Source organism: Chroicocephalus ridibundus, chromosome 3 (genome assembly GCF_963924245.1).
Source record: "Chroicocephalus ridibundus chromosome 3, bChrRid1.1, whole genome shotgun sequence".
Lineage (NCBI taxonomy): Eukaryota > Metazoa > Chordata > Aves > Charadriiformes > Laridae > Chroicocephalus > Chroicocephalus ridibundus.
The window spans coordinates 125,832,071-125,901,497 of NC_086286.1; the positions used below are offsets into that span (position 1 = coordinate 125,832,071).

The 69,427-nt window shown below is 48.5% G+C and overlaps 1 protein-coding gene and 1 long non-coding RNA gene across 4 annotated transcripts; both read right to left on the bottom strand.

The window, feature by feature from the left end:
* Positions 1-11,460: 11,460 nt before the first annotated feature.
* On the bottom strand, positions 11,461-21,276 carry LOC134513657 (uncharacterized). Its single transcript, XR_010070482.1, has 3 exons — positions 19,665-21,276; positions 17,081-17,282; positions 11,461-12,218 (listed from the first exon to the last, which is right to left on the bottom strand). It is a non-coding gene; the product is annotated as an uncharacterized LOC134513657 (long non-coding RNA).
* A 3,730-nt stretch (positions 21,277-25,006) lies between these two features.
* On the bottom strand, positions 25,007-51,326 carry MTMR9 (myotubularin related protein 9). Of its 3 annotated transcripts, none has more exons than XR_010070481.1 (11): positions 50,606-51,326; positions 46,911-47,019; positions 46,049-46,174; positions 38,656-38,829; positions 36,483-36,700; positions 35,272-35,433; positions 32,765-32,906; positions 31,964-32,184; positions 29,716-29,867; positions 28,441-28,991; positions 25,007-26,495 (listed from the first exon to the last, which is right to left on the bottom strand). XR_010070481.1 is itself a non-coding variant. In XM_063330690.1 (10 exons), exons 1-10 carry the CDS (start codon positions 50,788-50,790, stop codon positions 28,828-28,830), a joined length of 1,653 nt encoding a protein of 550 aa, XP_063186760.1. In that variant the 5' UTR covers positions 50,791-51,326; the 3' UTR covers positions 25,007-28,827. The 3 variants fall into 3 exon arrangements, 1 of the variants encoding a protein (XP_063186760.1); XR_010070480.1 differs by having other exon boundaries at positions 25,007-26,514; XM_063330690.1 differs by having other exon boundaries at positions 25,007-28,991.
* Between the last annotated feature and the right edge of the window lie 18,101 nt (positions 51,327-69,427).

Sequence of the window (69,427 nt, forward strand, 5' to 3'; positions counted from 1 at the left end):
TGCCGGCTCCTGTGGAGCTTCTCACCCACCAACACCTCCAAGTCCTTCCCCTCAGGGCTGCTCTCCATCCATTCTTCCTCCAGCCTATATTTGTGCTTGGTATTGCCCTGACCCACGTGCAGGACCTGGTGAGTTCTGCAGGATTTGTATGCTTGGGAATAAGACTGTGCGATGATCAGCATCCAGATGGTAAATTCTTCTACCTCCAAGAAGGAATTCGCACAGAGGCTCAAGAGCCAGTTCATTTATCAGAGTTGAAATGACAGAAAGGATTTTTAGTATTCAAAAAAAAATTAAATATCAGGAGCTCCATCATGAAGAAGGCAGAAGCAGAAAGTCCTTAAATACCGTGGTAATATCCTCTGTGGTAATTAATGGCAGAACACCAATGGCAAGACTTCAGGAATAAATAAAGTATTAGACATTTGCCTTTCCACATGGAGGAGATGTTTTTTCTTGCCTGTTCCCCACTGTGCCTGTTAATGAGCAGAAATTAGGAAAGATGGAAAGACTAATCTGCAAAACACTGTGAAATACAACAGACTTCAGAAAAGATAGGTAATGTTTCAAAAACATATGTTTAAATGTGAAATCTGGGTCACGGAACCACGGAATTTTTCGGAGTTGGAAGGGACCTCTAGAGATCATCTAGTCCAACTCCCCTGCTAAAGCAGGATTGCCTAGAGCACATCACTCAGGGCTGCATCCAGGCGGGTCTTGAAACTCTCCAGAGAAGGGGACTCCACACCCTCCCTGGGCAGCCTGTTCCAGTGCTCTGTCACCCTCAGGGTAAATAAGTTTTTTCTCATATTTGATTGGAACTTCCTATGTTCCAGCTTGTGCCCGTCACCCCGCATCCTGTTACTGGGAACCACTGAAAAGAGTCTGGCTCCATCCTCCTTCAACACACCCTTTAGATACTTGTATGCCATCATAAGGTCTCCCCTCAGCCTTCTCTTCTCCAAGCTAAAGAGTCCCAGCTCTCTCAGCCTTTCCTCATCAGGGAGGTGCTCCAATCCCTCAATCATCGTTGCCCTTCGCTGGACTCTCAGTAGTTCCCTGTCCCTCTTGAACTGGGGAGCCCAGAACCGGACACAGTATTCCAGTTGTGGCCTCACCAGTGCAGAGCAGAGGGGGAGAATGACCTCCCTTGACCTGCTGGCCACACTCTTCCCTATGCAGCCCAGAATTCCATTGGCCTTTTTGGCAACAAGGGCACATTGTTGGCTCATGGATAATTTACTGTCTACCAAGACCCCCAGATCCTTTTCTTCAGAGCTGCTTTCCAGCAGGTCCACCCCTAACCTATACTGGTGCCTGACATTCTTCCTCCCCACGTGCAGGACCAACTTACCCTTGTTGAACCTCATTAGGTTCTTCTCTGCCCAGCTCTCCAGCCTGTCTAGGTCACGCTGGATGGCAGCACGGCCCTCTGGGGTGTCGGCCACCCCACCCAGTTTGGTATCATCAGTGAACTTGCTGAGCATACACTCTGTCCCCTCGTCCAGGTCGTTGATGAATACGTTAAACAATACTGGTCCAAGGATTGACCCCTGGGGGACACCACTGGTTACAGGCCTCCAACTCGACCCTGCTCCATTAATCACAACCCTAAAGGGTCAAAGGAGGAGGTTGGTTTGCTGTCAAGAGCACCTTCAAACACAGAAAGTACGTACTGCAGAGAGTGAGGGTAAACATGACTCAAGCACTAATCGTTTTTAAAACAGAAACTGATAAGCTCAACACCACCCAAAAATGACTCCATTTTATGAATAGCAATCAAGTGGGTCCAGCCAACAGAAAGCAGACATGTTTAACAAATGCAATTACTGCACTTAGCTTCTTTATGCCTCCACGTTCTGCTTATAATACATGGCCTCAAAAAGCAGCAGTTTTATAGAGAGTGGTTTGTCTGCAAAGCTCTGTGAGGTCTTCTGCTCCTTGCTGTGTTTAGGCAGGTAGTGCTCATCACTCCATGAACTGAACTAAGAACATAAAAGCGACCACAACGAATCAAGCAGAGATCATCCTGGACCAGTTTTCTTGTCTCCAACAGCAGCTCTTTCCCCACAACACTCTCGCAGACCTCCGTGATCTACAGCTGAAGGACTTTCTGAACCAGACGTGGTGTCTTCACATTCCGTATATTGACAGTCACTCGTCGTTACTGTTCTGCTCCTCCACAGACTCGCCCATATGCTTTTCCAACTCAGGGTAAGCTTGTAGTGTCCACATTGGGTAATACACGCGCTTCATATATAATTTTATGCTCTCTAATTATATGGAGCTAAGCTGTTACATAACGATCTCCAACCTGCCTGCCAAGGGGTGAAATTCATAAGCCGTATAAACATCTCTGCAGCAAGCTAATCTTATCTCAAAGCCTTTGTTCTTCAAGATTGCTTAGGGAGTTAATGTTGTTTAGGGTTGTGAAAGACAGAAGTGTTTGGAATAAGGGAGGAAAAAAAAACGTAGTAACATTGTTTCCTAGAAGTACAGCTCAGCAGAAGAAAGGAGGAGAAGGGTCTGGAGCTGTGGAAGCTCTTTGTACAGCTGCTGCTGGAATTGGGAAGACTTGTGAGGGCTCAGAGAAAGGAGGATTCAATCAACTTCTGTCTGAAAGCGGGCATTGTTGACTGCATCCACTGTTTAGGACTTGCCGTGATCCATCAAATCAATGATCCATCAGAGACAGTGTCCTGTTTGACAGCAGCTTGTCTTCTTTGTCCTGCAGAGGACATCCTACTGATACACATAGTCACAATATTCCCCTGAGGAGGGGAACAACACAGAAGCTTCCCCCGCCGGCAGCACGTTCTGCTGTCAGAAGTCATAGAATCACAGAATCAGAGAGTCATAGAACTGTCTAGGTTGGAAGGGACCTTTCAGATCATCGAGTCCAACCATCGACCTAACTCTGACAGAAACCATCACTAAACCATATCTCTACACCATACGTCTACCCATCTTTTAAATACCTCCAGGGATGGTGACTCAATCAATGGTTAGAGTTGGAAGGGACCTGAAAGAGCACCTAGTTCCAACACCCCTGCCATGGGAAAGGTCACCTTCCACCTAGTTCCTCAGCCAGAAACAGCTGGAGAACCTTGATTTCGGAGTGGGCTTCCCATATGGAACCCTGCTTCCTAGGCTGCAAAAACCTAGCACACCAGAATGCTGCTAAGAGTTTTAGAAAGCGTGACATGGGATCAGATTTAAGTCCAAACACTTTGCACAAAATGCTCCAGGCTCTCTAATCCCTCCTCGTTGCTCATTAAGAACTTCTTGCTACATACAGCTTTACCTAGGAAATTGGGAGTGCCTGGACTGCATCGAACCATGTCATGTTACTGGATTTCTGCAGTTTTGGCCAAGTAAAGCCCCTCTCTAGAAGGACGTTTGGTCAGTAACACCCAAGAAACATGCAACGTCATCCTTGCTGCCCCCATACAGTGTTACGGTATCATCCCATCGATTTGGGGAGTGTCTACGTATAAGCCCAGACAGATGGCATCGCCCTTCAGTGAGCTGTCTGCAAACAAGAACAGACACTTCAGGACATTTGCTCTAAGTAAACCAGGCAAAGACGGGCTGGGGAGGAGAAGTACAACAGATGGGGGCAACAAATAGCACATGACGGGCTGAGAAACGGAAGAGAAGGAGACTCACAGCCCTCAGGAAGGCAAAGGAGTGCAGAGACGCAATGGAGAGACTGAGTGAAGGAGAGCATTGAGTTGATAGGATGAAGGGTAATGGCTTCAAACTGGAAGAGGGGAGATTTAGACTAGATATGAGGAAGAAATCCTTTGCTGTAAGAGTGGTGAGCCCCTGGCCCAGGTTGCCCGGGGAAGTTGTGGCTGCCCCACCTCTGGATGTGTTCAAGGCCAGGTTGGCCGGGGCTTGGAGCAACCTGGGCTGGTGGGAGGTGTTGCTGCCCAGGGCACGGGGTTGGAACTAGAAGATCTTGAAGGTCCCTTCTGACCCAAACCATTCCATGATTCTATGATAAAACAGGCAGAACTAGCGTGCAGAGGTCCCAGATGACTTTATGAACTGGCTGTTGTGTGCAGTCGCTTCTCACTGGAGGCTTAGAAGCCTTTCCAGGAGATTTCACCGTGGTCTGCACTCGCAGCTTTCCTGTTAGGCTACCAGCAGGGATCCTGGTGTCTCAGGAAAGAAACCTCCCGTGTGCAATCCCAGGCCAGCAGGCACTTGCAGGGTGACCTTCTGGGCCCTCATTTTGCCCCCAAGGCAGCCCTTTGCTCCAGCTACCTGTGCACCTCCCAGTCATGTGGAAAGAAGAAACACTGAGGCAAAGGAGATCAGCGTTGCATGATGCAGACTACAACCTGAGGCAAGAGAGACATTCCAGAGACCTTGCGCACAGATAGCTATCTCAATGGGACCAACTTGGGAGGCATCTGACACCCCAGAGCCCACTTTCCCATCATGCATTTGGGGGCAAAAAAAGGATTTGTAGGAGCTGCTTTCTCTGTTGTTGATGTGAAACACCTAGGCAGGTGCTTCAAATGGAAAAAAAAAAAAATTCCCAGAAAGGAAAATGATAGAGGTGGAATTTGTAAGCAAGAAGCAGAGCCCCGAAACCTCAGCACAAAGAGCTCTGGAGGACACGGGACAGGACTGCATTTTCTTCAGAAGGCTTGTCAGCTCACAGGACATATTCCTGTGGTTGAGAACCAAAACTGTTGAGCCATTGAAGCATTCACAGGCTTGCACTCCTGCCCTGTATAGAAATCTACCATTCATGTGTTTCAAAACAGACTAAAAAGAAATGTCTCCAATGGAAAGTGCTGTCGTATCCCAGCTCAGTATACCTGGTATCAAATTAATTCCCTTCCTAAGACTATTTTAATCTCCACTTGTAGAGTCTCACAGTATCTGAGTGTTAACCTTACCCCAGAATCTAAGACTCAGTGATATCCTTGCTATGGACATGCAGCTCCACTAACTTTATTCTCTACATGGTCTCCTACTGAGAACAATAAGTATGTTGATAGGATGAGTTTCTTCTTAGAATAGCTATGCCCATCTCCTGCACAAAATCAGCCAGCAGACTCTCTGTAGTGATACGCTAGAAGCTGCACGGGAGTGTGCTGAGCAGCTGTCAGCTGGGGCCGTAAATGTGTGCGTACTGATAAGGTGTATCTCCAGTTTTGAAGCATGGGGTCATAACCGTCAGGCTGCGCCGACAGCACAAACATGATTCCTACATGCCCTGTTCCGGTGAAGATCCCCTTGACTGAACAAAGTCCCTCAATGTTGGTTTCTGCACCGAAGACCAACACTCTTGGTGAGGTGACTCACTCTGAGGCCTCAGTTCTCAAAGCCAATTAGAACTTTGCACGTACATGAGATGCTGGCCCTGGTGGTGAAGGGGGAGCCACATCCTCGTATTGTTCTTTTAGGAAGCACAACCTTGCTCAGAAATGCTGTAGAACCTAACGGGTCCTACCCTGCCTCTGGGCTGGTGACCTCAGTAAGAGTGGGAACACCAGAAACGACAGTCTTAACGAAGGGAGAATAACTCTTAGCAGAAGAGCCGCTGAAAGGATGCAAAGTCAGGAAAGGCAGTGGAGGAAGTTTGAAATGCAAAGGTGACAATTAGCAGCTGAAAGATCAGATCGGTACTACAGCCTTCCGATGTCTGGGCAGTCGAGGACCTGGTGATATAGCCCATGAGAATCAATCATGTCTGTAATGAGTTGCAGTCCTGACCAGGAGTGTGGATTGTGCACAACAGCCCTTGAGCACGTGGGCTGAACCAGGCAAGGCTCATGGGAAGTGGAGAGAACAAGCTATAGCTTTTCTGCAAGAAACTGGATCCACGTCACACAGTTTAGGCACTAGCAGGTTCTTCCAGGACCAGATCACTCCCTTGGGTAAACCAACAGGGCCAGACTGATCTGCACTCAATGAGAACAGCAGATGCTCCACCATATTTACTGGTGAATACTGATTTGGACCCAACTTCTGCCCCGAGACAAGTATTTTTAATTCCCATAAGAGGCAGCGGTACGCAGCAGTTTAGGACTGTAACATGTATCTTTGGGAGATAAAAAAAAAAAGCTCAGGTGTCAGGAGAGGGAAGTTACACTGTCTCTGCACAAGGAGAAAGTGCTACAGCCTGATTATGTTATTTATCCTAAAAATTTCCTTAGAAAAACGTGTTGCTGGGGGTTTCACTGCATGGGATCATATTGATCTGAAAGTAGTGCTGGGAGGTTGGCTCAGAGGGCCCGTGTGAACTGGAGAACATACCAAAGTCCTGTATGATGGTCCTATATGGGTCCTATATATGAATCCTATGGTCCTGTATGATCACCAGAGGACAGAGCTATGCGTTACTATAAGATCACTGTATGCCAGGTTGTATTTTTACATTTTTTTCTACAAGCTTTTGCCACTGACCACTGTTAAGAAACAGATTAATAAGTGGACTTTTGCCTTGACTTTCTATGGTCTTGTGTCCCTCAGACCATAGCACTAACGAGTAAATTGTCAATTCTAGATACAAGTGGCTGTAGCCACAAAGAGTCGCCAAGGAAGGAGACTGAACTTCGCCTTGGTGACAGGTCAGCCACACAGAATGTCAAAAGGAGAAACATCTTCTCCCTGTGGCGCTGAACTGGTTTAACCCTGATGTTCATCATCCCCAGCAGATCTGACACAGGCTGTGCTGGCGCACAAGAAGGTGTCACATTGTGTTGGCAGGCAAAGGAGAACCTCGTACTGATCAAAGTCAGTTGTAATCTTCCCTCTGTGAGTGACTGGCATTGCTTTTGCGTCCAAACACGTACATCACACTGGACTGCCATTTCCTTGGAAGACAATAGTCGTGTTCAGCCTGGAGAAGAGAAGGCTCCGGAGAGACCTTCGAGCCCCTGCCAGCCCCTAAAAGGGCTCCAGGAAAGCTGGGGAGGGACTCTGGAGCAGGGAGGGGAGCCATGGGACGAGGGGGAAGGGTTTTAAACTGAAAGAGGGGAGATTTAAATCAGATAGCAGGAAGGAATTCTTTGCTGTGAGGGTGGTGAGCCCCTGTCCCAGGTTGCCCAGAGAAGCTGTGGCTGCCCCTTCCCTGGAGGGGTTCAAGGCCAGGTTGGCCGGGGCTTGGAGCAACCTGGGCTGGTGGGAGGTGTCCCTGCCCAGGGCAGGGGGGTTGGAACTACCTGATCTTTAAGGTCCCTTCCAACTCTAACCATTCTGTGATTCTATGAATAAATGGGGAATATTTTATTTAGAAGTCATTCCTTTCAGTTAAAAAGAAAGAGCTTGATGCTGCTTGGTTCAATTATATTTGGCTTGCCTTATTTATTTTTTTTTTTTTTTAAATGCGAGGTGAAGCACTGTGTGACCCACGCATGTGTTGTTTTTAAGATCATTCGCCTGGCATTTCTCCAGTTCTTGTGAGCTCCTGCAAAGTGAAAACACAGGTGTTGGCCCTTCAGGTTAGGCTGAGGAGGAGGCATGTTTCTGCCGACTGCATCGTTCAGCCTGGCCGTTCGACACTCTGTGCGAGATCACGGCCTGAAAGGTAACATGTTCTCCAGGCAGGAGTTTCTGCAGCAGGTTTTACTCCAGCACTGTGTTCATACACCTTAGACTGCAGTGGCTGCAGTCACGTTTCTCTGTGTAAGGGGAGCATACAGCACCCTGCACCGTAATGTACCGGGATAAAGCCTTCAGTGCTCCCCAGATGCTTTTTTGTTGCTGCTTTCTTATAATCAACAGCTTTTTGTGAACACAGATAGGAATCCTGGAAGGGCAGCTCCCCTTAGAGACAGTAATTCCTCCACCACAATGGGAGACACAGGAATACTGCTAATGCACTGGTGGCAGATGTTTTGTCTGGTTTCTTTTATACCCATGATGCTAATTCCCACCCTTATGGTGAAGGGTTTTACAAATGAGATGAGACGCAATTAATGGCAGTCCAGAGCAACAAGAATTATCAAAAAAACTGGGAAAAGGGGAAGGGAACAGAGGCTGGAGGAGACAAGGGGCCAATCTTATAGCGGAAAGCACCACCACCATCACTGCAACAACAAAAAAACCCAAGAATATATTGGTTTCAAAGACACGCACCCTAATAGCAGCAAGGTTATTCATTAAGGCAAACGTTTAGCTGTAAGGAAGCCCTGGAAAAGATCACTTGGGGAAGGCGCAGAGTTTCTGTCACTGAGAGATTTAAGAGCAGGTTAGGTGAGCCTCCATCGGCAAAGATGTACATTTAGTGGACCCTGTCTCAGGGCAAAGGGAGAGGCTTAATGACCTCCTCTTTTAGGATTTAGCAGCTGAATCTTTCCCTGTGCTTGCTGCTTCTGCAGCTCTGAAGCCTTTGCTGGGCCCAGAGAGTGGAGTTAAATGGAGTTAAATCCAGTTGGTGGCCGGTCACAAGTGGTGTTCCCCAGGGCTCGGTATTGGGGCCAGTTCTCTTTAATATCTTCACCAATGATCTGGACGAGGGTAAGTTTGCAGACAACACCAAGTTGGGTGGGAGTGTTGAGGGTAGAAAGGCTCTACAGAAGGATCAGGACAGGCTGGATTGATGGGCCAAGGACAATGATGTGAGGTTCAACAAGGCCAAGGGCTGGGTCCTGCATTGGGTCACAACAACCCCATGCAGCGTTACAAGCTTGGGCAGAGCAGCTGGAGAGCTGCCTGGCAGAAAAGGACCTGGGGGTGTTGGTGGACAACTGGCTGAATATGAGCCAGCAGTGTGCCCAGGTGGCCAAGAAGGCCAACAGCATCCTGGCCTATATCAGGAACAGCGTGGCCAGCAGGACTCGGGCAGTGATCATCCCCCTGTACTCAGCACTGGTGAGGGCCCACCTCCAATACTGTGTCCAGTTTTGGGCCCCTCACCACAAGAAAGACACTGACGTGATGGAGCGTGTCCAGAGAAGGGCAATGGAGCTGGTGAGGAGTCTGGAGCACCAGTCTTGTGAGGAGCGGCTGAGGGAGCTGGGGGTGTTCAGCCTGGAGAAGAGGAGGCTGAGGGGAGACCTTCTCGTTCCCCACAGCTCCCTGAAAGGAGGGGGTGGCCAGGGAGGGTCGGGCTCTTCTCCCAAGGAACAGGTGATAGGACAAGAGGAAACGGCCTCGGGTTGCGCCAGGGGAGGTTTAGACTGGATATTAAGAAAAATTTTCACACTGACAGGGTTATTAAGCATTGGAAGAGGCTGCCCAGGGCAGTGGTGGAGTCACCATCCCTGGAGGTATTTAAAAGCCAGGCAGACGTGGTGCTGAGGGACATGGTTTAGTGATGGTTTTTGTCAGAGTTGGGTTGATGGTTGGACTCGATGATCTGAAAGGTCCCTTCCAACCTGGGCAATTCCATGATTCTATGCAGGCCCATTTCCCCACTGCCTTGTAGCTTCACATCTAAGCAAACAGAAGGGATGAAGGATACCTCTGAAATAAAAGAGCAATGCTTTGAGATATGCCTGCATGTATAGGTAATGAGCCAGGCAGGGAAGAATCAGGCCCTAAGTCATACCCTCCACGGATGCTTGCCTGTACAGAGGCCATAATGTTGCTAAGAAATTCACAGCAAGTTGACTGCCCCTCTGCTCTACTCTCATGAGACCCCAGCTGGAATACTGCCTCCAGCTCTGGGGCCTCGGCACAGGAGAGACACGGAGCTGTTGGAGCGGGGCCAGAGGAGGCCCCGGAGATGCTGGGAGGGCTGGAGCCCCTCTGCTGGGAGGACAGGCTGAGAGAGCTGGGGGGGTTCAGCCTGGAGAAGAGAAGGCTTCGCGGAGACCTTATAGAAGCTTTCCAGTATCTGAAGGGGGCATACAATAAAGCTGGAGAGGGACTTTATATAAGGACATGAAGTGGTAGGACGAGGGGTAATGGCTTTAAACTGAAAGAGGGGAGATTTAGATGAGATATTACGAGGAAATTTTTCACTCTGTGGGTGGTGGAGCCCCTGTCCCAGGTTGCCCAAAGAAGCTGTGTCTGCCCCATCCCTGGAGGGGTTCAAGGCAAGGTTGGACGGGGCTTGGAGCAACCTGGGCTGGTGGGAGGTGTCCCTGCCCAGGGCAGGGGGGTGGCACTGGATGATCTTGAAGGTCCCTTCCAACCCAAACCATTCTGTGATTCTATGCTTACCCTTAAGTAGGGTTTTCACACCTCAGAGTGGACACACAGAGCTCACAAGGGGCAGGCAGGTTCTCTAATTCAAAGCAACTCTCCTTTCCCTGTTCTTGATGTCGTTTTTCCATCAGAGCTCCTGTAACACACCAAGAATGTCACATGGAAGGCTCAGAACAGAATCAGTAAGTCCCAACCAATCTCCCTGACCTTCTATGAAGGCCAAATACATTCATCCTCTAACAAACATGAGTAACCACGGCCGAAAACAAAGGCAGAGGGAAATATTATATACCCTCAGCAGTTGTCTTTTCAGAACTAGATCCAGTCTAACAGTGCCGGGGGTGCACACAGCATCCGTTTTCATTCCTTCCTTACTGGCCTTGACAGTGCAGGTTTCCACACAAGGATTCATTTCAAGTAGGCTATAGGACAAGATGCATAATTAATGCAGCTAATGATGAGTTTCCCATCTAAGCAGGAGCAGCATTTCAGACAGCTCTCAGGCCAATAGAAGAGAGTTTGTTCACAGTAAGTTTTGTCTATCCCATAAATCATGGCTGGCTTCCCTAAAGGTCTATATCCTTCTAAACATCACGCAACTTGGTATGAAAACAAGCTCATGCAGGTCTTTGAGGTGAGCAGATGCTGCAGCACAGTACGGGTTAAGGAATGCACCCCATGAGAGGTGAAAACCAGACTATCTCAAAAATTCAGACAAAGCTTCACACCAAGTTTATCACACGCCACAAAGAACCATGGTCATTAAAGCAATAAATTTAATTGTCCTCCCCTATCAAGGTTCATCTGGATCTGGCCTTCCATCTGGCATGTTCAGTGTGTACCTGAGCTAGTGCATACCCAAAACCACAGCAAGGTTTCAAGCTCCATGAGAAAGGGGAGACTTTAGTGGGAGGGAGGTCGGGCTTAGTCCTGTACTTAGTTACAGTGAGGGAGAAAAGCTTTGAGTTTTCTCTTAGAGAAGATACTCCATAGTCACAGAAATACCTTTGCTTTTCACCCATCCAACAATACCAGTTCTCTGATAACTTTCCAACATAAACAGTGTCCATCTGAGGCTGGGAGCATCTGCTGCACCATTCTGGGGCAACCACTGCAGTTGTTGGGACGCTCAACTAAACAGAGGCGGGCCACTCTAGCACCCTTTGTGTACAGATGGATCCCTTGATGTTGAGGAAGGGAATGTTTGGAAACCACAAAAGGCAAACCAGAATGTTTGGAAAAAAACATATTTGTGCCATGGTTTTTATAACTTAGGTTCGCTGTCAAGGCAGTGACACATCTTCTGAAAACACTCAGAAAACAAGAAAATGGGAAGTGACCGTCTGATCCAAAAGGAGTGGTCCACCATGGTCCACCTGGTGGTTTGCTCTCCTTGGAGCACTGATGGATTACAGAGGTTCTTAATGAATGCTTTTACCCAGTAAACACACAGCTGTCAGATGAATAGGGCAATGAATACACTCCTTTATAATTACAAACTACATTTATTGAGCAGGAAAGGTTCTGCATCACTCCGATCCTTTCCTGGATGGCTGTGACAGTGACAAGGGCATCCACTCTCTTACAGCAGCAGAGCTAGTGATGTCATCTGAGTGCAAGGATGACATCACAGCCCCCCTGTAGACATGGTCTCTCTTGACTATTGCACTAATTGGTGCAAAATAGCCTCTGTAATTAGCAGGAACACACGGTATTGGCCCACAGAGAAGATCCCACCTCCAGCGCTCTTGTGGTTAGAAGCAGTTGGGCTCAGCAGCATGGCAGAAGAAAGCATTGACCACTATGGTGGAAGAGTAAGCCATAACCACGGCTCTGACCAAGGTGGACACTCTGGAACAAGAAGGGCGGAAGATCACCTCCACCTGACCAAGAGAGGGAAACTTGTCGAACATCGCAGCCTTCAAACACTGAGTGCTCAGAACATGGTATACTGTGAAATACTCAGATGTTCACAAGCATCATCAATGTTTCTTCCTCCTCTCTTCTCACTGCCACAGCTGGCTAATAAGAAACCTCAGGTGGAGCCGGCTGAGGGCAGTTACATCCCCAGAGGACGTGCCACTCATCAGGGTCATTTTCTGCACGGGAACAAAGCAGAGGAGGAAAACCTCGCAATCAAGTTAAAGCCACTTTCCCAACTCTATTTACTGAACGCGTTTGTTAAATAGACTTTGGAGAATAAATAGCGTGTTTATGAAAAGGACTCGGGTTTCATCTGATAATGTAACGTAAAGCTTCCCTGTCAGGGGCTCAAGACCTGTAAAATCCATGACTTGCCAGATCTGGGCGTAGAGGTAAAACTGCTCAGTGGAGCTCATTACGGTCCAGAGAACCGCTGGGTTTCATTGGTCCTGAAGAGCATAACCTCCATGAATCGACCTGAGAAAAGCCTGCTAAAAACCTGTGAGTGGATTTTATGAAACCTGCAAGGTCTCATGGACTTAAATCCCTCCTCTCCAAAGTGCCCCGTTCAATTAACCTCAAAACTTTCCCTCTAAAATAAAGCTGACTTTTGGCGGAAGACCTCGGAGGGAAACTTGAGGACAGAAAAGTGAAAATAGGTTTCAAATGAAATCTAAAATGGCCATCTCTGCAAAACGGAGCCCTTACCACAGCTGCAAAATCATTTATCAAGTGCTTGGAGCATGCTTGATGCGTCCAAGAGCAAGCGGACACCTTTCCCACAGACTCGCCAGCCTCTCACAGCTGTTAGATCGAGCAGAGCAGCCAGCAGAAGCATGCAGAGTCAGCGAAAAATCTGCCGAAGAATTTCTTGATCTTCGCTTAAGGGTAATAAGGCCTCCTGTTACGAGCTAGGGAGAGGCAAAAGTGTTTCAGAATTCCATTTTTTCCACGCAGAATTTTTAGATTATAATCTAGCACAACGAGTCTAAAAACTTTGCTCTTGAAGTTTAATAGTCCTCTTATTGAAATAAAAGCAGTTTATTCTTTCTCATTTGACATCTCTCAGGCAATGGGTGCTGTAGATCAATTTTGCAGGATCTTTCTGCATTTATAGAAGTCCCCTGTAGGACAGGTGATTGAGTTGGAATTATATGTTATTTTTTTTTTATTAGTATAATTTTGCTGTCATTCATGCAGACTGAACTGTAATTGATATTTTTCCATCCTCTCCCCACTGGCAATATGAGGTCTGTTGGAACGGGGATGGGAACTGTTTGCTGCCTTCAGCTCTTTATTTATCCGCAGCTTTTAGTTGGAGCAAGATACAAACATACATCAGCATATGCTTTAGCTAAAAGCAAGAGCTTGCCAACTCAGGCAGGTTGGGAATTTTCCATTCACAGAAAGAGCGATCTCAGAAAAAAAAGAAAAAAAAAAAAAAAGAAAAAAAAAATTGTCCTTGGGGGCAAAAAGGGGATTTTGCCTAAATCAGTCAATTTTCTTTTCATTCCCCTTAAATCAAAAGTCAGCATTTTCTTGAACTAAATCCAAAGGGTTTCGAGTCATGTCAGTGTTAAGCAGCACGGCTTCAGGCCACTGTTTGCCTGCTGGGGCTGCAGCTTTGGGTGCCATACGTTCACGGCCTTTCCAAAATCAACAGGAGAGGCAAGTGCTTGATCACCGAGTCCCAAAGGGAACATGGATCCAAGAGGCATTTGCAGAGGAAAGCTCCATAGCGAGTATTAAACATGACAATCCAGATATAACTTCTGCCTCAAGGAGTCATTGAACCGGTTACGGTTGCAGTCTGGGAAATCACAGAATCACAGAATGGTTTGGGTTGGAAGGGACCTTCAAGATCATCCACCCCCTGCCCCGGGCAGGGACACCTCCCACCAGACCACGTTGCTCCAAGCCCCGTCCAACCTGGCCTTGAACCCCTCCAGGGATGGGGCAGCCACAGCTTCTGTGGGCAACCTGGGCCAGGGGCTCACCACCCTCACACCAAAGAATTTCTTCACAATATCTCATCTAAATCCACGCTCTTTCACTGTAAAACCGTTGCCCCTCGTCCCATGGCTCCCCTCCCTGCTCCAGAGTCCCTCCCCAGCTTTCCTGGAGCCCCTTGAGGGACTGGCAGGGGCTGGAAGGTCTCCGCGGAGCCTTCTCTTCTCCAGGCTGAACCCCACCAGCTCTCTCAGCCTGTCCTCCCAGCAGAGGGGCTCCAGCCCTCCCAGCATCTCCGGGGCCTCCTCTGGCCCCGCTCCAACAGCTCCGTGTCTCTCCTGTGCCGAGGCCCCAGCGCTGGAGGCAGCACTGCAGGGGGGTCTCCCCCGAGCGCAGCAGAGGGGCAGAATCCCCCCCTTGCCCTGCTGCCCACGCTGCTGGGGATGCAGCCCAGGCTGCGGGGGGGTTTCTGGGCTGCCAGCGCACGGTGCCGGCTCCTGTGGAGCTTCTCACCCACCAACACCCCCAAGTCCTAATATCCCATTCCCTATATTTTCTCCTTAAATACCCACTGATGATGGTTGCTGGAGACCAAGCGTGGAGGTGCTTGTACCTTCGCTCTGACCAGCTGGTCATTCTTACACGCTTGCATTAAGCCAGCTCAGCTCTGTTTCTCATGGCTTTCAGGAGCCGTTGCCTGGGCAGGAGTCCAGAGCATGAAAATATGACATATGAAGTATCCCAGGCCCCTCTGAGCATCCAGCTCAGTGAGCTGGAACCTTTAGCTCAGCAGCCCAAAAAGGAATCCTGAAATATTTAAATGCTTTTGTTAAAGCTACCTAAAGGAAATACTCTGGCAAGCTTAACTAAAGAAAAAAATATGTGTGTAAACTCTTTTTTTTTTTTTTTTTTTTTTTACGTCTTAATTTTCAGTCAGGAGAAAGACCAATATTAAAGTAGAAGAAACAATTTGCTGGGAGGGAAACCTTTCACAGGGCTCTGCTAAGCAAAATAAAACCCTCCGCTGCCCACAGGAAGATCTCCCCAGCCCAGAGATCAGAGGCAGAGGCAACGGCGTGTGACAGCTCGTAATCACATTGCTTAACGCCTGGCTGGGCAGGACAGGGACAGAAGACCCTGCGCGAAACACGGCACCCTGATACCCAGAAATAAAGGAAGAAGCATTCCGGTTACGCTGCCCAGCCATTTCCAATGGAAGGATGGTTTGTCATCAAGTCTGCCCCCCCCCCCCCCCCCAAAAAAAAAATAAATCCCTGGTATTTGTTGGGGATAACGAGATTGAAGTCAGTTCAGGGTGGAGACAGAGCCTGACTTTAAAAATTTTAAGGGGAAAAAAAAAAAAAAAGTGGGGAAAAAACCCAGAAGCGATAAATGAAATCGGTTTCAGAGCACTTCAAAGTTAGGAGAGCAAACAAAGCAGGACTGGCCACCACGTCCAAGGCTTTCAGGCACTGACAAATGTCCGCTTTTTAAAACCGCAGCTCACAAAGCATGGACATCTTGGAAAAGCATGGTGTAACAGAAGCTGCAGGGGGGCAAAATCCTTTGCTGGCTGTAGAAGCTGAGCGCTCCCAACTCCTGGCTCCCGAGTGCCTCGCTGAGTTTGAGAGAACTGTTAAGCACTGCTCACAAAACCAGCTGTCTCTCTTTAAAAGAGGAAAAGCTACAGTAGGCAAATAAACACAAAGAACTCTCTCGTTGGACTGCGGGGCCCGGAGAAATGCGTTTAGAGCCCCTGGGGAAGCCGGGCGGTGGGAGTATCAGCAGCATCGCTCCATCTGCTGTAGACTGGGCAGTGTCTTCAGCAAAATGAGTCAAACTGAAGGGTCGTCTGAGTCCTGTAGGCTGTCTCAAAGGCCACCAGCAGCCAGACAGGGCGCAGTACATGGAGGAAAAACTACCAGCCATGCTTCCCTGGCATCCTGATGCCATAATGCTCAGGGGCTACGAGTGACAGCTGATACGTTCGTGTTAAACAACCCCGGATGGATCTTTCCGTCCCGCATTTAGCTGCTTTTTGAATATATATCACGTTTGGCATCTAGGATGTCCCATGGCCATGAGCTCCTCAGCTGAACCACGCACCCTGCCAAACGCCACCACCTTTTGTTTCAAGCACCACCTCATAATTTCATCTGGTGCACCTAAATTCTTACGTGAGGTAGAGCAAATTCTTGTTCCTTACCTTCTCCATGCCAATGTATCTTAGACCTCCATCATATCAGCACCTCAGCAATCACTTTTCCAGGCTGAGTCATCTGCCACCAAATTAAAAAAGGAAGAGCAGAGCCTCTGGCATAACTCAAAGGGCCATGAAGATGATCAGAGGGCTGGAGCCCCTCTGCTGGGAGGACAGGCTGAGAGAGCTGGGGGGGTTCAGCCTGGAGAAGAGAAGGCTCCGCGGAGACCTTCCAGCCCCTGCCAGTCCCTAAAGGGGCTCCAGGAAAGCTGGGGAGGGACTCTGGAGCAGGGAGGGGAGCCATGGGACGAGGGGGAAGGGTTTTACACTGCAAGAGGGGAGATTTAGATGAGATATTAGGAAGAAATTCTTTGGTGTGAGGGGGGTGAGCCCCTGGCCCAGGTTGCCCAGAGAAGCTGTGGCTGCCCCATCCCTGGAGGGGTTCAAGGCCAGGTTGGCCGGGGCTTGGAGCAACCTGGTGTGGTGGGAGGTGTCCCTGCCCAGGGCAGGGGGTGGAACTGAGTGATCTTTAAGGTTCCTTCCAACCCAAACCATTCTGTGATTCTACGACTCCATGGCTGTGCTCAGGAAGGGCACCATGGGTCCAGCCTTGCAGTGAGGGCAAACAGATCTCACCCGGCATGCTGCAGAGGTAAAAAGAATAGATCCTGATGTCTCCGGGGCCCTGATATATGCACGCAGTTGAGCAAAAGGGCTTTTTCTGCTTGGGCAGGATGATGCATGGAGCACCTGAAGTCGCTCACTGGTGGTTTTACTGTATCTGCTAGAGTGACTCAATGTAAAGTTCTCTTCTAGACCATTATCACACCAGGACGGCAGATCCCCCAGGCTGACAAAGAAGCAGGAGTGATTTAATAACCCAGTTACCTCCTCCAGCACCGAGACAACCATCTGGAGCGTTAAACTGGCATGAACGCAAACTAGACGGAGCCTGCAGCAAGCTGGCCCTGAAACCGCCCCGTCCTCCAGGTTCAGCTGCGATCCAAGGCCTCCCTGATACGGCCCAGCTGGACAACCCTGCCTCCGAGAGCCCAGGAGATTGCCAAATTGTGAGAAAGAGCACAGAGCCCTGCAAGATAAGAAAGGTAAAACAGAGGACAGAGGTGAGATTGTCGAGATGTGTTAGGGAGCAGCTCAAAGGTACAAGAGGAAAAACCTCAACAGGAGAAGGCAGAAAATCCTCAAGGGGAGAAAACCCAACGCCATGAGATGGACGGTGGCACCTCAGCAGAGTGGATGTTCCATTCCAGCAAGCAGCCACGGCCAACCCTTCCACCCAACGGGTAGCAGAGACACTTGGGGTGTCTTTCTCAGTGGTCAGCACAGCTTCGTAGCGCAGTAGTCCTCACTTGGGTGTATCCTGCTCACAGAGCATCTAGGCATGACAAAAAGGTGCCCCAAAAAGTGCTCCAGGGAGGGTTACAAACCACTGAGAAGCTTGAGTGCTTTATATTTTTCAACATATCTGGATTTTAAGGTTTTGGGGGTTTTTTGCTTTTTTTAAAAAGAAAAAAAAAATCTATGTCTGAGAGACTGCAAACCAGAAAAGCAAATCTGAAGTTCAGAAACGCGCTAACGGGGGAATATCGGGAATGCAAATTAAAAGAGCCAAGGGGAAGAGAGCAGGACGTGTTCCAGCAAGCTGCTCTGCTTCTCAAGGCCATGATGACAGGGAAGGGAAAGTCAGACCTGGGCCGGGTGTTGAGGCAACATTCCCATCAGAAAGAAATCCAGGGAGCTGAAGAAAGGGAGAGAGGACAGCGAAAGGTTGATTTTAACTCAGGAAGAGGGATAGTTTGACCCTCATAGCACAGCGCCCTTCTTTCCTCACTCATACAGGAGGTGCCATCCTGTGTCTGCAGCTGAGTTACAGATCCAAGGATGCTCCCAATTTGGAGGGCAGTATACGCAGCCAGCCCCTCAGGGATCTGATTCTTCAGTAGTTAAACCGATTTCTTTTCCTCCCCCCCTCAAAGGGTTCCAAAACGGCAACAATTTTCACATGGTGCCACTAAGGTACAACGCAAGCCCGAGCAATGGCAGCGCACGGACCATTCCCTTCTTCTAGGAGGGGCAGATTATTAAAAGACAGTAAACTGGCAAAATCCAGAGCATCTTTTGCACAGCACGTGGTGGGGCACTCCTCTGAGCAGTGTGGAGCACTGCCAGAAGGGCCAAGGTGGGGAGCAGGGCTGCTGGGAATGACTTCTGCTGTTGGGAGTCTCCAGCAGCAGAGGAGAACCCTCCATCCTCTCGTAAGCAGCACGGTGCCATGGAGCCGATGGCTCCAGGAGTGCTCTTGTCACTCTCCCCGCTCGGCTTCATGCGGCTGCCTTCTTCCTCTCCTTTTCCAAGCAGCATCCACAACTGCTCTCCTCTTGTTCAAAGCCTTCTGTATCAGCCTCTCCCAGAGCCTCGGGCTTAATCGCCCTCCTACTCACAGGGTTTTCGTGATCTTCATCCCTCTCCCCCTTTGCCCGCTTGCTGAATACTTGGCACTGGTGAGGCCCCACCTTGAGCGCTGTGCCCAGTTTTGGGCCCCTCACCACAAAAAAGACGCTGAGGTGCTGGAGCGTGTCCAGAGAAGGGCAACGGAGCTGGTGAGGGGTCTGGAGCACAAGTCTGGTGAGGAGCGGCTGAGGGAGCTGGGGGTGTTCAGCCTGGAGAAGAGGAGGCTGAGGGGAGACCTTCTCACTCTCTACAGCTCCCTGAAAGGAGGGGGTAGCTGGGGGGTGTCAGGCTCTTCTCCCAAGGAACAGGCCATGGGACAAGAGGAAACGGCCTCAAGTTGCCCCAGGGGAGGTTTAGGATGGATATTAGGAAAAATGTCTTCACTGAAAGGGTTTTTAAGCATTGGAAGAGGCTGCCCAGGACAGTGGTGGAGTCACCATCCCTGGAGGCATTTAAAAGCCAGGCAGACGTGGTGCTGAGGGACATGGTTTAGTGATGGTTTTTGTCAGAGTTGGGTTGATGGTTGGACTCAGTGATCTGAAAGGTCCCTTCCAACCTGGGCAATTCTATGATTCTGTGATTCTATGAATTTGCACCTTCCTGGCAGCTCGCTGGGCTTGGAAATATGAGCGAAAGGAGCTCTTCCCGGCCTCCTGGGACACCTGGAGACACAACAGAGCTCTTGCCATAGACATGTGCTGTCCCTTTGGTTTCTGCTCTGCACAGTGCAAGGCTCATGGCCATGGAGTATTTCTGTAGACCAGCTATTTTCAGTCCTGGTGGCAATCACACTAAGTGCGTGGCTTCCTGTGACGTTAGCAGCGGGCAAGGATTGAGGTATGCTCTCTCTTCGCCTCTTTTAGCTCCACCACATGCTTGGTAGCTCAGACCCAACTTAGTGCCTAGAGCTTGGACCGAAGCTGTACAAAGCCAAGTACTCTGTCCCAAACAGTAAACACATGAGAGGCACAGGAGAACAGGGAATTTTGCCTGGACTCACTCAGAAAGTGCACTTTTTCCTCCAAGACGGATGCAAATGAAGCAAATCACTTGAGATGACCCCAGCAATCTGCGGCAGGGGCAGGACCAGGACTTCGGTCTCCCAAAGCCCAGGCCAGTGCCTGAAAAAAATTAAAAATAAATCAATCATCCTTCCAATATATGCGAGGATCTGGCTGCAGTGACAGAGCCTCAGATGACAGCTCATTAAGCCGCAGGGGTTTTCACCTTACAAATCCTCCCCGTGAATTAATTACTAAGAGCATCATTGCAACGTTTAACACCACAGATGCTGACTCAGGCTGCGGGGCTCTTCCCTTTTGGCTGCGTTGCTTCTCCTTACCGGTTTTTCCAATCCCCTGTGCCACGTGGAATGACAAACAGCTGGACCAGCACAAGGGAGGAGGGAAAAACAAAAAAAAAAGAGGCGGAGGAGAAGAGCAGCAGCTTTTTAATTCAGCATTGCCAAAGCCCTCCCTGTTGTGAAACGGCATCATTGCCAACTGCTGGCCGCGCAGCCAGGGTACTTCGCGTATTTGATGTTGCGCAAGTGTCCCTTAAGGATCTGTGGAAGAAAAGCTTTTTTTCCCAGCAAAGCACAGTTTTTTTTTTTCTATTTATTTATTTAATTTTTCCTTCTACCTAGAGAAAACTGTAGAAACCAGAGCCCTGCGCTCACCCCACTGCAATCCAGATTTCTCTTTTCTCCCTGAAACAACTGTTTAAATAAGGAACGGAGAGAATCCTCTTCCCGCCAGCAGCAAAGTTTTTAGGGAAAAGAGGTTCAGGCCAAGCGGAGCTCTCGGTCTAGCGCACCAGCACCGCGCTTACTCAAAGCTGTTCCTACCCCACATCGAATCCCCTGGTTAGCACAGGCTTCAGGACGCCACGACCACGTAGGAAATGGCCACGGTAGCCGAGATGCTCCAAACACCACCAAAAAACGGGCAGCTGATGAGACGAAGCGCAGTACACAAAAGGCAAGAAGTTCTCTGCCCCAAAAAAAGCTTAGCTCTGAAACAACCCGTATTCCTGCTAGAAAGGTTTTAACAAAAAAGTTTGGATTTCATTCCATCAAGGTGTTACAAGCCAAATGGAAATGGCTGAAACAGAAAACGACCTGCGGAAATGTTGCTGGGGCGTCTCAACAATTTATTTCATGTCAGGAAAGAGACACCAGGAAGCAAATTTCCTCTCTCTCTTGTACTTTTTGAATTATCCACTTGCCAAAAGGCTGAAAAGCCTTTTTCACCGCCCCCTCCACGCAGCGATCCCAGCCTCCACCTTTCAACCCTGAAACCATTACCCTGGATCTGCCTCTTCCCCTGGACACTTGACCATCCACCTCCACGCAGGAGCCTCTCCTGCTGCCACGCGTATCCCTCCTGTGAAAACTTTCCTCCTGGACACACACGCCAAACTCAGACTACCAGAATAATTTCCAAAAAGGCATCCCAAGTGTGCAAAGCGCTGCCTGACAAAGTAGGTGGTAGAAAGAAGCGTGGGCAGCAGGGCAAGGGGGGGATTCTGCCCCTCTGCTGCGCTCGGGGGAGACCCCCCTGCAGTGCTGCCTCCAGCGCTGGGGCCTCGGCACAGGAGAGACACGGAGCTGTTGGAGCGGGGCCAGAGGAGGCCCCGGAGATGCTGGGAGGGCTGGAGCCCCTCTGCTGGGAGGACAGGCTGAGAGAGCTGGGGGGGTTCAGCCTGGAGAAGAGAAGGCTCCGCGGAGACCTTCCAGCCCCTGCCAGTCCCTCAAGGGGCTCCAGGAAAGCTGGGGAGGGACTCTGGAGCAGGGAGGGGAGCCATGGGATGAGGGGGAGCGGTTTTAAACTAAAAAAGTGGAAATTTAGACTAGATCTAAGGAAAAAATGTTTCACAATGAGGGCAGTGAGCCCGTGGCCCAGGTTGCCCAGAGAAGCTGTGGCTGCCCCATCCCTGGAGGGGTTCAAGGCCAGGTTGGCCGGGGCTTGGCGGAACCTGGGCTGGTGGGAGGTGTCCCTGCCCAGGGCAGGGGGTGGCACTGGATCATCTTGAAGGTCCCTTCCAACCCAAACCATTCTGTGATTCTATGAAACTCCTGGAGCTGAAGGCCGCTGGGGAGAGAGCACCTGGCAAGCCCTAAATCTAGGGGCTGTAATTACGCCTCCTTCAAAATCACCATAAATGATCCAGATTACAGAGAGCTGGGGTGCAGCCATCAGCGCCCCCCCCGAATAAACACGCAACATATTCTGTATTTTTCATCCTGTAGTTCAAAGGGAACATTGCTGTTGGCGCCGTCACACAGCTGTGAACCAAACAGATCCTCCAGATAAAAACACAACCGACCCGTACAAGCTGTGACAAACCTGATTTCCATAACTACACCCAGCGTTTTGCCACAGTGGGCCAAACAGTCCGTTTAATGGATATTTTACCCTTACGGGATCCCTCCTTTGCGGAGCCACAGCCCTCCCACACCGCGACATTAAAGCCTTCAGCACTCACCTGCGCAGCCCAGGATGCTTCAAACGGGCTGAAACGTTAAATAGCAGCACAAAAGAGAGAAGAGCTTCCACTCGTTTTGTGTAAACAAGCACAGAAATACATTTTCCCTAAAAAAAAAAAAAAAAAACCAAAAACAAAGCAGCAGGAGCAAATACTGAATTTATGCGGCCAACCTGTTGAATTCCCGTGGGAATTCAACACCAACTTTGCACCTTTTTTCCCCCCGCCCCCGATTATTTTATTCCAGGCAAAAGTTTTGCTCGCTGGTGGTTCCCAGCCTCCGGACCCACCAGCCAGGAGAGACCCAGGAGTTTCCGTGGTTCACAGCCTGTTTCCCAAGAGCTGCTTGTTCCTTCGTTTCGCTCCTTCCCCTGGCAAGTCCACCCAAGTACCCCACCTCCCTTCAAAAACAGATTAGCAACCAAAGTTTGTCCAAACCCCCCAACATTTACGTAAAACAGGATTTCTCCCCTTCTGTGTAGTGGCGGGGTTGTCTGCCAGTACTTTAAGATACCGAGGGAGCAGATTTTGAGCTTTAAGAGCGAACCCTCCGTCAGCGTGACCTGCAGCATCAGGTGAAGCCAACTAAAGCCACCAGCAACACTCTTGCAGCAGAACATCAAAGGATCATCATCTCCGGCTCTGAAAGACAATTTGTCTTGTCTTGACATTTACGCAGCAGGAGAAACTGTGGGCAACCCACCAGAGCCCAGCATCCTCGCGTAACATTTAATGCACCACAGCAGATCCTCCTCATTGTTTTCTTTCACTGCTTGGGGGCAAAACTGGCAGCATGGAGGAGAGCCCGACAACGGCCCTGAACAAAAACACTTGGGTTTTCAAAAAAGAAACGCCAAGGGCCTCGATCTGCTGAGCTTTAGCTTCCTCAAGATCTATCCGTGCCGTAGGATGTACAAGATACTGGGATTTGGATGCTGCAGAGTCGCCACCAGCCAGAAGAACTCAGTATTTCATGAGATGAGCTCGTGGACATCCCATCCGCCGGGGTTAACTGGTTTCCCTGCCAGGCCACTGCTCCTCATGATGCTCGTAGGAATGTAATCGCCTTCCAGAGCCTCGTCGAAGTGGGTGAACTGGTTAGAAAGGGGCGAGATGGCACAGATGTGATGCCAGATGACTCAAAAAAAAGGCAGAGTTGAAGCGAGTCCCAGACGGGGCACCCAGCAGAGCCTGCCTCTGTCTTCTCCACTCCCTCCCATCGGGTGTTTCCACGCATTGAATCAAAACGTCGTGTTTTACACACAAATAATACGGGCTAAAGAAATCCACCACAGCTGCCCCGAACAGCCAGTTTGTGCAGTACAAGCTCTTTAAAGGCATCCTGTTTTCAGGAGTGACACCTCAATTGTGGTTTGAATCCGACATGTGGCTTTACATCCTTTTAAATATTCCAGAGCCTTTATGCATTTGGTTTTAAATTGTTGGACTAACGATACCCTCTTACCCAGGCTCAAATAAAAACATAAGGAAAAGTTAAGCTAAAAGAAATTTCAACGCTTTATCAGATAGTTATTTTCTCCCCTCCAAAAAGCAAGCTTAAACCAAATCAGGCTGCCCCATTATAGCTAAAATTATTTTAAAACAGACTGACTCTCTTTCAGCTGCGATGTCTGCAAACGTTTCGCACAAATAGGGACCGAGCGCCAATCTTTTCACTTCAAAACCTTCAGCACCCCTCGCTGAGTTATCCCACGGGACTGCACGAGCTGCAGGGCAGCACATGGCCTGTCTCCATCTGCTGAAATGCCAAAAGCCAGACAAATTCTTCACCTTCCAGAGGAGCTGCAGAGACCACAAATGATGCTGCAGAGGAGGAGACAACCCAGTAGTTCCCAGTGACTGACCCAGCAGCCAGGAGAGATCCAGGACGCTCCATGGTTCACAGCCTCTGCTCCCCAAGAGCTGCTTGTCCTTTTTTTCACTCCTTCCTCTGGCAAGTACAGCAAAGCATAAGGAGGAGATGAAGCTGTTGGAGCGGGGCCAGAGGAGGCCCTGGAGATGCTGGGAGGGCTGGAGCCCCTCTGCTGGGAGGACAGGCTGAGAGAGCTGGGGGGGTTCAGCCTGGAGAAGAGAAGGCTCCGCGGAGACCTTCCAGCCCCTGCCAGTCCCTCAAGGGGCTCCAGGAAAGCTGGGGAGGGACTCTGGATCACAGAGGGGAGCCACAGGACAAGGGGTAAAGGTTTTATGCTGAAGGAGGGGAGATTTAGATTGGATATTAGGAAGGAATCCTTTGCTGTGAGGGTGGTGAGCCCCTGTCCCAGGTTGCCCAGAGAAGCTGTGGCTGCCCCATCCCTGGAGGGGTTCAAGGCCAGGTTGGCCGGGGCTTGGAGCAACCTGGGCTGGTGGGAGGTGTCCCTGCCCAGGGCAGGGGGTGGAACTGGATGATCTTGTTGATCCTGTGATTCTATGAAGTAGCCCACCTCCCTTAAAAAACAATAGGTAACCGCAAGCCCAGGTCTACTGCTGGACTTCTTGCAAGGTTTTGCTTCAGCCTGAACCACCCTCCCTTTGAACAAAAATGCCTGCCTTCCTTTAGAGAGTTCCATGCAAGCAGAAAATCTTAGTTAATTGAATTGTTTATCCATCAGGTGCAGAGCTGGTGTCAAAGGACCAAAACCATGGGAGCAGAGCTCTGCAAACCTTGAGCAGACTCGGGGTCTCAACCTTCTCCTTCCCCCGCAGCACAAACCCCTCCTCTCCCACCACAGCCCTCCTTCAGCGGTCGGAGAAAACGCCCATGAGCTGAAAAGAACCAAAGTTTCAGGCAAGAGCTTACACCCGAGTCACACACACACGCATCCCCCACAACGGAAAATAATACAGAAGATCCAGCACTGTAATTAAAGAACTTTTTAGAGTCTTCAAGGTTTTAATTTGAACAGACATTTCTACTATGTTCTCAACATATCTACAGCAAAGTTTACAGCCACTTTCTATCTGTTTTGCTCCTCCCCAAGGGCTCAGCAATTTGAGCCACCTTGGTTTGTCTCAGATTTGTTACTTTATTTTTTTTTTTTGGGGCGATATATTCAACACCCCAGCGGCTGGGATTCTTCTGTACACATACAGCATACATCTAACGGTAGCACACAAGCTCCCAGCCCTGTTATTTCTTTCTTTTTTTTTTTTAAATAATTAAAACTGATGCAGCAGCCCAATCCAATTAGCAATTCCGGATGTTTGGACAGAAGTGCACTCATCACTTGATTTCGTACTATTTAACGGATACATAGCGCACGTCACACAGTGCTACTCAGTGTCACAGATACAAAGAAAGGGAGTGCGAGCACAGACATTTTCCCTCCTACAGGCACCCGCAGACGCCAGCGCTTTCCGAGGCTTCAGCAAAGCTTACATTAGACGCCAATACGCTGTACAGTGCAATTTAAGTTAACACCATATGCAACATGGACAACAGTGCGCTTCAACCGGTCGCCACATTCAAGAGTTAGATCAATACAATCAAAAGATTGAAGGTCCATATTTCCCTTATGAAAACTGTGCAAGTTAGTTCCTTTTCCCTTTTATGATTTTTTTTTTTTGGTAGAGTTTCCGCGTTGATTGACCCCAGAGTTTGGGAGAGGAGGGGGGGGGTGGGGGGGGTCCTCAGCGTCCAGCTTATTATCACACAAATATTTATGTGCAAAAAGAGCAGAAGCAGGGGTGTCAGCGAGAGTATAAGGCAGCGTCAGGCTGAAGAGCCCGAGCTGGGCACTGCTGTGGTGCTTACAGCTCGGGATGACGCAGGACATCCTCAAAACTGGGTGTCAGCCACTTCACGGGGCAGAATCCAGCATTTCTCCCCCTCTAAGAGGAAGCAAGCCCATCGTTAGCATTAAACACATGAATAAATACAGTGGACATGCAGGTAAGCAAAGAACTGGAGCGCTCTGCTGTGTAGTACACCAGCAACCACCAGACTGGAGCCTGGGATGAACTGGGAATGAAAAGGTGAGGAAAGAACGTGCAAGTAGCCTGACGCAAGACCCGTCTGCTCCCAGGAGGACCTGGAAGGGTCCACACATCTTGCCTCAACCCCACCACGTGCAGTACCGCTCCAGGTAACATCTCGTGAAGGTGATTATTTGCAGGTTAACTTGAGCTCCTGCAGCGACCACAAGGTGATACAGGGCAGAGGAATCGGAGAAGAAACTGCTCAGAACGACACTGACATCGTCACACGAAGGCTGTGACCCATGCCACCACCAAGGCAAATGCATGGCTTTCGGTCCCGAAGCACAAGGGGAGGATGAAACGCTTGCTCGGAGAGAATTTTCTGCCTTTTGTTCGCTGTCACAGCTGGTTACCCAATTTCCTCCGACGCCTGCAGTTTGCATGAGAGACTAGAGCAGCCAGGCAATTAGATCCAAAAAAAAAAAAAAAAAAGCCCAACCCCTCTTTGCTTCTCTATTATTTAGCTCAATATATAATTACTATGTTAGGAAATTACATAACCTTTAAGTGTGTTTTATGTATAGTCTATTATGAGGAAAATAGCGCCTTCTGAATCCTTCCCATCTGGCTGGTGAGAACGCGTTTCAGATGCAGAGGAACAGCAGAAATTGTGAATTGGATGGGGAAAAACAACATCCAGGCAGGTGCAGATCCCACCGGCATGATTTTAAAGAGGGCGAGCAGTAATTTTAAGGGCTTATATTTGCAACATAGCCAGAAGGCAGCTCCAGAAACCAGCGTCCGGAGGTGGGAAGGTGGCATGGCCGACTTGTGCCTCCCCTGCTACTCACTACAGATCACCAGCCGCCCCGAGCAGCGGCCCCTGCGTTTGCTAAATCAAATCTGACAAGTCCATCGCTCTCCAAACTTAAAAAGAAATTGGTATTATTACAAGTAGGGGGAATTACTCTCCTGCCTTACGCAAACAACGGTTTAAAAGGGATCTTTTTATTTTTTAAGCCAGGTCACTTCAGGCCTAAGTTTAGGTTAGTCGAGATGAAAATAATTAAGGAAATAAGGACCGAAGCAAAAGGCATTCGGGTAGCACTTAATCACTATCAAATAATTTTATATAGCTTCCTTGGTTATAGAACTTTTCTTAGAGTATATTTAGTGGATACATGATTTTTGCAGAAGATTACTCCCCAGATACTTCTATGACGACTAAACATCCTGCATTATCACATGTATCTATCTTTATGTGAAACGGCTTTGAAATAAAGGCGGCTTCATTCCAAACCAGCATCAAGTGTGACGGAAGCTCAACGGTTTCCAAAGAGATCAACGCTGACCTAACGCAGCTCCGCTCATTTCAGTAGGAGCAGGCTAACAGCAAGCACCTTTTCAGATAATCCCAGCCACATGAGCTGTTGTTAATTCAAGTCTTCTCAGTCGCGAACAGCCACCAACGGAACCAAGCTGAACAAATGCCTAGGCGAGGTAATGTTTCAGACCCACTCTCACCTGTCTTTTTAAAGGAGAGGAAAAAAAAAAAAAATCTCGAGCAAAACCTGATTTTATAAAAGCAGATCGTGGTCACCGAAACACAAAGATCAGCTACAAAATACAGAGTTACTTGGGAAAAAACCCAACGCTTATCCCTAAAGTCTTTAAGCAGTTTTAGCAGCTACAAATGACCTAAACTATTAGTATTTTTGTGTGATGCGGCAGTCTCTTAACCTGCAGCAGCTACCTGAAAAGTGAGACCACCTTAACTTCCAACTTCTGAAGTCTCACAAAACATGGAGTAAGAGCAGGAGAGGAAAAAGCGCCCCAGGTGGAGCAAAAGTGTTTTGTCGAGCTGTAGATTAAGTGCTGCTCGCGCACCCTGGCAATGCCGTGAACCTTGTTCAAGTGAACAAAACCTGCCAGCGCAACCCCAAGTTTCAAGAGCGCAGCTTGGCTCTAGTTAGAAGGGCAGCTCTGAGCCGCTGTTTTGCAAGCAAACACCTCCGCCAGCTACTAAACCTTTCTGTTATCCAGGTAGAATAAGAAGAGTTTGTTATTCCTTAGGAGATATTTGTCCACAAGGGGCAATTCCACCTGAAGGTCATGGCTTAAACATTAGCAGCAGAATCCCTACTTCTGTATTGCACCAAAGTGTCTTGCTGTGGTTTGGTATTCAACTTACTGCTCCCAAGCCAATGCTTAACACAAAAATCCAAGTGTTAGGTGTGAAGGCTACTGAGAGTATCATATAGACTGGCAGAACCTGTAGTAACATCATACCATTTTCTAGTTTTTCTAGGAAACTAAAGAACTAAGCTGCCTTACTTACTCTTGGAGAAAAGTGCTTTTGGACAAAATGCCTTTACCTATCTGTACGTGACTTCGCATTTTAATCCTGTCGAGTGTTTAGAGAGTTCAACGAAACCAGAAAAAGTCCAAAAGAAATTTGAAGCATCCCGTCTCTTGGCCCATCCTGGTTATCCATGTGGTTGGGTGGAGGTAAGAGTTCCAGCTTCTGCTGACACGGTACACAATTTCTAGACAGAAAAGCTGCCAAGAGAGGACACTACGCCCAGTTGTGTGTGTCTTCTGTAAACAAAACAGAAATCCCCCCCCAAAAAGCAGGGAGGTACATAGTGTGAAGTGGGAGGACCGAGGGTCGACTGTACCTCTGCAATACATGCACTTTCCATGTTCAGTCTTTAAGGTCAAAGGGACTGGAAAGGAAAGACCTGAGGCAAAGCCCTGCCAGCTCACAGGTTCTCCTGCATCCTCTCATCTGTTTCCATCTCTGCTAGCTGCCTCCTCAAGGCGTTAACCTTCGCCTGAAGTTCCTTGTTGTATCTTATAATGCTGATCATTTCTTCCTGGGCTTCATCGAGGAACTTGGAAGGCCTGTTCCACCGAAGAAAGACACCTGGAAGCCCAGAGACAGCACAAGTCAGAAGGGTTTCTTGTTACAAGGAGGAAACTTTATTCATGTTCCATCAGCTCTCAAGTAACATGCGTGCAGTTTATGCATTTTTTTCCCTTACCCTCCCCCCTTAATAACATTTAGAAATACTGACCCTCCTCTCCAAGTCCACCATTCTACTAAATAAGATTAATAAAGAGAAAGTGAGGGGGTTTCGTTCCTTTTTTTCCTCATATACTGATCAGACCAATCCATATTCAGTCTCCACCCTGCCATGACAGCCTGCTTGCTTCACTGTCATTAACTCTTCAGTGCACGTGGGATGGAGAAAGTTTCCACAGCGGGGAACCTACTGCACACAGATTATCCTGGCCAACGTGGTCAGTAATGGAGAAAGAGAAGTCTTGGTTGATATAGAAAAGCCTTAGGCCTGCAGAACATCTATAGATTAGGCTATATCACTGCAGAAATACTGTGCTAAGAAGTTAAAAGGTATTAGGAAGGCTCCCTGGCAAAGGCTAGCATGTCACCAAACCTCAGAAGGATTAAGCGTTATGCCTCTGGGGATGGCACATGCCAAAAATATTTTGGAACAGATTTCAAAGGGAGCAAGATCACCATCAGCGGAGCACAGAGCAGAGACAAAAGGAGCAGACGCTTCAGAAGCTTTACAAGTAGCCGCAAAAAATATACATTGCCCGTAAGAGAAAAAGCAAGGCTGGCTTACCTTCCCAGAGCTGCAGGCTCTGCGGGGCAACCGAGGGCCAGATGACAAGGCTGTTGGCCTCAAAAAGAGGATTCTGGAACTTGCTCAGCTCTTCAGATCTGTTCACCCAGGACCACAGGGACATAGTCTTTTGCGGCAGCTTCAATTTAGACCTAACAAGACCATAGAAACAAGTCAACTTTCACTTTTACGCTGTAAAGACTCGTTCTGTTTTGTCATAGCCCCGCAGACTACAATGCCACCAGCTTTCCCATGCGCTACCAACTCGGACAACTCAGGCTAATCCCTTCAACACGTCTCACCAACATGGCACAGGGTGTAAACCTAAAGCCATTTACTTAACCCGGCTGATTACAATTTCAAAGAAAAAAATGGGGAAATCACGTTTAAAAGCCGTGAGGAAACTAGCTGCCTTCTGTCCAGATGAAGAACCAGTCACCTCCCCAAAATGGTTTGGCTATCAGGTTTCAAAAGGGAGTGAATCCCTGCGTTGAGATGGAGCTGGGAGGTGCGGCAGGTCTGCATGAAGGAAGGATCCCAGTGCAGCTCTCAGAGCACATTAGAGCGGTGTTATTGCTGGAACTGTGCGACGGGCACGTCTGATTAGGTCCCTCTGGTGGCAGGAAGCACAGAGAGAAAATAGTGCTGTTTTCCTGGGTCAAACCCACCTCCAGGGGTTACACAGGGGTCTCTTCGATTCTGGCAAACCTCCTTCCGCATGCGCTAGCAAATTGAACTGCCACCAGGCAGGAGATTTACCATCCCTGTGAATGCTTCAGACAGCACAAGCTTAACATCAGACTTCAAACATTCTCTGTGCTCACAGGGTGACACGTTCAGATGTGACAGGCAGGTTATTACATGTAACATTCAATACTCTTTCAAATGTGATCTTATTGGTTTCAAGTCTAACTTGGTTTTGCAGATGACCAGTTCAGCAGCCCTGCAGAAGACAGGAGAGTCTCTTCTAAGCAAAGGTTACTTTAAGGGCAGAGGGGTTTACAGGAAGCTTTAAATTGCCTTCTTTATCTGTAAGATCAGTTCTGTTTCGCCCTTCTACTCTTTCAGTGGTCTTCCCTTGCAGGAGACCACCAGACACGGTCTTACTGGAGTCAGGACTCCTGAGAACAGCACTGTCAAGTTCAAAACAGGAATCCAAACCTCTCTGGCAGCCGCCATCTGCCGTGGGAGGCTCCAGTCCTCCCGGGTTCCACCCTGCCTGCTGCTCCCAGCAGCCCTGCTCAGGGCATGCCTGGAGCTGCCCCACTGCTACAGCACAGCATCTAGCCCAGACTGGGATTCAGAAGCTAGGTGCTGGTCTGCTCAAGCACCTTAAAGGCCACAAGCCCGTAAGCAAGCTCAGCACAGGCCTATCGTTTCGTGAGAAGGTAGGCTCCAGCGGAATGCAGTCCTGGCTGCTTCCTTTCGAAGCTGCGCGAGCATCCATCTGAGCGCTCACAGCATCTGCCCAGAGGCTCAGGCAACGCAGATTGCCAATTCACCTTTCACCAAGCCACAGGTTACGGGCGGAGGGATTCTTGGTCCTTCTGTTGAAGTTATAGCACTGCACAGCCGAGACTACCTCAAACCTAATCACCACGCTCGTAGCAAAACTTTTGCCACGGTGTAACAGTGAGGCAGATCCTTCTGAAAGAACCTCTTTCATGTTTTCCACTTCCAGCACTTAACGGATAACACAAAAACCAAAGCCTTCCTTTCCTGGGAGAGTCAGGACCACCAGGCTACAGAGTCATGTTCTTCCCTGACAGTTAAGGTCAGAACCAGACGTTCCAGCTTTGGCTTCTAACTGCCTTGACCTTCTCCTCCAGGCCTGCATGGACAAGTTTGCTTCCCACAGCTATGACTCACATCATTGATGAATTTTAGCTGTTTATGCTTTTATGGAAAGAGTTTCTGCATAAGAGACTACATAAACTGGTGACGGGTGGAGATTTTTCAAGGCCACACAGCGAAACAGAAGAGACAGTCGAAGGTATTAGCTTGGACTTGGAGAAGACTAATTCAACTCCCCGATGAAGCCACAATTTCTTTAGTCGCAATGTCCCACTTGTAAGAAGGGCAAGCTCCCTAACACTGCAGCAGAGTACATAACTGCAAAAAGAGAAGCTCACCTGTGCCAAGGGAGACCACACAAGCACCCTCACCCTTTTTCAAACCAAGAGACTTTTTTTTTTTGGTCAAATACAGCCCGATATTTAAAAGGTTCAAAGCAAACATCCTCACCAACCTTTCATTTTCGTTATTTCCCAGGAAAGTCCCAAACTGCGAAGCATAAGCGTGTTCAAAGAGCATAATGAGGAACTGTTCGTTGAATTCAAAAGAGCAAGGGAACTGACGAAGGATTTGCCACACACAGTCCAAAAAGAGGAGAAACACCGGGGCCTCCCATTTCTGCTTGCTATTTGAATAGGCTGATTGGGCACAGCGCTGCTGAAAAGGGTGACCAGCCTACAGGTAAGGATCAGAGAGAGCATCACGTACAAAGTAACGGGATGTGAGTACACGTAGCAAAAAAAAAAAAAGACTTTAGAGCTAGTTCTGTCTGTGCAACTATGCTATTGCTGCTCTTTTCCACAACAGTAATTTCGTCAAGCATCCCGTAACAAACTGCTAGTGACCACGGCCAACTTCGCTGCCTTTTTCAGGCTACGAAAATAGCCCTGTATTTGATCAGAGAATTTTACCAGTAACAAACTGGTGCAGATGCACTGAAGGACCAAGCTCAGGATACTAGTTGCAAGAGCACAAAGTTGTTTTTTTCCTTTTAGTCTCAGCAGTGTTCTTTGCAGGGATGTTGACCCTGAGCACACAAAACAGGCAGTTCCCCAGCCCCCAAAAACTACCATGAGAGGCAGAGGCCCCGTAGAGCGCCGGAGGTACAAATGACTCAGTTAACGATGTTGCTCTTCGGACAAAGGCCATGCACGCTAAGCAGGGCTGCAACAAGGCCCAACTTGTTTGCCACCTCTCAGGCTATTTCCCAATACAACTGTCACTGGGATAGATGGGTGTTTTGTCCATTTCTTACCTGCAGCCACTCCCTCACAACCAAAGATTCAAAGCCATGTATGGTCCTGCACCTTGGATCCAAGATAATCTGTGCCAGAGACGTTACCTGGAGTGTCGAATCAGTTCCTTCGGTCCCATGGACTAACACTGATGCACCTTCCCTGCGAAAGAAAAAGGTGGAAAGGAGTCAGAGTGTGAATGAGCAGAACGCATCCCAAGGACGCATGCATCCCAATGGATGCCAACACATCCCGTGGACACCAGCGGTGCTGCCCTGACAATGCTGAGGTCCTGCTGGCTCCTTACCCCTTCTTCCCTCCCATAAGTTACTCCCCATCCCACATGGAAGCAAACCACCTTCTCCACCTGGATCCTCACCAACACGAACTAGAGCTCTGCATCGCTGAAGGCTTAGTTCCTTGCTAAACACTCTGGAAACCCACCACCTTTGCTGCGTTGACCGAAGATGTGCAGTGAAATCTCTTTTGTGGTGCTGCCTATTTCGAATTGGTACCCCTTGGAGTCATAGCACGGAAACGCGTCTCAAAGTCTGCTTGTGTCATTTATTGTTTTGCTAAGTACTCTGAAGCCTTCCCTGAGCACTGCAAGGAAGACGTATCATCCCCCTAGATGCTAATACTACGAGATTCTAGCTCAGACCTAGGCTTAAATTTATTTGGTCCTCAATTACAGTTTACTGCAAGAAAATCAAGCCAATAAGCCAGTTCAGGAGAAAGAAATGGCAGAGCTTGGCCTTCACAAAGGCAGAAGAGTTAGTGTGCTGAGCAAGAAGCTTGTCAAAGAGCCAAGCACAAAGGCTTCTTGCTCACCAGCCAGCACAAGTGAATCAGCAGAACAATGTGAGGAGCAGAGGGAGCTTGGAGCCTGGGGAAGGAAGGTTTTGTGCATTGCTGGGGGCCCACGTGCCATCACTCCCCACACTCCAGCGGGGATTGTCCAGGACAGCCGATTCCCTGCCCACTTTCTCCAACCTTAGCTGTGTTTAGTTACACTATCAGAATCTCCTGAGGGAAGGACTGGATGGTATTAAACAGCCTTCATTCCCCTTCCTCTTTCCAAACCTTGATCCAGTGTCTCACTTCTGCCGACATCCTTACACCCAGAAAGGAAATTAACTGCAGGTTGTATTTCTTTCTGCGCAGAGACCCAACCTAAGCAGCAAAGCGTGGGCAAGAAAGATCAATCTCCCAAGCAAGTAACCCTGCACACATTACTTGCTTTTTGAAGTGAAAAAGCATAAAAATCCATACCTTGATTGCCGCAACATCTTTGTCTATAGTCCTGTGTCTAAAACAAACCCAGTCCCTCTACACTACAGATAATCTTCAGGTACTCTCTCCCTCTCCCCAGGCGGTGGCAGATAAAGAGGATGCTTAACAGCCCAGCACAACTGCAAAGGTAACCCCAAGCCTATGTGCTCCTCAAAGTGGGGCGCACCCCCAAATAGCATAACACTATTTTCCCCTTTCATCTTTCAGGCCCCGGACCTTTAAGATGCTGCAAGATCTGACCCGGCCATTCCCCGCAGGCTGCGAGCGAGGCAGCAGCGCTGAGCCCGCCTGCCACAGCTCCAGGTAAACAGAAAAAGCAAAGCTGAAGTTAAAAAGTGATGAAATTGTCCACTGTCCCAACAAGCCAGAAGAGTTTCATCACCAATGTTTCCACTATACACACACGCAGGAAAGAATTACAGATAAAAGGATTGGTCAAGAGCAATCCTTTGCTGGCACAGGCAATAACTAAACAGGCACCGTCAGGGCTTTCGAAAAGCACAGCAGCTCGTATTTTATCGAATTAATGCCATTTTACCTATGAGACTGCATTTCAGACCACTTGCGTGTGACTCATTCCCTAGCTGGTATGAAAAGCTAGGTTTTTCCCTGAGTTTTGAGAAGGGCTTTCCCCTCTCAGAGCCATGAAGAAATCACATTTAGACTTCCACGTTTGGTCTTACAAACCCTGCCACCCGACAGCCAGCTTCTGCTCTCCAGCCCGAGGTCTGAGTGCATTCTGAGGACAAGTTAGCCAACTCAGTGTTTGTGAAAGAAATGTCAGGTTAAAAGAGGTCACAAGCACTTATAAGGGACGAACGGGATTGCTCAGATAGGACCACGGGGATAAAAATTTTATGAAGAAAAAGCACTGGACGAATTCCTGTGGAAAACAAGGAAATGCCATTGATTTCAGACAGGCACATTCTAACCTAAACCTTCAATAAAACTAACTGAATTAGGCTGCATCAGACATAGGAATATACCTTAACTGGATGATCTAATACCTATCCTTAGTCAAGATTTCCTCCCTCAGGCTTGTACTTCTAAAAATGCAAGCATGATTTACTGGAGGAACATTCCTTGACCATGATGAAACAGTATCTTGCACAGGTACAAGCAAGCCAGTTCACGGTGGTCAGTTATTAATACTAAAAGTGGAAATAGAGGTATTTAACAAGTGATCCGTAACCAGGGAATGAGAAACTCAAAAGGCTTTCTGAAAAAGATTTACCTGTCAATACACTGAGCAGCCAGACAAGCCGCAGTTAGTATCTCCTTGATGTGAGTCAGCCAGTTGGAAGCTTCCAGTTTACTGAGCCAGCGGTCCATGTTGTGCGACTGGTCATTACAAGCTTCCACAAGTTTGATGAGGCTTTCCTGTAGAATATGAAACCTTTGGGAAAAGCAAAAATATTATTGAAAACACAAGCAGTAACATAACAAGCAGGACAACATGCTTACAGAAATACACTGATCTCAAAATCATGGAGCGGTTTGGGTTGGAAAGGACCTTCAAGATCATCCAGTTCCACCCCCTGCCCTGGGCAGGGACACCTCCCACCAGCCCAGGTTGCTCCAAGCCCCCTCCAACCTGGCCTTGAACCCCTCCAGGGATGGGGCACCCACAGCTTCTCTGGGCAACCTGCACCAGGGGCTCACCACCCTCACACCAAAGAATTTCTTCACAATATCTCATCTAAATCTCCCCTCTTTCAGTTTAAAACCGTTCCCCCCTCGTCCCATGGCTCCCCTCCCTGCTCCAGAGTCCCTCCCCAGCTTTCCTGGAGCCCCTTGAGGGACTGGCAGGGGCTGGAAGGTCTCCACGGAGCCTTCTCTTCTCCAGGCTGAACCCCCCCAGCTCTCTCAGCCTGTCCTCCCAGCAGAGGGGCTCCAGCCCTCCCAGCATCTCTGGGCCCCCCCTCCGCACTACAATTTATAGGCAATTATTTCAAAAAGTACAACCCTATAAAAGTCGTGTCTCCTATTTCAGCAGACCTGTTTTCACTGGGAAACCCAGGCCATGGCTAACTGCCAGGAGAATACCACTCTTTGGACAAGAGGAGCGCGACTGCTGTAGGAACCTGCCTCACCTGCAGAAATTTTCTGGCAAGGGACTTGCTTGTTCCTGTGCACTACTGGGAAGGGGAACACAGGAAAGCTGGAGTGCAGGTGTAGATGGTCAGAGAAAGAGATGGCACAGGAAGATCGCCTGATGTCTGAAACCTGCAGCAGCTTGTTCACAAGGAACCAAACACAGCTTTCCAAAGCCAAATTAGCTTTATCATCTGCATACCCTGATTCTGACAAAAAAAAGGAATGTGACCTCATTGACAGAAACCAGGACACACGGCCACTTCTTGCAGAAGCAAATATTTTATGAAGCTCTGCCCATGTCACCCTACAAAGGCAAGCACAGAGGAGAGCCTGTGCGATTTCACCCACCTCTCAATGCATTTGTGAATCCTCCTCCACTGGGGATAGTGGGCTTCTTGCTCAAAGCCCCCTCCTTTGGCCCTGGCCTGCTGGGCGACGTTTAAGGACCTTGTATCAATGATGTAGCCGCGCTTGCCAGGCCGTAGCGTGGCGTTAATCAGCTTCTCGTCTTCTTTACACCGTCTTCCATTCGTACCTGTAAGAGGCTGGCTACTTCGCATCATGACCTGTGGTGACAAATAACCATGAATTAGGCACTGGAAATGGATATACTTACGATTGAAAGCCACCTCCAAGCCGAGAATGGAGGTTTGAACTCACTATGCAAGGACACCCCTCCACAGGAGGGTTTCTTAGGGCTCTGTAAATACAGGCTGCAGAGTGACACGTTATGTGTCTCAACGCCAGGCACGGAGGAAGGCTCTCTAGAGAAATGTGCTGCTGAAATCCATGCAGGGTACTCCTGTTTTCCTTTAAAACTCAGGCCATTGCTACAAAGCTTGTGAGAGCGAGATAACGCAACCTTAAAAAGCTTCCTTATCAGCTCAGGGGGAGAATTCACGTGGAGCCCTCCTGGATCTCCAGCTCTTCTCTGGGGAGTTGCACCAGCAAGTGCTGCTCTCACCCCACCGCACTTTTTACCTCCATCTGCTTCAAGTTGGATCCATCACACCTGGACACAGACATGTAAACATGCTGATCTGCCCTGCCTGATGCACGGAAACATTCCTCTTGTTCTTCCTACAGCTGCTGTTCTCCCTTGCCCTGAATCCTTAAGTTCTTTTAAGTGCAATCCCTTGCAGGGACTGAATTTATTTAAAAAACAAACTAGAAATCCTTGAATTGAGCAATCGTTTGGCCGGCCACTTTCTTAAGTTACAGACATCTTCTTAGAGGCTTTATCCTTTGGATTATTCCTGTAGTACCATCTTTGTGAGCCATTGAACCAGTCATCTTTAAGGCACCTCCCCAACTTTGTTTTTAAAATGCTCAAGTCATCCATGTATTAAAGATGCCCGTTAGGTAGTTTTACCCAGTGGCTAGACCAATAGACCTGAGGTCCACAGATTTATTAGCTGAGATTTCTCTTCAGTAAATGCCTTTCGATTCAGAAAGCATTCCAGCAGCCCAAACGATAACTGACGTGTGAGGGGAGCCAGTCAGCAACCCCCGCGACACTCGATAACTCAGAGCCAGGAGAGCAACGTGACAGGCAGCGTTACTGTCACAAGTTCAAGCACTCCAAGCCAAACACTATTATATTCCTCACACTTGAAACACGCACAATTCGGAGAGATAATTGTACAAATCCTCCTTCAGTGGTTTTCATTCAAGCTGAGAAAAAGCAGAAAGCACGACCGTCACGAAGTTGGTGGACGGCTGATTTTAAGGCCAAGCAAAACCACTAAGTCGGACTAGATGTCCTCTCATTCAGCGCTCACAAATCTTGGCAACAGGAGGTGTGAGCACATCAGAGCATTTGATTCAGAAGCCTGGATCACATTTACAAGCCGCCGGTTGGACATCCCAGCATCCTCAGAACTGGTTACATCAGCAAGAGATATAAAGAATTACTCAACAATTTCATAAAGTGCGTTTCTTAATTATAGCGCATCAGTCAGTCAATTAGATTTTGGCTTGTTGAGAGGCGGTAAAGACTGCGTAACACCAAGAATTTGCAGCTCCTGAAAGACGTTAAACTGACAGGCTCGGAGAACAGATTGTTCTGATCACTCATCCGACAGTTCCACAGCAGAAGCGGGGCTGGCTCTGGGCACGCCGGCTGTCATCGTGACTCCATTACGAAGGAGGGAGCCCACCACCCAGAGGACAGGACAATGTGCTTTCTGCCATCCTTTCAGCATGAAGCCTCTTGGCAGACAAAGCAAATAAGGGTGCCAGCAGTGGCTTTACAAGTCTCATCTTGCTCTTACTGCTGTGAGCAAGCTCATGCCACATACGCTCCCAAACAAGCGGATTAATAGCTATTTCTAGGATGGAGATTACTCATTCCACCACCCAGAACCAGTTTCACCGCATAAACTTAAGAAGTTGGAAAATAAAAGGAGCGAACGTCTCACAAACTGTATTAAGTTGTTGGTTGTTTTTTTTTTTTTTTTTTCTTCATTCAACAGATTCACACACTTCCTTCAGGTACAACCATTACTCAAATGCAGCTTACCATCCCGTTCTTCTTATGATAATAGCTGAGGACTGGGAAGCGACTGCCGTGGCGAAACATGGCAACTTTCCGAAGGGCTTCATCATCGATGGATTTGGGGACAATGACAACCGGAGGGTAGGAGGGACAGACAGAGAATTCCTTATTGATGCAGCTTAGACGCCATTCATCTGTCTGAAAAAGATAAGAACATATAGGGTTTGGGTCAAAAAGGAGAATAACACCATAATACACCTGGGAAGAGGAACTTCCATATTCAGAATAACGCACGCAGAAACGGAGCAATATTTGTGACCTACTCCGTTTGCACCACAGAGGAAAGCTGAGTTGTCACTACTGGCATAATCACTTTTGTTCATCCAGGAATTTGGACCCTCTCTAGTGACACGATTACGCCAATCACCCAGGTCAAATCCAGCCCCACATCCAGCCTCCAACAAAGACACGTGACAAAAGAGATGCTGGTCAAGAAGAACAAACAAGCCTGGCCGCTCTCTGCTGCGCAATCCTCATCCCCTACCTCTCAGATGTTGTATTACAGATGTTAGAAGGTATATCTCTGCTGAGTCCTTTTAGTATCCATTTATAGGTCTGTTGACTGATTATTTTTCCCCCCCCCCCACATCTCTTGAAGCTGCCTGAAATCATAATACCTCATTGCAGCAGCTCCCAGAAGCTCATTACCCAGCATGCAGATAAAGCTTGTAGGCAATAGAAGAAGTCATCAGGTGGCCTGGTTCTGGAAGTCCAGCACTTGTTGAACAACGGTTCCCCGTCTGGTTTATCCGCATCCTCAACAACCAGCACACAATAAGTCCACGTGGTCAGAAAGGGGCAATTGTGGCTTTTCATTATTTCACAGACACAGCAGACAGCGTGTCTGCAGTACGCACTACAACAAAACTCACCGCATTTGCGGATGTTTCAGTTTCGTGTCAAGTGAGAATATGGTACGTCTGTCCCTCGGGGACATGCCAGAACAGAAATGTATTCCTATGTCAGCAGATTTAGGGGAAAAAAGGTTGATTTAGGTGAAAGTAACATGGGCTCAAACCTCTATCTGTGCTGACAGCAGAGTTCGTAACGCTGTCCACAAGACAAAGGTGGTCAAGAATGTCCACCAACTCCAGACGATGAAACTGCTTTGAGGTTAAAATTGCAATTTAACATTTCCAGCTCGGTTCTTTTCTATGGGCTCTGCGTTACGTAAAGCACAACAGCCGTCTCTCCAAAAGCACCTCCGGGAAGCAGCACAGCGTCTAAGCACCAAGGTCTCACTGTCACCTCCTGTTACACAATTTTTCAGCCTCCAACAGCCAAACGCTGGTGAAAAAAAGTGCTGAATATTGGCACCCTGCACCCTCGCAGGCACTTGGCATGAGAGCTCCAGCTTCCCAACGCCCAGGGTCAGACAGGACTTGGCTGCATCTCAGGCACAACCAAAGGTTAACGAGCAGCCTCACTGACGAGGAATCCTCACTCACTGAAGTCCGGGCTGGAACAGGTGACACTGCCCTCACCACAGCCTCGGACAAGCCCAACCTTCATGGAGGGCTTGCTGCTTCTGGGCTGGTCCCACACCACCACCTGCTGCGTTAAGGACACCAACCAGGTACATCAAACAGCCACGAGAAATATATTTTCCCTAGGGACACACAGCTCGCAGCAGAACCTTGCCTAAAGTTTGGCAGGAAACTGAACTCATGGTCCTCGATGGCAGGACGGCGGCTTGGTTGTGCTGCATCTTCAGTCAGCGCATCCTTATCCTGTATTCCTCACGGCCAACAGAACCTGCTGGCAGAAGCCTTGGTGGGGAAAAGGACCCAAAAGCCTCTGCAGCGCATTTTGATTTTAACAGCAGCATTCAATTCTTAAGAGCAGCAGCAGAATAGCACTCAAATTTGCCTGTAAAAGCTCCAGACATAAAGAAGTTAAAATCAAATATAAAAACCTCTTGAAGAGGAACAGGCAGCTGCTTTCAAGGTGGATTTTTTTTTTTTTTTTTAGTTCTATGCACTGACTTGACACAGGTGTGAGAAAACAAACAAGACCTTAAGTAACTCCTCGGCTGAGGTGTTCCAGTACAGACTGGGAAGCATTTGCGTGCCACTGCAGCAGGCAGGGACCTCAGACAGATGTCATAAAAAACTGTCCTTATTTGTGTTCAAAGAAAGTTTCAGCCAGACAAAAAGATAGGGGCTAAAGCAGGTATCACAGAAAGCAAGAGAAGAGCGTGACAGTTAAATTATGCAGTAACAGAATACACAGAAAACCCACGTCTATTCAAGTGGGTTGGTTTAGCATGCATTAATTACACAGCTCTGATCAGAAGTAGGTCTCTTTTCCGCTTTCTTTTCTTCCAGAAGCTTAATACCTCCCGCCTTACACCTCCTGACTGGTACCTGCTTATAGAAATAGCTCCCTGGTCTGACAGAAAACTAGGATCTATTCAGAAAGGTTTTCTGGCGATGAAGCCTTTCCATCAGATGAACAAGCTGATCTGATTCACAACACTACTGTATCATCAGTAGATCCAAGGCACGGGATGTGTGGCATAGAGGACAGCCAAATTGTCCCTTTTTGGTGGCAGCCTAAAAAAAAAAAAAAAGGATGCTGGGAAAGGTACACATTGCGTGTGTCACCATCGTCAAGAACAGTAATCGCTACCTGTGTTCAGTAGCCCATCCGGTCAGTCCTGCACCAGCCCTGTCGTAAGCTTATTTCGTTATTCATTAGCCTCAAAACAGCTTCTCTGAACATCTACATTTTATAAAAAGCAGAGGTCCTCCCAGATGCAAAATTAAATTGCCTCCGGCAATCACGTCATAGGCAGGGACGAAAGGAGGTCTGGATCACATAAGAGAGGCTTGGCTGGTCCCAGCTCATGCTTGTAATGCGCCAACAGTGATTTGATTTTTACTATAGCTTTTTGGGGCGCCTATGTTAAATTACAGCAGATTTCATGATTGCGTGCAATTCGTTTACAGTGAAAAAAATATGCATGGATATAGAACTGATAAATACCTTACTGCCAGAGGGCACGTAGAGAAGGCAAAATTAGAACTCTGTTGTATCCTTTTTTTGAGAGGCTGGCTGCCACTGATACCACCAGTATGAAAAGGAATGGGAGAGCATCAACCTGATTTATCGCCCACTTTGGTAACTTAATGCTGCCCATAACCCCCCTCTCCTCGCCATTTATAACAGGAGACAGATGATACTGTTATGTCATCCCGTTATAGTTTCCTGTTGCACGGGAAGGAGGAGCGAGCGCGGCAGCAATTAGCACCATTTGTCTTCTGCAGCATAGCTGCTTCTGCAGAGATCCCATTAACCTCTGCAGTGCCAGCTTCAGCCTGCTAAAATATACTCCAAGATGAACGAGATGATAGTAAAATGCAACGGTAAAAGTCTCTCCTTGGCTTTCGCTTGGGGTCTGTCTGCAATTTGGAAGGAAAAATTGCCATTACTAACTGGGAACAGCAATTCATCTATGCGCAGCAGTAGATGCAGACGGAGGGAGCAGTAAGGACTGCAGTGGAAGAGAAGAGGTGGACCTCATCTTGAGACATCGCCAGATAAGTATGCTGCGAGATACTCAGAGAAAGTACAGAGTTAACATTTAGTTCTCCCAGCAAGAGCGCTGTACTTTAAGGAATAAGGAAAAGTTAATTTCAGTGAAGGCCAGAAGCAGCGAAGGATTGGGGGCTGAGCAGAAAGGAGAGAGGGCTCCAAAGAAAAAAGAAAGGAGTTAGAAGGCTTTTCTTAAACACGGTACAGGATTAACTCTTACATTTCTACTTTTCTTGTCCTAATACGTGTTTAGACATATTGATTTTCAAACGTTACTGAAAGGCAAAACCAACAGTTATCCTTTCTCCCAAAACTTGTAATTACTAGGAGAGGTCATTTTCCACAAAACAGGGTGAAACAATTCGAGCTCTACTAATAAACCTTAAAAGAAAAGTCAAGAAACCAGCATGGACCTCGGAGGATCCTGCACAGCAGCCGTGACAGAGGCCGTTCCCAGGAACAGGCAAGAAGGCAACAAGCCCTGTTAGTAACAGATTGTGCGCGGACAAGAAGCCTAACAACAGATGCAGGCAAAGACTGATGCTCGTCTGGTAAGAGCGAAATATGGGCCATCCACACCATTGCAAATTGAGCCCAAATCCAGAAAATTCAGGGGGTTTTACACAGGTCCTGGACAGTAGATAAAGCACCGCTAGCTGAACTGTCCAGAAACCCAAACTCTTTCCTACAACAAAATGGAAAGGGGAAAAAAAAAAAAAAGAGAATGAAGAAAGTGAATTTGGTGGCAATGAAATACCTACATGTTAATTATACCGTTACTGTATAAACTTCACTTAACTTTAACAAGAAACTGATTCTCCGAAGTTACAGTTTGCAGTATCCTGCAGCTGTAGAAGCTGGCAGAAGAAAAACCACTCCGCCCTGACCTATTAGCTCTTCTCCTACTCCTCAGAAAAAGATGAAACCCCTTGCGTATAACTCGAATTCCATTCGGCCACTCACTGGCTATGCAGTAGTACAGCAAAGAACAAATCTTTACACACATTTCGCCTGACATACCTATAATCCAGATCCCACGTACTACCCAGTGCTTCAATGAGCAAACATTAACTACCCTGTGCATCTTTTACTCCATTCGTAAGTTTGTCTATAGCATCTTCAAAGTCTCATGTCGCAGTACAATAAGTTGGAGCCTGCAGGCACTGGGGAGTTTTTGCTGTGACATTTAGTAAAGCGTCGAGCTGATTACTTCATACGCCTTAATTTTCAGCTGAACTACTCCGATATGTCGGATTTATCAGAACAACAGTTCAGGGAAAGACACTCGACAAATGCCCCGCTGACCCGTGCTGCAGGTTATTCCCAAGGAAATAAACAGGTAGCACACACATAGCAACAGCCATCAGCAGAGTCAGCCCACTGAAACTTATCGATTCCTCCAATTTCTTTAGCTCAAGTGAAGTCATTTGCCTTAACAGTTCTTCCCTTAACACCTTCACGGACGAAATGCGAGCAGGTTATGGTAGCATAGCAGCCTCCCGAATCCTGGAGCTGAGCTGAAGGGGTTGAGCGTTTGCTATCCAATTCTAGGGGCAATACAAGATGACAGCTTGTCACACCGATGCAGTGGTGTGAAATCACACGGGGAGTGTGTGTTTGGGCAGAAAAAACACATTTGGCAAAACATATGCCAAGATAAACAGATAAATTATTATTATACAGTACAATACCATAACGTATTATCTAAATTTTTAATGTATTACCTGACTTTTTTTAAATCTTAACTTTTATAGTTTTATTTTGCCATCATAGAATGCGCCAGAGTTTTAAAACTACTCTCCTGTAGCAGACAAATGTGGAATTAATACATGACAAGAGCTGCAGTGTGGGGGAACTGCGGTTTTTGACAAGTTGTTACCATATTGGGGAAGGTGAGGCATGACAGATCCAGGCGGATGATTTAACGGAGAGGGAGGTAACCTTTGAGTCCTACTCATTTGACTGATGGGAGGGAAAAAAAAATAAATCAGCCATTTACTTGTTCTAGCCTGTCATATTAAGAAAGTTTAATCACAGAATAAGAAATATTTGGTCAACAATACCCTTCCTCAACAACAGATAAATGTAAGTCATTTGAACGTGGCCTTTGTCACCCTTTCGTTAAAAGGAGTTCCATCTGAAGTTTTGGGTTAAAAGCCAAGAATTAATCAACAGCTGTTAGACATGCATGTTTTGAAGAAATGAATTGTTGCCCTTGAAACGTAGAGTTATAAAATAATTAGGTTTTTAAATGTAAGCCTTCCAATGAGCTTATGTTCAGAAAGCCAAGAGATTCACCAATGAGCTATCAATGCATTTTTAAAACCCTCTGAAAGGAAAAAAAAAACCAACCCAGCATATCAATGGATATTTGTTAGCACCTGTATCACACTGGTAAATAAAACCATCAGAAGTGATTTGATCCCTGAAATATAAAAAGGATTTCAGCTACACATAAAAAGCGAAACGTGAACAGAAGCAGGACCATCTCCTGTGATCTTTCATTGACCTCCAAAGGATTTCCTTCGGCTGCCTTCAATCCTGCTCTCACACTCCTCCCTTCTCACCAGAGAGCACTTCAGCTTCTGCCCTTTTGGTTCTCATCGAGATGCCTGCGACCTTCCTCTGCTGAACCGGGAAAGCGTCTGCTGCCTTCCCTCCAAAGAGGGGAACACTCTGATCATGTCTGACTTCCCCAGCTGAAATTAAAACCAAAACTGTGGTGCTAGTTATAATGACAGGTCAGTTTGTACACCTTTTGACAGCAGATGAAGATAGGACATGTGAGACTACTCTAATTAGAAGACAAAAATAGAAATATCTCCGAACTCCTTTAATTTTCCAGTGATTTCACCATATGAATCTGGTCAAGCTAATCATATTATTCCGTTATTAGTCATCAACAGGAAGTGATAAATGCTGCAGACAAGCTGGGTTGCAGATAAAAGAAAAAAAAAAAATCAATGTTCTTTGATGCTGTACTAATGGATGTGGTCTCAGCAACCTAAGATGATGCAGCACATATTTAATGTGAAACAAAGACCTGGAACACAGAGATGCTAACCCAAGGCACTATTGGGACAGGTAGGCTCCTGCAACCGAGACACTTCCCACTACATCCAATCCATCATCCTAAAACGAAGTCTGAGTAACAGATACAACAGGCAATGCCACGAGAACAATGTGTACCCTACAGGTACCAAAAATAATATCAACATGTGCTCACAGCAGCCGGAGGAATAGGACTAGAAGTTTCCTGCTCTCTAAACCCTCCCAATATTTCCTCAGCATGAAATAGAGCTACGAGTATTTCGTATTGGGCATCTTTGTGTACTGTCATCTTCCTAAAGAGCTAAGAAATCCTTAGCAACTTTTTTAAAAGACAGCCTTGTTTCAATTAAGGAGTTGACAAAGATTCACCCCACTCCACTCCAGATGCAAAGCTGAGTGTAACAAACCTAGGCCGAGGGTCTTAAATTCATTTTTACAATAAGGAGGGTCATCTGCAAAGGACAAAAACACTTCCTACTTTCATGTCCTCCCAGGGAACTTTTAAATAGGCCTCAAAACTGCATTTGTAGAAGGTGAAACACGAATGCTAAATACAAATATTTAGCACCTAAACAGAAATGCCTGATGTTTACAGAGCGAACAGTTTACACAGTGAGTGAACACCACTCACTTTTCACCCAGGCACGGAACAGCTTTTTTTCCCCCTCCGCCCAGAATTTCCAGTCCAGACAGCACCGGGTGAAATACTCCACAAACCACTCGCACAAGTACATCCCAGCGCCTGTACAAATCCTGAAGACGAACTCACCACTGAGCTGAGGAGCTCAAACTCTTGGTCAGGCAGAAAGGAGCGCCAGCCATCTTCAACGATTTCAAACATGGGCCGGTAGAAGAAGGGATACATGAGGGTGACGGAATCCAGGGTGGAAAGCGCCTGTGCGGGGCAAGAGAAATAAACAGCTGCTTCATTTAGTCAAACCGCTATTTTATTCCAAAAAACATACAGCAAAAGGTGTTTTCCTCTAACAGCAGTGATGCAAACTTAAGCCACCCAAAAAGTATACAGCCATTAAGTTTGAAATACTAAGTCGCCTGTGGGGTAGTTTAACACACAAAGAAAACAACAGCACAAACAAAAGCAGATTATAACAACTGGGGGGGTTGTACGTGGAGTATCATTTCTGCAGGCTACACTATATAACAGGAAAAGACGCACACTGAACGGGTATAACTAACAAGACACATCCTACACGGCATTTACCCGGTTACTAACAGCAGAGCTTAAACTCAAGAAGTCACTTAACGCTGTTTGACACATGAAACTCAAATCTGATTTGGTTTTGCCTCCTCGAGCTCCAGCATAAGGAAGCTGAGCTTTATTTTCCCAAATGCTATGGCAAGATATTTGATGAAAAGTAGGTTTGTGGTGGTCTTTTTGGCTGTTTTGTTGGGGTTTTTTTAGTTTTATTATTTTTTTTAATTTGTTTAAAAAAAAACACCTATAAACAATAAATATTTCAGCAATTGAGAGGAAATATCCCACAATTCTCATTTGCCTTCCAGAACATCAATGAAAACTTTCCTAACTGGGAAAAAAAAAAAAGCTGTTAAGGTTGAGGTCAGATGAAGATCTGAGAACTTAAGTGTTATTTACCATGATGAATCCTTACCTCAATAGAGCTAGCAATGTTCAAACACTCCTCCATTCCGGGTATATCCAGCTGAATAATTCGCAGATCTTTGCATTTTATAATGATGGTACCCAATGAGCCCACGAACCTACAGCGAGACATGAAGAGAGAGTCTCTTAAGAACAGGATCCTCTAAGGCCTGATGAGGTATTATAGTTCTTCCCACAACGACAAAATGGCCTAAATGCCATTTTGCCTAAACGACAAAATTCCATTAGCAGTAATTTGTGTGCAATATCATCTTTCAAAATAATAAACAAACAAAACCACCTCTTTATTTGGTATTTGCAAGTTGTGGTCTGCTTTTTTATTTTTTTTTTAATCCCAACCTAATGACATGGCAGCAAGTGGAAGTATAAATATTACGAGATAAAGAGGTTTTCTTCCCAGCTTTTCTTTAAAACGTGAAAGAAAAGGTGCGTTCACGTATTTTCTGATAGTACTGGGCGTTACAGCATTACAGTAATGCACAGAAATTGAGGATTGTGTCCTGGTTGGTAGAGCATGAGAATCTTAATCTCTCATTAAAGTAGTTTAGTTTCTTTTTCAACCCATTTTCTCTCCTTTCCTCTGAAGGGAGATGCTCTTCCTTCTCTGAAAGGGGAGAGAGGTAAAAGACAGCATCTGTCCTACGTTTTGGTGGCCAGCCCAGCCCAAACCACGTCAAATTTCTGAAAACGACTGAGTTTAAATTAATTTTTAAAATAACGTTTCAGTCTGGCTACATTACACTCCCTTGTCTCTAATAGGAAAGTTTGATTTCTGCTACCTGCAGCGCTACGGAGCTATTCGCTCTGCAGACCTCGGAAGTTAAGGTCTTATCACTGCTGGTTCAAACACAAGTCGACCCAGCAAAAGCTCTAGGTTACAAAAACAAACAGAGCTCACAGACGCCCTCTCCAGTCTTCCTTATGTTCATGAAAGAAGGATGATGGCTGAACAGAAAGCGTGTGCTTTCCTTACGTTAACTAGCCACAGGAATGATGTGGATTTTGGCTCACAAAACAGTGAACTACGGAAAAGCAGCTGAGTCTCATACACCGCAGGAGCAGCTGCAGCGGCCAAGGGCGATGCAAGAAGCAGAAGCCAGGCAAGACCTGAAGGACTGAGTTTCAGTCCCTCGTGGCCTTACCTTCAGTCAGGCCACGCACCCTCCAAGAGGAGACCTGTTGCCAAGCTTTGTGTTCCTCCACCTGTGCTACAAAAGCTGCCTGTAATTTATTTTAGACTCATTATTACAGCTGAAAGATCATTACCTATTTCTTCTGTGCAGACAAAGGTTAACACGCAGAACCAATTATCATTTGGACAGTGCTGGAGGAAGAACTAGAGGCATTTCGACAGAGTTCTGTAACACCAGCGGAGCCAGCCTGTGCCTGGGTTACCCTCGTTGAAGTGCTGTTTCACAGATCCCCAACATAGTAACACAGCGCAGCTACAACACATCGCCAGGGCTGTGTTTCCTTTCCACATTTCTTTAAGCAAAAAAAAAAAAAAAACCCAGAGGAGATCCCTAGAGACTGTTCTGCTTCTCAACAAACCCCACAGATCATATGTAAATGGCTTAAAAAGCTACAAAAATATTATGAAGCAGTTTGATGACCACCTGATAATTAGGGAACACACTGTTTTGTACAAAAGACACTAATATCCTGAAAGTGGGAGAAGAGATTTTCATTAACCTGGCACAATGTCCCGGTTTTGCACTAATAACCTGAAGTAGTGCCAAACTGGACCTTTCCATAACCTTTATTGGTTTGAGAGCTTTGTCATTCCATTCTCTCCAGCACTGAGAATATACTCTTATCCTTTTATATGGCAAAGTTTCGTTGCAGTTACATACACACAAAGCTACGCTCAGGGAGGGAGATGTTTACTCCAGAGACCTTCTAGACACCAGGGCCGGCAATAAGGGCTCCGAGTCGTAGCTAACTCTGTTATAAATCACATACCGAGCTAACAACACAACACTCCATCGCCATAATTTAAAACATTCCTCGCTCATTTGGTATTAGCTTACATCGTAATGGGAACTAAGCTCATGAAAAAAAATAAAAAAAAAAGAGAAAGAAAAGCTTGACTATAATAATTTTCAGAACAGATCTACGGCTGGTTTAGTACAAGCAGGAAGGAGGATGAAGCCAAACCGTTCTGAAATCTGTTCCTGTACTAGATGGGAACAGATTTCCTCAGGTTTCTGCCACTCTGTTCCTCTCCATCCTGGCGCCAAGATGCAGCATTTCTCAGAAACGCTCAGAGAAATCAGGAACATGGAAGAAACTTAATCAGTGTCCAGTACTTCACCCAGTCACAGACTCTGAGGCAACCTGATATTTTTTAATTGCTGATGCTTGCTTTTTCCAGTCTTGCTGGCAGAAAGGAAATCTATTCTTCCAGATTTTCTTAAAAGGTGAGGAAAACAGGGGAGCAACTTTGTAATTAACAAAAAAATGAAAATACTATCAGCAAAATGAAAAAAGGACCAAGGTGAGAAAGTAGAAGATCATGACCAGGTAAGATGTGACGGCCACTCAGTGAGGGAAATGAGATGGGGCAACATAAAGCAGCCAGAAGCGACGGTAAGAAGATTCATCTCTGAAGTCCCTGTAACAAAAGGGGATGAGCCTGAACAAAATGGAGTGCTGCAGCTACAAGTCATCTTTACCACAAGGAGTAGACTGTTAAAGCATTATTGATTTCCATAAGCAGCCGGAGGAATAAGGGGATGATGCTGTTGAGCAGCAAGAGACTGATCTGGGCCTGAGAAAGTCCGGACTCCACTTCTACCATCACTTTTGGGGGCTGACCCAAGGCAAATCAGTGCCGCAGCTTCCATCTTCGTGATAAAGATGCATCCTTTATATCAAGAGCTACTGATGAGATTCACTGAACAATTAACACAGAGTACTGCTGACAGAGGGGTTCAAACATAGAATCACAGAATGGTTTGGGTCGGAAGGGACCTTAAAGATCATCTAGTTCCAGCCCCCCTGCCCTGGGCAGGGACATTCTCACTCTATATATGACCAAAAAAAACCCCTTCAGATGCAACAGTCAAATATCAATATCCAAACAGAATGTGACTCAACCTGTCCGTGCCAATATTCTGCCCCATGCTCTAATTGCATATTTTCCTCTCCAGACCTGGATTTAAGACAGCTGAGGTACGAGCCAGTCTTGACAACCAGTCTTTTAAACCCACAAGACACAAAAACTTAGGGGAGATTAGGCAGGGAAGTTAGAATGATAGAATTGCCCAGGTTGGAAGGGACCCTTCAGATCATCCAGTCCAACCATCAACCCAACTCTGACAAAAACCATCACTGAATTATATCCCTCAGCACAACGTCTTTTAAATACCTCCAGGGATTGTGACTCCACCGCTGCCCTGGGCAGCCTGTTCCAGTGCTTCACAACCCTTTCAGTGAAGAAATTTTTCCTAATATCCATCCTAAACCTCCCCTGGTGCAACTTGAGGCCGTTTCTTCTTGTCCTTTCGCCTGTTCCTTGGGAGAAGAGCCCGACACCCCCGGCTACCCCTTCCTTTCAGGGAGCTGTAGAGAGCGAGAAGGTCTCCCCTCAGCCTCCTCTGCTCCAGGCTGAACACCCCCAGCTCCCTCAGCCACTCCTCACCAGACTTGTGCTCCAGACCCCTCACCAGCTCCAGACCGTACCTCTTTTCAATGGAATCAATGTTGGAGTGCAGCAGCCACAGCTCCTCGGCATTATCTTGACGCCGTGATGAGAAAATAAGGTGATGGCCGGTCAGACAGAGGGTCCCCTCCACAGCCGGGTAGAAAGGGCGGTGCAGGGCCACGTTGTCTGCTCGCGGGGTCTTGATCAGCTCCGCAAACTCCATGCCGGCGAGCGAAAGGGCAGGGGCCTGGGCAGGCCTTCGCCAAACTAGGGGGAAAGACGGGGGGGGGGGGGGGGGGGGGGGGGGGGGGGGGCTGGGGGTAACCTCAGCGACACCAACGGCACGAGATGAGGGACCTGGGGGCGGGATGGGGGACCCGGGGACGGCCGACAACCGGCGGGCAAAGAGCCACCAAAGGCAGAGGTGGGGAAAACCCAAGGGGTGATGCCGGGTAGAGCCAGCCCGATCCCGGTGGGAGAAGGAAGCAGGGGATACCGCGACCCCCGCTCTGAAGAGGTCGATGCCCCCACAAGGCCCCGGTGCCTGACCGAGATGGGGTGGGTGGGCTGAGGGGAGACGCGGTGCTTGTCACGGTGGGGCCCGGCGGAGAGGGCCGGGAGATTAGGGGGTGAGGCGGGGAGGGGATCCCCGGGGCGGAGAGGGGGAGGCCGCGGCCGAGCCGAGCCGCCCCAGGACCCGCGGGGCCCGCCGCTGCCTGCAGCCGCCCGGCCAAGCGGTACCGGGCCGGAAGGCAGCCCTTCCCCGGATGTTGAAGGGGGTGCTCACGTGACCCGCCAGGTCCAATCAACAGCCCGCCCTTACCGGAAACAGTGCTGTCGCGAAACAGCCCGACGCACCCCGCGACCCCCGCAGCGGCCGTTCCGCCCCCTCCCGCGGCATTTACAGGAGGGGCGGATGGGGCGGAGGAGGGGGCGGGGTCGAAAGGGGCGGGGCCTCACGGGAGGAGAGCCAATGAGGGAAGGGAACCAGGGCAGGGGAGGGCGTAGGGGGCGGAGCTTGGGGAAGGGGCGGGGCGATGGGGAGTGACCCAGGGCGGGCGTGGAGTGGGCGGAGCCACGGGGCTGGAGGGGGCGGGTCCTTGGGGCGGGGGCGGGGCCTGGGGCGGGCAGGGGGCGTGGCCTTGTCGCGGGGGGCGGAGCCTTGTCGCGGGTCGGGGTCCTGTGGCGGGCAGGGGGCGGTAGCCCGGGCAGGGGCGGGCAGGAGCCCGGTGCGGGCAGGGAGCGGGCAGGGCCGGAGCTGAGGGGGTTTCCGTCGCTGCAGCTCGTTGGGGGCAGTCGCTGCCCGCGGGCGCCGTCCGCAGCCGCAGTCTGGCCGCGGAACCGGCCCGGAGCCAAGCCCCGGGTGGGCCGGGGGTCCTGCCGGGCTTAGCCCAGCGCGGCTCCGCTCCTCCCCATGGGAAAGGCCAAAATTCAGAGCTACCGCCCCACAGCTGCGTTTTCTGTAGCACCCCTCAGATGCTCACACGGCTCTTCTCCGAGACCACCCTGGCAGCTCGGGCCCTCCTGCACGCAGGGTCATAGACCCACAGAACGGTTCGGGTTGGAAGGGACCTTAAAGACCATCCAGCTCCACCCCCTGCCCTGGGCAGGGACACCTCCCACCAGACCAGGTTGCTCCGAGCCCCGTCCAACCTGGCCTTGAACCCCTCCAGGGATGGGGCAGCCACAGCTTCTCTGGGCAACCTGGGCCAGGGGCTCACCACCCTCACACCAAAGAATTTCTTCCTGATATCTCATCTAAATCTTTCAGTGTAAAACCTTTCTTTCTCCTCCCATGGCTCCCCTCCCTGCTCCAGAGTCCCTCCCCAGCTTTCCTGGAGCCCCTTGAGGGACTGGCAGGGGCTGGAAGGTCTCCGCGGAGCCTTCTCTTCTCCAGGCTGAACCCCCCCAGCTCTCTCAGCCTGTCCTCCCAGCAGAGGGGCTCCAGCCCTCCCAGCATCTCCGGGGCCTCCTCTGGCCCCGCTCCAACAGCTCCGTGTCTCTCCTGTGCCGAGGCCCCAGCGCTGGAGGCAGCACTGCAGGGGGGTCTCCCCCGAGCGCAGCAGAGGGGCAGAATCCCCCCCTCGCCCTGCTGCCCACGCTGCTGGGGATGCAGCCCAGGCTGCGGGGGGGTTCTGGGCTGCCAGCGCACGGAGCCGGCTCGTGTCCTCATGCCTACACACGGGCAGACCCCTCCGGTTATACCACCCTGTGCATCATCCCGAAACTTTTCCCATGTCAAAGGGGATGGCTGTGGGCTGGAGCTGCTCCTCCACAGCATGGTACCTCCCATGGCAGTGCCAACATCCCACAGCCTGTGGTGAGGATGCAGAGAGTCAAGCGTGCATCAGCTCGAGTGCTTTTCCCTGGGTTATTCCTGTAAAGTACGTCCCTGTTAGGAAAGTCAGAGAGCTTGGGCACGCCTGAAACTCAAATGTCCACACCGAATTTGTTGGCAGAGGTGCGGGCAGGGATGTGGTCGGCATCATCTAGTGCTGACCCAGGCAGTGCCAGGGAGCAGCTCAGGGGTCGAGCAAACTCCTTTTTGGAGGCCAAGAAAGTCTTAACATTGACATGGCCAGACTAAACCTGAGGTCCAGAGGAGAGGTTCCGGCATTGGTGGTTCACTAGCAGTTGGGTTCCACCAAAAGTTCTTTACAGTGAGGGTGGTGAGACACTGGCCCAGATTTCCCAGAGAGGTGGTGGAGGCCCCATCCCTGGAGACATTCAAGGCCAGGCTTGATGAGGCTCTGAGCAACCTGATCTAGCTGAAGATGTCCCTGCTCACTGCAGGGGGGTTGGACTGGATGGCCTTTGGAGGTCCCTTCCAACACAACACATTCTATGATTCTATGATTCAATAAAAAACAGTAAGTTAGCAAGATTGGAAAAGCGAATTTGAGGTTTATAATGCTGAAATCCATCATTTACCTTGAGAGTATTTGTAAGACTGAGAAGGGCTGTCTACAAACCTCTGTGCTTCCAAGCAAAAATGAACTTTTAAGTAGCTTTAAGAAGATGAAGGACTCTCCATGCTGTGAGCAAATGCCAAACATCTCCTGAAGAGGGGCTCAGCTGGCCACGTTGGCCACGGCCACTGCCCAGAAGAGGACGCTGGACCACACGGGTGGATGTGGGCTCTGATGTGGAACCACAGGTCTCGCTCCCCTGGAGAAACTCTGATTCCTTAGCTGCCATCTGCTTTATCTCTGAAGGAGAAGAAAGCGTGAAAATCAGGTCATCGGACGTTTCTAGGACTGTCTTTGGAGGAGATGAATAGCTGTTTGGTACCATCCCGCCCGTCATTACTTCAGTGGTGGAAGTTCAAGGTTGTTCAGTCCCTGCATGATGGAAACAGCCTGGAACTATCTGTGCAGATGCAAACAGGCAGCTTTTGATGACAGCCTGTTCTAGGCAGTTGCACACAAGAAGGATTGCAGAGGTGTTTGGATACGGTGACCTGAATTTTTATGCTCAGCTGTGGTGGTGAGTTCATTCTGGGTTTGTCCAGGCTGTTACTTGCATGTCTTACTAATGCTGGCAGTTTAGGTGATTTCAGTATCTGAGAATGATTTGAAAGTCTAATTAATGACATTTTCTTCTCATAGAGATATGCAAAGATTCATAATAAGGAAGATTAATTCTCACCTTACAGTGGTTTGCACTGATCCACATCATCAACCCCTCCAAAAGAGAAGAGGGGTCTCTCCTAGGTCTGCAGCTACCAGGGCATGGGATTCTCATGGGTAACTTCAAATAAAAACACGTCTACATTGCTGCTACATGTCCAGTACTGAGATGTCCTGGAAGCAGCACAGGACTAACCCTCTCAGCCTTTTGCTGTAGAGCCTGGGAAGCCTTTGGCGTGAATCCAGAGCTAAACACAAGCTCCCATCTTTGGGGCACGAGCAGGACTGTTAAAATCTGCTCATCTGTGCAGTTTATCCTGGCTGAAGATGAAAAGCCACTTCACTGTCCCTCACCGTGCACAGTTGTGCTGGACATCCCTCTGCGATTGAGTAGGGACGGCTGATGCTTTGGGATATCATCAGCTTCAGGAGAGGTGCCTGGGGTCTCCACACAGCTCCCTTGCACCACTTGGGCTCTCACATGTTCATCCTCTCCCTCCCCATGGCCCCACAACCCTCATCCTCATGAAGAACAACCAGACCCCACAGACAAAAGGACAGCTTCTTTCTCAGTGTGGTGGCCACCACACTGAAGGTGCTGTGGGGAGTTATGTTTATTAAGAGTATCCTCAATAGAATCATAGAATGGTTTGGGTGGGAAGGGATCTTTAAAGGCCATCTAGTCCAACACCCCTGCAATGAGCAGGGACATCTTCAACTAGATCAGAGCCCCATCCAACCTGACCTTGAATGTTTCCAGGGATGGGGCATACTCAGCTGGAGGGGCTGCAAAGAAAACCAAAGGCTTCAGCCCCATAGAATCATAGAATGGTTTGGGTTTGAAGGGACCTTGAAGATCATCTAGCTCCAAACCCCTGCCCTGGGCAGGGACACCTCCCACCAGACCAGGTTGCTCCAAGCCCCGGCCAACCTGGCCTTGAACCCCTCCAGGGATGGGGCAGACACAGCTTCTCTGGGCAACCTGGGCCAGGAGCTCACCACCCTCACACCAGAGAATTTCTTCCCAATATCTCATCTAAATCTCCCCTCTTCCAGTTTAAGACCATTCCCCCTCGTCCCACGGCTCCCCTCCCTGCTCCAGAGTCCCTCCCCAGCTTTCCTGGAGCCCCTTGAGGGACTGGCAGGGGCTGGAAGGTCTCCGCGGAGCTTTCTCTTCTTCAGGCTGAACCCCCCCAGCTCTCTCAGCCTGTCCTCCCAGCAGAGGGGCTCCAGTCCTCGGATCATCTTCGTGGCCCTTCGTACAGGAATTTGTTAGGATTCATAATTTGGTTCCTAATAACAATTTAATGATAGGGTTCACCAGCTTCTGGAAGCAGGTAGCTCCATATGCTTTTACTTGCTGTGATAAAGTCTCCTAAGAAACAACATCCCTATCAAGCAGGAGTAGCACACACATCTAGAAAGTGTCCAAGCAGAAGGAAATGAAGCTAAATCAGGGATTTTTGCCAAATGCCCAGAGATTCCTCCTGCCAGACCCCTAAATGCCTGACCATCTGCTTCCCTCTGCCCCATAACGTGTCCTGAAGAGGTTCGCCAAGAGGCTTGCCTGGCCTTGGCAGGAGAAGGGGCTCTTCCCACATCTTCCTTTCCTGGCTGGAGAGCCGGATCAGGAACCGTCCTGGTCTCTGGCCACTCTTGCCACATCTCCCTGAAGGACCCCAGGGCACGGGGCAGACCCTGGGGGGCAGAGGTTCCTCTCCCTGGTGGCATGTACTTGGTCTCGATTCACCGGTGAGACCACATCTCCCAGATCAGAGGCAATTGTCATGATTTTAGGCTTTTCCGTGAGCAAGCTCTTCTCTGCTACGTTCAGTCATGCCGGCAGGGTTTCGCCTGTGAAATCCAAGAAGTAATTGGCTGCGGAATAGCAGAGAATCACCCTCCATATGCTGCAGTCCCATGACCATTTGCCTCTTGGATGAGGACTAGTATTGTTTAGGGCTCTCAATTTGCTTGTTTTCATTCCCAAAATAGATTGTAATCTTATTACCCACACGCCCAGCTGCTTTACCCTCTGATGTTTTCCCGGGAAGGGGAGTGAAAGAGCACCAAGCGCAAGGTAAAGGATGTTTGTGGTTAAAAATCATCTGCGATTGCAGTGACCCCATCCTCAGCGGTAAATCCAGGGCAGCCGGGAGGCCAGCTGGCACGGCCGAGCTGTATGCAGGATATTAAGGTCTCCTGGCTTCCTAAAAAAGGATCCACGGTGGGCGGCTTGCTGCGTGTTCGTCCCTGTGCTAACTCTGGGAGCCAGTTTGCCCAGACCAAAAGCGTGCCAGGGGCTGCGGCTAAATTTGACGTCTTCGCCTGGTCCCGGCGCTGCTTCATTTACTGGTGTGGATGCAGCCAGGGATTCTGGAAAAGAACGAGGCGGAGAGCAAAACCCTCCCATAGAGAAGCAGATAAATTATTCTATTTATACAAAATTTGCTACAATAGCAGGAGAGTCAGCTGAAGCTGATTTATATGTTGTTTTCCGTTTAATATCCGCGCAGCGCTTTCTAAGAGCTGCCATCCACACTTCTTCACTAAACCCTATCTGAAATACATGGTTTCCCACAAACTGGGTTCATTCTCTTGCGAGCTGGGAGGAGGGAGCCCGCAGGTGTGGGAGAGCTCCCCAGTCAGCTCTCCCGAACCCGCAGCAACGTCAAACTGGAGATTCGGCAACCAGAGGGTGAGTGGGCAAGGCTGAATTCAGACCGCAGGAGGAAGGAGGCTGGCAGGGTGCCACAGAGCAGACATATGTACCCGACACCGCAGACACAAGTGTTCCTTGGCCTAAGTTTCCATAATAAATTATTTTTAGCAAAATATCTTGGTATTGTTTTTTTTTTTTTCAGGGAATAGCTAGTTTCTGGAGAAGCTTTCCCATTTTGATTGAGAGCAGCCCTGAGGAGAAGGACTTGGGGGTGTTGGTGGGTCAGAAACTCCACAGGAGCCAGCACCGTGCGCTGGCAGCCCAGAATCCCCCCCAGAACCCCCCTGCAGCCCCTGGCCTGGGCTGCATCCCCAGCAGCGTGGGCAGCAGGGCGAGGGGGGGATTCTGCCCCTCTGCTGCGCTCGGGGGAGACCCCCCTGCAGTGCTGCCTCCAGCGCTGGGGCCTCGGCACAGGAGGGACACGGAGCTGTTGGAGCGGGGCCAGAGGAGGCCCCGGAGATGCTGGGAGGGCTGGAGCCCCTCTGCTGGGAGGACAGGCTGAGAGAGCTGGGGGGGTTCAGCCTGGAGAAGAGAAGGCTCCGCGGAGACCTTCCAGCCCCTGCCAGTCCCTAAAGGGGGCCTCCAGGAAAGCTGGGGAGGGACTCTGGAGCAGGGAGGGGAGCCATGGGACGAGGGGAAGGGTTTTACACTGCAAGAGGGGAGATTTAGATGAGATTATTAGGAAAAAATTCTTTTCCTGTGAGGGTGGTGAGCCCCTGGCCCAGGTTGCCCAGAGAAGCTGTGGCTGCCCCATCCCTGGAGGGGCTCAAGGCCAGGTTGGACGGGGCTTGGAGCAACCTGGTCTGGTGGGAGGTGTCCCTGCCCAGGGCAGGGGGGTGGAACTGGATGATCTTGAAAGTCCCTTCCAACCCAAACTGTTCTATGATTCTATGACTTTTTCATAAAGAATCATGGAACAATGCACAATATCCAGAAACTTAACTTTTTTTTCAAAGCTTTTCGTCTTTTCCATCTCAAGATTATTTTTTTTACTTTTCATTTGTCAACCAGGGAAATGTCTGGGTAATGAAAGGAGAACCCTGGGTTTGTTTTCTCCTCTGTTTTGGAATATCCTTTTTTGTCGTGGCATTAGCCAGACGCTCACCAAAGACAAACCGACAGGTCTCTGTGCTCTCGGATTATCTTTAGGGCTGGCCATCCGAAGCACATGGACAACTTGATGCCAGAGTTGTATGCAATTATTCTGAGTGAGTGAGAACAATCACTCGGGTACAAATTGTCCCCAAAACTCTCCCCAGCAATGATTGCTATCTGCGTGGGAAGGGTAGGATACCTGATATCATCTGCGTTTGGCTTTTTCAGAAATTGTTAGGGGGGAAACAGAACGAACCTTTTTCATAGGCTCAAAAATTATTGAATTCTGCAGAAAACATCAACTTAAGCCACTGGACAGGGGTCTGATAAATCTTTCATGTGATGATGTGCCATGACCTGATTTTTTAGTTGGAGGCATGGACGTTTTTGAAAGTTTAGCTCTGGATGCAATTTAACATTTGGGGGCCCCTGAGATCTCTCAGTGTGGAGGGAGAGAAACACAGAGAAGGAGAGGAAGGAGAGGGAGAGGGAGAGGGAGAGGGAGAGGGAGAGGGAGAGGGAGAGGAGAGGGAGAGGGAGAGGGAGAGGGAGAGGGAAGGAGAGGGAGAGGGAAGGAGAGGGAGAGGGAGAGGGAGAGGGAGAGGGAGAGGGAGAGGAGAGGGAGAGGGAGAGGGAGAGGGAGAGGGAAGGGAAGGGAAGGGAAGGGAAGGGAAGGGAAGGGAAGGGAAGGGAAGGGAAGGGAAGGGAAGGGAAGGGAAGAGAAGAGAAGAGAAGAGAAGAGAAGAGAAGAGAAGAGAAGAGAAGAGAAGAGAAGAGAAGAGAAGAGAAGAGAAGAGAAGAGAAGAGAAGAGAAGAGAAGAGAAGAGAAGAGAGGAAACCCTTGTGGTTATAAAGGTTGTCCATTAGGCAGCAGCATGAAAAAAGGAACGTTAATGAAATGATCTTGACCTGCATGTGGTTTTAAGTGGAAAGATAATTAAACAGACATTTATACAGTGACTGCAGTTTGTCATAGAGACAGCTATGGTTTCTCTGGAGCCCACAAGAAAGCATTATGTCATTCAAGTGAACATGGCTCTTCTTCTGAGCAACCTGGTCTAGTTGAAGATGTCCCTGCTTATTGCAGGAGGGCTGGACTAGATGGCCTTTAAAGGTCCCTTCCCACCCATTCCATTCCATTCCATTCCATTCCATTCCATTCCATTCCACCTGTTTCTGAAAGGGCAAATAAGGATAACATAAGCTGATAAATTCGTTACGAACTGATTATTTTTTTTTATTATTTTAAAGCTGTGGTGCTTTGAAAGTGTAGTTCTGTGTGCATTTCCATAGAATATGGGTCGGGTTCTTTGCGTCCCAGGAGGTGCGTATGCTGAGGTAATTCTTCATGACTTAAAAGCTGGGTCTGACTGAATTTAGGAAATTACCAGATCATTCCTGAGAAAACTGCATCATGAATTGCCTCTTGAATGGTATGAATTAATGTATCTTAAAAAAAAAACAAACCACCTGGACTTGGTGGAGACTTGATGAAGGTTTCTGGTTGAAAAAAAAAAAGACTTTGCAGCCTGTTTAACTATTAACTCTTCCCTACAAACTGAACAGGCTTGTCATGCTTACATTAAGGGGCTTAAGAGTTCATTTCTTCCCCGTTTATACTCTTGGTGTATCCAAATGCTTTCTTAGTTGTGGTTACACCACAAATACATCTGGTATAGCTGCGGTCCTTCATCACAGCCCTGATTGACAGGGAGGAACTGAAGCATTTTCTGAAGACCACATTTCACAGTGGATTAAAGAGGCAACACGAATAGGACCTGAGGAACCATTTGATTATCTCCAGGCTGACCTTCTGATGCTCAAACCCACCATGATGGAAGTTTGACCCAAACGCTTTAGGAAGCTTTACTCAAATAGGCAGGGCGACTTGGAGGAGCTACAGGTTTCATAGACCCAGTATTCGCCTCCCCAAACTGGGGGGACAGAGACAGCACAGCCAGCTCATGTCTCCTTCAGAAAATGCAGTGAAGAACCAGTTTTGGAAAACAGGAGAGGAGGAGCAGCAGCAGCTGACGACCTTCTTCCTCTGTGGACCATCCTTGTCCGCCAGGTCAGCCTGAGGTAACATCTCAGCAGCAGACGCACTTCCCACAGCTGCTTTTTCCTATAAATATCCGTAGATTTGCGCACGCTGGGTTACAGTAGGCACCTCTGCACCTTTCACTATGTGTCTACAGGTGTCTACAGGTCCCATGAACTTCACCACCAGGGAAAACGGTTTTAAAAGTCATGAGCTGGAACCACACACCAGTGTTGTCAGTTCATCAGGGACTGCTTAGGTTGTGCTGAGTATTTAAGATCAAATATGAATAGGCTGAGTTAGGGTTTGCTAGGCTGAGTGTCTACCATAGCCGGAGGCAGTGTCTGAAGCATTGCTTGTCAGGGAAAAAAGGGTGCTCAGCGTGGGGGTAAATGTTCTCTCTGTTGGATGCTCAGAAGTGAAAATCTTTTCCTTCAGAATCCAATTAATGGTTCCAGTTAATAAAGAACGAATGGCCAGAGTACCTGTGCTTATATGTGACAAAGCGATTAGAGAGGGGGTAGCCCAGTAGGGTCAGACGTGCTCCTACAAGCTGAAATGCCTTTTGTTCCACTGCCTGTTGCAGGGAGAGGGATAAATTTAGAGCAATGACTTGTCATTTCGGAAATCAAAAAGGACACAGAGAAAGTGAGCACTGGAAAAAAAGTCAAGCTGTGCTATAACTCGCCAACAGTAGAGTAAAAGTCTCTTTAGCTGAAAGATCAGAGACAAAGCAGAGCTGCTGCTGTGGGACGAGGGTTTTGCGGAGAGCTTCGGCACAGCCCACGGGCGAATCTTTTGCTGTGGTGCTCAGGAAGAAGTAGGGTCAGAAAATCAAAAATAACTGGGAATGGCCTCACTGGAAGTCAGTCTTACAGAAGAGGAGGGCTTTATTCAATACCATCCTTCCCCAAATTCCCCGGCACATAAAACCCGGGCGAAAAAACATGAACTTCTCATGAGTGTTTTCAGTCTGTGACTCCACTGTAAAATTTGAGATTTAGTCTTCATGTGCCAGAAGACTAAAACCAAGGCTCTGCTCTTGCAAATACCTCGTCGCCAAAACAGGTAAAAAGCTCTGTATTAGTCTGATCGCAGCAGAGCTCTGGGCGAATAATTTAATGTAGCTGCAGAGAAGGCAAATGCCACAGAGGCAGCAAACTCTGGCCAGCAACAGAGCAGGACTCATGCCTTCATTGATACCTTTCTTGCACTGAGAAGCCCAAAACTGGACACAGGAGTCAAGATGCAGACCCAAAAGTGCCAAGCAGGGGGAAATAATCACTTTCCTTGACCTGCTGGCTATGCTTTTGCTGATAGAGTCCAGTATGCAGTTGGCCTTCACTGCTGCAAGGATACGCTGCTGACTCACATCGAACTGAATGTTTTGTGGTTGGTGAAGCTACTGGAAAGGACATGTTTTGGAAAAGGGATGTGTATTTATATAGTGAAATGGAGGAAATGTCACCTTGAGGGAAGATAAGGAGACGAAGCGGTGTGGCTTATCAAAGCTTTGCGCTGGGGAATGATTCAGTTCAGGGTACAAGTATCTTCACAGGGAGAATATACCAAAAAATAAATACAGCTGTTTAACTGAACACAGGAAGGCATAACCTCCTCATGCTTCTCAGTTAAACAGACTACATGTCTTCATTTCCTGGAGGACTTCAGCTCATGAGTGGATACTCTTCACCAGGGAAAATTTTCACAAAGAGTGGAACTCCATGACTTGTAAAGTCCAGAAAACATGATTATATTTACTCCTCCTTCTTTTTTTAATACATAGAGATGTTGTGATCTTGAGCTACCACAGGGTGTGCCCATACTCTAATATAAACAGTGCTGTACTCATAAAATCATAGAATTACAGAATGGTTTGGGTTGGAAGGGACCTTTAAAGATCACCTAGTTCCAACCTCCCTGCCCTGGGCAGGGACACCTCCCACCAGACCACATTGCTCCAAGCCCCGGCCAACCTGGCCTTGAACCCCTCCAGGGATGGGGCAGCCACAGCTTCTCTGGGCAACCTGGGCCAGGGGCTCACCCCCCTCACACCAAAGAATTTCTTATATCTCATCTAAATCTCCCCTCTTTCAGTTTAAAACCCTTCCCCCTCGTCCCATGGCTCCCCTCCCTGCTCCAGAGTCCCTTCCCATCTTTCCTGTAGGGCCCTTTAGGGACTGGCAGGGGCTGGAAGGTCTCCGCGGAGCCTTCTCTTCTCCAGGCTGAACCCCCCCAGCTCTCTCAGCCCGTCCTCCCAGCAGAGGAGCTCCAGCCCTCCCAGCATCTCCGGGGCCTCCTCTGGCCCCGCTCCAACAGCTCCGTGTCTCTCCTGTGCCGAGGCCCCAGCGCTGGAGGCAGCACTGCAGGGGGGTGTCTCCAGAGTGGAAGAGCAGAATCACCTCCCTCAACCTACTGGCCACACTTCTTTTGATGCAGGCCAGGATGCAGTTGGCTTTCTGGACTGTGAGCATACTCCTAAATGGTTGGCACAGTCCTGGGAGCTGTTTTGTCCCAGAACATCCAGCCCCAGTTTCATCAAATCCAGAGTGCAACTTCAGGAGTTACCATGGACCATGGACCATGCCCAATATGCATTTTGGATAGAACCATGCTGTTTTGGAAGCTGATAGAATTTAATATCATGGTCATGGTCAAACCAGGTCAGCTGGCCTATGGACCAGGAGAAGGGCCTTGATGATGTTTAGTGTGTAGCAAATGAAAATGTTTGAGCAGCTCAGCAGAAAAGCAGAGGGCAAGATGAACCAAGGCTGCAAACAGCCTTGCCTCCACAGCTGAGCTAAGTTATCCTTTTGACATCTGCTTGCCGCGCAGCATAAGGTTCAGCTGCCTTAGACATGCCAAGGACTTGGCTTCAAATTTTCAACTGCAAAGAGCCAGAGGAGAGGAATCAAGGGATCCCAGTTCCCTTTGCTGTTTCACTGTTTAAGCCATTCACCCCCCGTCTTTCCTTCTTCTGTGTTAAATGAGCCAAGGGCAGTGGAAAAGGGAGGTCCTCCAGGCACCACGAGCCACAGAAACAAACCGTATCTTGTTAGAAGAACTAGGTGAGGACATTTGTCTGCCTGTATGAAAATTTACAACAGACTGTTTTCACAGATAGCTTGTAGGTATCTGACACCGTTGAAAGGCGATAGGATAGGATACGGTAGGATGGGATACGATAGGACAGGATAGGGTTGTTTTCTTACTGCCCTCCTTCCCCCTTGAAAAAGTGCCCAGCGTAATTTATTACAGGTGACAAACAAAGGGTCCCGCTTAAAACCAGCAAAGACCATCATTATTTCATTTGCTGGATAATTTATCTCTGGTTTTAAAGTACCCAATTTCTTCAACTGCATCCATTGCACCTGCCTTTTCCGGAGCACCTCATTAGCAGGATCGTATGAGTCTAAGTAATCTGGCAATTAGCACAGTGGAAATCCTCAGTATCTGTTACTCTGAAGTAGGCTGGACCAAGTCTATGTTCACTGCTAAGCATTTTGGGAAAGACTTGCAAAAACTGGTAATTGCAAGGTAACAAACAAGGGAAAATAAGCCCAGATTTATATTCAAGATGATAGACTATACATTTCTTATTACCACTCTTGAAAATATTTTATTTACTGGTACAGAGGCAGCCTGTGTGAAAAATACAAGGATCACGGAGGTCACTACTCATACCAGGAAAAAGCTGGAAAGAAATAAGCCCGATGGAAACATCTGTGGAAGGTGGCTGGGAGATCTGCCTGGGGGCAAATGGTTCTAGACTTCCAGGAAAAAAACATAAAATTATTTACATCAAGGCTAGATGATATCCGATTCAAAATTACAATGCAAAATATGTTTTGTGAAGAAACATAAAAGATCCTTCCCCTCCTCTGCGGGCGTTTCTCCAGCTGTGCTGCTCCTCCCGCGGTGCAGAGTGCTTCGGCGTCTCCCGGCAGTGGTTTCTTTCGCCTTGACTCATCCAGCCTCACCCTTTCTGCTCCTTGTGCCTTAACTCAAAGGGGGAAATTATAGCTGCTGGTTTTGCATCGAGAAAAGATGAATCCACACAAATACTGCAGCTCCGCATGCTGAGCCGACATTAGCAGTGAGTGGTGGTGTTTGTTTGAATTCAAATGTGAATAGCTTGAATGAGGGATTCCCTGTTGAACGTTTATAGGAACATACACATTCAATAACTATAAAATAAACTCTGCATCTAAAAAAAACCAAAACCAGCTGCTTGTCAAGAAAAAAAAGAAGCAGCTTTGTATAAGAGTAATGATTCCTTTTCCTTCAAAATTCCGGTAAATGGAATTATTCATTTTAAAAGGTTATGTTCAATTGCAGAAATGAGCAGAGTTATTTGCCTGTAGTGGTCATGGGAAACAAGAAAAAGATAGGGTGAAGAGCGAAGGAAAAATGCAACGAATGAAGGAGGGGGCTGGGAGGGTACGAACACATACTGGAAATAATTGCGGGGGTGCCATAAATAAGAGAGAAGGAATGGAGAAAGCTGGAAAGAGGGTAAAGGAGTGACAGATGAGATACTGGGAAGAGTCTTTCTCCAGTTCTCTCTTCAGCAATCCGAACATACAAAATTCATGGCCATTGGACACTGTATTCAAAATTGTCCCACTGCAGGTTGCCCAGACGAGAAGGCTGCGAGGGTGGCAATTCCTAATTTTGACCTTCCAGCTCTCGCTGTCCTCTGTAGCTTCCTAGCTGCTGTGGTACCTGGGTGGGCATGGAGAAAAACAAGAAAAAAGCAAAACAGTGTAGAAAATGCTCATGCCTGTGGTCCAGCAGAGATCTCGGCATTCCAGGAGCGAAGAACAATACTCATCAAAAACAAACATAGACATCTCGGTGCTTAGAGATGGACTCCTGCCACAAGCGGCGCAGCAGGAGGAGAAACTTGAGCAAACCCATCTCCAAAGAGACGTTGTTTGCTTGCCGGCGTGTGCAATGTCACCCCGACCCGCTGGTCCCACTCACAAAGGCACCTGGCAGCCAGGTCCATGCTCCAGTGGGCTTCTCCTCGCCACTCGCCGGCCGCTTTCACTGACCCGGACACAAGGGAGCAATTCCCCCTCCTCCAGATCCGGCTGCCAGGACTCTGCTGCCAGCACGCATGGAGCCACCAGGCACGGCTCTGCTCGAGCCAGCGCCAGCCGGGGCTGCCGAGAGCAGAGCTGATCCCCAGAGGGGCAGGAATTAAGTCTGGGTGCCTTTCTGATAAGCTCTGGACACTGTCTGCAAGGCACGGACACAATGGACAATACTGAGGCATCAAGTCCATCATGGGGAGTAGTTTTCAGGGTGCATTCATCCCTGACCAGTGCGCTGGCAGTGAGGTTCCTCAAGGATCTCCCCCAAACGTGGTGCTCAACATTTTCATCACATTCATTTGGCTGGATATTTTGTCTCAATTTTAGTTGTGGGGTTTTTTTTGTTTTTGTTTTTTTTTTTCCCCCCAATATTGATCATGGCCTAAAGGAAATGAAGGAAAAATGGATTTTGAACAGGAGTTAATAAATTTACAGTTACCATGGTGATGGTAGGACACCTCAGAAGGCTGTTCTGAGTCCTGAACTATGCAGGGTCTTCATTAACAAATTGCATAATGGAATAAAGATTGAGCTTACTGTATTTGCAAATAGCAGGCTGAAAGGGACTGCAGCATGTTGCAGGAAACTGGTGACATTTTTTTTTGCAAAAGACAGGAACAATTGGTGGAAAAGGTGGAAGGGGCAATATCTGGCAATGCAGCAATTCTGCAGGAGCGCGTGGGGCTGCGGTGGGCAATGAGGTGCACATAATGGTACAACGTCATCCTGTCAGGGAAACGGCAGAAACCGTTCTTTCTAAAAACACCCAACAGGGTTACCCCTTGTCAGGCACTTAAATTAATCCATTTATTACTCCACACCGCTAGACTTTCAAGTAGTGTGCTCTTCACTGCTTAGGGCACCGTACTTCAAGACGAGGTGGAATGGTTGGAGAGAGCCTAGACCTGAGGGGGTTAAGGGACCAAGAAAATATGACCTATAACAAAAGTCTGGAAGAACTGAGATCATGATGATGGGAAAAAAAAGAAGTATGGCAGCTGTGATCCCCACAAATCTGGAATAAGAACACGTAGGAAGGGAATAATACGTTACCCCTGACTAGGGTGGTCCAAATGAGAAACAGTGGGCTGAAACTGCAGCGATGATAGTTCAGTGTTTTATATAGGACAGCGTTCCTAGTGGGGTGGAGAACGGTGTCCTGAAGGAGGGGAAATGGTGTAGAGGGGGCCAGTTATTGGTGGTATTCCCAAAGAGGCTTGACACCCTCCTGAGAGGGATGATTTAGGGTTGTAAGGAGCTCCGCCTGCAGGATGTGGAGCAGTGACTCTGAGGACATCTACAGTTCCACGCATTTTTTGTTAATAACACACAATAAATAAGCACGGTTGTGTCTTTGTTGGTAAATTGAAGAGTAGCAGGGCCCATGCCATGGTCCTGAGGCCAGTGGACATACCCTGGCCACATCCATATGATTAAACTCTCTTCCACGCAAAGCGGGTTGACCACATTCCAGTCATGTTGGAAATCATACCTGTCCCATGGAGACACATGAAGTGCGGTGGGAAATGTGTTTGCAAAAGGCTCAAATGGCCTTGGAAAAAAGCATGTCCAGGGCTGTGCTAAAAATTTACCAATGGGGACAGCCAGCTTGCTGTGTCAGGCTTCAGCAGAGTTTATTTATTAGCACAGGTCAGCCCTAGAAGAGTAGACGGTGCTGTAGAATCACAGAATCGTTTAGGTTGGAAAAGACCTTCCAGACCATTGAGTCCAACCATCAGCCTAACACTGACAAGTCAACCATGGCCCTCAGCACCACGTCTACACATCTTTTAAATAACTTCAGGGATGGTGACTCAATCACTGCCCTGGGCAGCCTGTTCCAACCCTTTCTGTGAAGAGATTGTTTCTAATATCCAATCTAACCCTCCCCTGGCGCAACTTGAGGCCATTTCCTCTTGTCCTATCGCCTGTTCCTTGGGAGAAGAGCCCGACCCCCCTGGCCACCCCCTCCTTTCAGGGAGCTGTAGAGAGCGAGAAGGTCTCCCCTCAGCCTCCTCTTCTCCAGGCTGAACACCCCCAGCTCCCTCAGCCGCTCCTCACAAGGCTTGTGCTCCAGACCCTTCACCAGCTTCATTGCTCCCTGTGTAGCAGGGACCCATCAGCCAAGTGTCTTCAGTCTGTCAGTGGCGAACAGCTGGTGTTCTACAAGAGTGGAAGAACATGGCAAATATACAGTAGCACGTGTATGGAAAGCCATTGTCATGGTTTAACCCCAGCCAGCAATTAGAACCACACAGCCGTTAACTCACTGCCCCTGGTTGGCGTGGGGAAGAGAATCAGAAGAGTAAAAGTGGAAAAACTCATGGGTTGAGTTAAAGACGGTTTAGCAGGTAGAGCAAAAGGTGTGCATGCAAGCAAAGCAAAACAAAGAACTCATTTACTGCATCCCACAGGCAGGCAGGTGTTCAGCCATCACCAGGATAGCAGGCCTCCATCACATATAACGGCTCCTTGGGAAGACAAAATGCCATCACTCCGAATGCTCCCCCTTCCTTTTTCTTCCCTGGTTTTGTACCCTGAGCATGACATCATATGGCATGGAACATTCCTTCGGTTGGTTGGGGTCAGCTGTCCTGGCTGTGTCTCCTTCCAACTTGTTGTGCCCTCCAACCTGCTCGCTGGTGGGGCAGTGTGGGGAGCAGAAAAAGCCGTGACTGCTTAGCAACATCTAAAAGCAATAGTGTGTTATCAACATTATTCTCCTCCCCAGTCCAAAACATAGCACTATACCAGCTGCTGGTAAGAAAGTCAACTCTATCCCAGCCGAAACCAGGACACCCGTCCAATTCCAGCAGTCTGAGGTTTGGGGGTTGTTGAGTTGGATACGGATCCATGTCGTTGTGCTGAATGCCCCTCAATGGATTTTATGGATTTCCTGTACGTATAGAATAATACAGAGTGGAAAGGAGCTCTGGAGGTCACCTAAACCAGCCAGCTGCTCAGAGCAGAGCAAACTTCAAAGTTAGATTGACCACCCCACTTACTTGATGAACATATTTACAATTTCTTCCTCCACAATATCCATGGCAATGAGTTGCGCCATCCCCTTGTGTGCAGTGTGAAAGAAAAATGTCTTTGTTCAGTGCATCATGCTTTTGTATGTCCTCTTCTGCTTCTCTGGTTATGAGAAATGGAAAACCATAGTTCTCTCTTTGTGAGGACACTTACAGTTTTGACACTGCTGTCACATATCCCCACATAATCCTCTCCTTCTATAGTGGAAGAGTCCCGGTATAATTACTATCTTGCTGTCCGAAAATAAGTCCCCAGCTTTCACCATCCTTGCTACCTTCCTTTGTACCTCTTCTTGTCTTACCCTACGTGTGCAGAGACAGGGACACCAGCAGCGTGAAATACCCTCAAAACTGTTACAGGGGCACACCGATTTTTGTCAGTGCCCATTCTAGCAAATCCTAACACTCAGTTTTCCTTCCTGACTGCCTCCAGACACTGACGTGACTTTTTATCTGAAGTGCTCTTTGATAGCACCTCTTCCCTGGCAGGTGAAAGGAAGTTTGCCATCACGGAGTCTCCTTTGCCATCTGCTGACGCTGCCACCCAGTGCTGAGATCCTTCTGCCCTGCAGGCTCCTTGCAGTCAGATCTCGTTTCACTGGTCTGAAAAACCTTCTGTGGGCATCAGAGCACCCCTGGCAGCAGGGATCAGGCTATCTCCATCCCAGAAATTAAGCACGCTTGAGACTCCAGAGCTGTCTGAAGGGTTTGTGAGGAAGAGGTGATGATCAAAGTGTCTGCAAGTGGTCAGCCCATCCAGGCTCTTGGGAAAGGGCTCTCAGCACCAGTGCTCCTGCCCATCAGTGGGGTGAGAGAGGACACCAGAACAGGCTACATTGAACATGGTGTTTGCTGAATCTATCAGAGGGATTTTGCAGTCATGGTTCCCAGGAAGGTGATACATGGACATTGGGTCCTTCCCAAGCCAAGGCTGCTCACACCAGGGCCCCTCTCAGCTTGTCCAGTCCCACACGGTGACATGACTAGACAACGGGGGGAGAGTTGTCCGTGCCTCGTGGCCACAGTTCAGCCCTATTCCATGCGGTTGCATCCCTGCCAAAAGTTGAGAAAGACCTGAAGCCCTTTGATATTGATCTTGTTTCCTATCAGGTCCCTCTGCCCCAGCAGAGCTGTTCTATCTACTCACCGTTCGCTCCTGTCACACTCAATGGTTTGCGTTTCAATTGGGTATTGATACCAGATCTGGGGAGAGCAGAGTTTTGCCAACATACCCAGGTG

Excerpts from the sequence above, each read along its gene's own strand:
- MTMR9 (XM_063330690.1), bottom strand. The coding sequence starts at position 50,790 with ATGGAGTTTGCGGAGCTGATCAAGACCCCGCGAGCAGACAACGTGGCC. Across the intron at positions 38,830-46,048 it reads TTGAGCTCCTCAGCTCAGTG|ACAGATGAATGGCGTCTAAG; the intron begins GTGAGTTCGTCT and ends TATCTTTTTCAG. Across the intron at positions 36,701-38,655 it reads ATCATAAGAAGAACGGGATG|GTCATGATGCGAAGTAGCCA; the intron begins GTAAGCTGCATT and ends TTGTCACCACAG.